The sequence below is a fragment of the Colossoma macropomum genome, unplaced genomic scaffold (genome assembly GCF_904425465.1).
Source record: "Colossoma macropomum unplaced genomic scaffold, Colossoma_macropomum, whole genome shotgun sequence".
NCBI lineage: Eukaryota > Metazoa > Chordata > Actinopteri > Characiformes > Serrasalmidae > Colossoma > Colossoma macropomum.
The window spans coordinates 2,880,865-2,952,953 of record NW_023494802.1 but is presented as its reverse complement, the minus strand read 5'-3'; the positions used below and the strand labels follow the sequence as shown (position 1 = coordinate 2,952,953).

The window sequence follows — 72,089 nt, the reverse complement described above, 5'->3', positions numbered from 1 at the left end:
ATAGCCAGTTAACAGTAGCCTATAACGTTAAACCTTACATATGCCATGAGAATGAAGTCAGCTTCTTATTCGCCAGCTTCTTGTTCGAATTTTCCCATTCTACCTTAAATGGTGCAACAGTTACATTCTAGAGCTGGAGGCATTATAATAAAAACTGTTGCACCATTTAAGGTGGAACCAGAAAATTCTAACAAGAAGCTGGCAAACAAGAAGCTGACTTCAGTCTCAGAATAAAATCCTATCCAAATGAACAGGACATACTCTTAAGCAAAGAAATTGTTCTATGTAGAACCACGAACAATTAAAGAATCCTTTGACCTTTGCAAGATTAAAGGGTTCTTTGCATTGTGAAAGTGCCCTTCGGATTAATGGAGAATGTGTTGTATATGGTTCTATATAGCATCTTTTTGACAAGGGTTCCATATAGCACCAAAAGGGTTCTTCTATTGTAATAAGCCTGACATTGTAACAATAGAAGAACTCTTTTTGGTGCTATAAAGAACCCTTTTCATACCGGACCATCTACAGCACATTCTCCATCAATCTGAAGAACGCTTTCATGATGCAACAAACCCTTTAATTATGCAAAGGGTTCTTTGAGTGTTCATGGTTCTACATAGAACCATTTTCTTTACTAAAGAACCCTTGAAGAACCATTATTTTTAAGTGTGTACTTTTCACTTCTCATCACTTTGATAAAAGTTTATCTTCACCTCACCTGTTCATTAACTTTGCTCCATAAAGTTTCTTCTGCTTCATCTTTTGTATTTTTCCATTACTTTCTGTACGAACTCACAAGCTTCAAAGTACTTCTATGGATGGTGAATCACAACTTTTACCTCTACTCTCTGCAGTTACTTGTTATTTTGGAGTTTTTCTTCACAGTTCTAATTATTTCTCTGTCATCAGTTGCTGTGCTGTTATCTTCCTTGAGTGACCTGGTCACCACAAACTGCTAAAGCCTCCAGCAGTTTCTTTCTTTTTCAAGCTATTCCATACAGCTGACATTGCGATGTTCAGTTGTAGTGGTTCAGAATGCTATTTGCGTCCCCATCTTCAAAATGGCTTTTTTTCCTATCATAGTCAGATTTTTACGGTTCATCCTGGTTTATGCTTTTGACCTCTGTATGCGGGTCCACACTTCCAATCCTCACGCTCATAACTAAATAATGCACTTATTTGGTCATTATTCCAAGAGGTGTAAAGATGTAGGAGGAATGAGAGTGAATGTTCAAGGCCATCTTTCAGTCCTGCTTCAACCCTGCGTCATATGTCATTTTGGACCACTTGTACTGATCCGTTCATTATGAAATGTTCACAGAATGAGGTCTTGATATGACAGTGATAATGATATATGTCGTCATTCTGTTGCACCATAAATCATGTGCCATGCTTCCCGGTCTTCCCACAAACTCTGTCAACCTTACGGACTCCATTTCTCAGAATGCATCTGCCAGTCACATAATTCAGCCAGGCTTTTTAAAAATAAACCTTATGGTTTGTTTTACATCTATGAGCATCTGATTCATTCACCCAGCATTAAACTCAGTTATTATTATGTCAGTGAGGTTTTCTGACATTTGGTGTTTCTTTAGGTAAAATGAATTGTGTTCTATACACCAAATCAGAATGAGTGTAAACATAAAGGTGGATGCATTTCCAGGTAGATAACTTGGACACAGTCATCACTGTGGTAGCAAGATATATAGAACAATTACAATGAATTCAATCATAATAGACAAAACATTGAGGGCAACAGTAAAATCTTGTCACCAAATTTTCCTGCCAGCACTATGTATTCTGGTAGGTAGCGTTCTCCTGGCATCCAGCAAAGCCAGACTAATCTATCAGACTGCCAGATTCATCACACAGAGAATGTTTCCACTGCTGAGTCCAGTCGCATGCTGCTTTACACCACTCCAGCCGACGCTTGGCATTGCGCATAGCTGCTCGGTCATGGAAACCTAATTCATGAAACTATGCATGCACAGTTCTTCTGTTGACGTTGCTTCCAGAGGAAGTTTAGGACTCTGTAGTGAGTGATGTGATAGAGGATCACTCTCTGTGAGTTTGCATGGTCAATCGCTTTGCATGGTCTACCACTTCTTGGCTGAGCTGTTGTTGATCCTAGATGCTTCCACTTCACAATAACAGCACTTACTGTTGACTGGGGCAGATCAAGCAGGATAGAAATTTCATGAACTGACTTGGGGCAGAGGTGGCATCCTATGACAGTACCACGTTTAAAGTCCCTGAGCTCTTCAGTACGACCCATTCTACTTATAGTGTTTATCTATGGAAAATGCAGGGCTTTGTGCTTAATTTTATCCACCTGTTAGCAATGAGTGAGGCGGAACTAGGAATGGTGTCCATAGAATATTTAATTGTTAGTTACAGACCTATGTTACTGTATCTGGCACACGTTCAGCCTCATATATTTCTATTTCTCAGCATCATCACTGATGTGGGTCCACAGGGGTTCTGTCCTATGCCCCGCTTTATGGACAAAATAAAACCAGGAAAAAGTAAACAAATGCCGAGAGTCACTGTGAGTGTGTGTTGGGGAAGTGTGCTCATGCTGTGGGACACAACATGACGGCACATTGAGCAGCCAAGTACAAACAGAAGCTCTTGGTGTCTCTTCTTAATAGAGCCTCATTAGTGTAAAGATGCACTAACTCTTTGATGCTTAGAAAACAGTGACTATTTCTGCCTTTTAATCTACTCTTTTTTTAATAACAAAGGATTTTGCCTCATTTAATATGCCTGATGCAACATTTACATTTTACACTGATGCATTTAGGAAACACTCTGATGCAGTGCGGCTTACATTTGATGCCAAACTGGTACAAAGCACCCAGAGAAATATTAAGAAATCGTAATCTAACAGAAAAGAGCTCAGAATATAGCTTAACTATGTAGATAAATAAATAAATATATAGAAATGCAGAACATGGGGACAAATTAAGTGCAGCTTTTTGGTCACAACTTATATTGGGTGTCTAATAACTGTGTCATTACACATTAACAATACCCTCAATCACAATGTAACTACTGGTAATGTATTCACTGTTACAGATGGCTTACAGTAGTATAGTTTATGTAAATGTTAATTATGCCAATTTTTACTTATGCAGTTACAAAAGCATATTTTCCATTATGTAACACACTTGTGATTTGATCATGTTTCCATGTTAGTACATAAATATTCCACAGTAACTCTGTAACAGTTACACTTTAAAATAAGTGGACGGTTCCTGTGTAGTTGTTATGTATGCGCAGTAAAATTACAGCTTGGTAATCGAGACACTGCAACTGTGGTATGATACTACAACAGATATATTTGAAATAATTACATACAAGATACTTTTTTTTAAAGATATGTGCTGCTGCTGTGTAAATACTGTCATATTACAGAAACAGCAAGCCAGAACTTTGGTTAGGGTACCATATCACAACACAAGCATACTACTAGTGCTAGCTAAATGCTAGGAAAGTGTTCATTTCCTGTGCAGATGTGTAATACTCACATAGATAAATACACACCTCCTGTTACAATCAGAAAAGTCGTGTTATGTAATACGACATGGCATGTAATTACCCTCTTCATGTTACACATGTGTAATTACATATGGGAAAATGTGCTGTTATAACTATCAAGACAGACTTGTGTAATTACATGAGTTAAAACTGAAGTTGATACATCTGTATATTTATATAAACTGTACTACTGTAATCTATCTGTAACAGTGAATACATCACCAGTAGTTATTGTTGTTGCTTGCATTGTAAATGTGTAACTACACCAGGAGGTCTCATATTTAAAGAGGCCACTACGTTACCAAGAAAGCTGAAAAACATAGCAACTTCTGTTATTTTTACATTCAAACTTTCAGTTTTGTTGAGAGGAAAAAGTCAGAAACAGTGTGTTTTGTATGATTCTAGTGTTTTACCACCCAAGAAGAACAGCAAAAAAATGACTACTGCTGCACAAAAGCAATGCAGCATCACTGGCCACACACACACACACACACACAACACCTTCTCTGGACACACACACACACACAACACCTTCTCTAGCCACACACACACACACACACACACACATAAAACACCTTCTCTGGATACACACACATACACACACAACACCTTTTCTGGACACACACACACACACACACACACACACACAGAACACCTTCTATGACCACACGCACACACACTTTCTCTGGCCACAGGGTTCTGCAGGGCTCTGCTGTGGCTGCTACGACTATTTGTCCTCCCTCATGTCAGCAGAGCAGTGTTAGATAAGGAGTGTGTATGTGTGTGTGTGTGTGTGTGTGTGTGTGTTGGGGGGCAGCAGGGGGTGAATGAATCACTCAGGTAAAAGACAAAATTGTAGACTCATCTTTCATGCACATCACACTGTAAAACACACAGCGCCCTCTGCTGTTAAAGTCATTAAATACACAAATAATTTCCTTGAAATGTGAATATTGTAAGGCAGCTTAAAATGATTTGGACAGTTTTTTGCTTATGTGCAGTTTTACACATTAGCCATGCTTTAAAAACCTGTGTTATGTAGGCCTCAATAATTTGAATATTCAAGTAGTCATTTGTTATGTTATAGTATTCATTTATCTATTTAGTGTTGATGTGATTATGCGTTTAACATGGGACATGTGATTAACAAATCATGTATCAATAAACAATATAACATCAAATAATATAAAGCCTAATTGTATTATTAATTATTATTATATCATAGTCTCAGTCCAACTTTTGGAAATAATGCCAGCTCAGCAAATGATGGTAAGGTTCTTATCTGTAAAACTTATTCAGAAGTCAGGTGAACATAAATCAACAACACACATCCAATTTTATTACTAAATGAAAACACAGTGATATAATATTCTGATCTGCTCTCAGGGGACGTTTGAGTTTTGGAACCAATGAACAACAACAAACAAATCATACCCAGTTAATCTATCATTGAAAGATCAATTAGATCCTCAATTGGCAGAATAGATTTGATTTAAACATGAAAAGAAAGAACTGTTTTATTCAGTTTGAAGGTATCAGTTATTAAATAATGACAAAAAATAAGCTCAGTTTTCAGTGACTTCTGATGGAGGCATTACATGTGGTCTCAAGAACAATTTCTGAGTCCACCTTACCCCAAGACTAAGACAAGAACACGTCTATATAATGTCGAGACTGCAGGGGTGGGTTTAGTGATTTTGGGGTTCTGGGCAAAAGTCTGAAATGGGGCTCCCTGGATCCACTTTTTTAAATCAGTTCAGTCTCTGAACTGATTTAAAGGCTCAACTGTCTACACTACAAAGAATAAACTTCATTCACCAACTGATCTTAAGAAGAAATTTCTTTCTAAAACTCACTGACGCAGTTTTCTCAAGAACAAATTTAAGAAAAACATAAAGATATTGGTTCCCAAAACATTTTGATAGAAGTAATTAGTAACTTGAATGGATTTCAAATGACAGTTTTCAAAAACACAAAAATGAAATAATGTCCACTGCAAAACTAACTAAAGCTAAATAAAATTAATCTTTTATTTTACTAACTTTTAGTTAGATATAGTTTTCAGTGTGTGAATGAGAGTTTGGAAGTGTATTTCTGTGTTCAGCCATTTTTAAGGGAAGCTGGAGCCGAGCTGAGCTTGATTTACTGTTGTGTTAATGATACTGTACCCTTTTCAAATACCTCATCATCATAACACTAAAAACTAAAACTATTACTTTTCAGAAAATGAAAACTAAAACTATTAATGCACTCTTGAAACTAGCTGAAACTAAACTGAAATCAAGAGCCAAAATGAAAAACGAAATAAAACAAACCATTTGTGAAATTTTCAAAACATAATAATAATAATAATAATAATAATAATAATAATAATAATAAGCCTGGTAATATGGAATAGTCTATTACAACCATAGTCAGGGGTGGAGCTGCATTGAAATAACTGAAAATAACTGCTACAGTCTCAAATAACAGCTATTTTTATAATGTATATATTGTAGCATTCACTGCTAATAAAAGAGACACAGCTTTCCCACAAGTGGTTGTGCTTTAATCTCTAGCTGTTGTCGGCCACAGCCACACAGTACATAAGCAGAGGCTCATTCACTACCCAGCTCACATCTACTGTCTCACTGTTCGTGCACAATCAGGGGTGGCTCCTTGCCCCGTCCTCTACAATAAGAGTCCTTAACGAATTATACCCAGTGAATAAATGCTGAGGAACACCAACCTAAAACTAACATGTAAACATTTCTTGAACACATTTCAGAATTGGTCATCTGACATCAACATGTATCTAATTTATATTTTCATGGGTGCCCCAGACTGCTGCCTACCTTTGCCTAGTGCAAAGACCGGCCCTGCATGACAGAGACCTTTAATTTGTGGTCTCAAGACCTAGACCAAAACCAGCCTCAAGTACTACTACACTACTATTTAGTATTTCTGCTCGGTGGAAAGTCTGACTATGAATATGCCTACACATTGATGAATACTACTTTCACAATATATCTTTGTGGAGTTTATCTGTCATAAGTATTACGAGGCCAGAGTTATTTAACTTTGCGTGTGAATATGAATGATTTTTTGGACACTGCATGTCAGACGTCAAGCCGCACCCATAATTCAAAACCAGTGTTTTTAATGAAGGTGTGCAGACCGGGTGAAGAATGTTACAGTAAGGGCAAAACTACTGGAGTCCTGTCTGAGCATGAAGTGTGTACAGGACCTTAGTGAAGACATCAAGAGTTATGGAGAGGAAACTTGAACACAGGCTCATTTAGGTCAATCTGCGCAAACCAAGCCCCATGAAAGTGAAGGTGTCACTCTCTCTTGCTTTCTCTCGCTCTCTCTAACACGCACTCTCACACTAGGATTTAAGCATGACAAATTTCTTGAACAAATTCACAACCCACTTCCCGTTAAATGATGGGAAAGCCCTGGAGAAATGAGCAGAGGATTAAACAGAGGATCCGAATATCCTGTGCTTCCAAAAAAAAGAGAAGAAATAAGAAGAAATCAGCCCTTACAGCAGCCCAAAATAAAAGTCCTGAAAGCAACTGAACTGAGTTCTTGAAATACTGCAGGTCTTAATTCATGCAATGTTTTAATTCTTTTTTACAAGAACCTTTACTGTATTTAGTTCATAAAATCATGTCCTTAATGTTGAACTGGTTGTTCTCAACCAGTGTTACACAAATAATTTGCATAGCAGCACAGCTAAGTTCTTTTTTAGTCTAGGGGGGCATTTATATTATATTTGAAGAGTTTCCAAAATGCTGTATATCCATTTGTAACAATTTTGGATAGAAGTTTTTGAAAAGAATAACAGCTGATATATAATGCAAAACTTTTTTTTTATTTCTCTAATAAGATGGTATTAATGATATATCCATATGCAAAAGTTTAGGTACCCTTGGTCAAATAACATTTTTAACATCAGTTAACATCAGTTTTGTTGATTTTTGTTGATTGGAAATAAGTTAACACATCATCTAGAACACACTTCTGCACATTTTAATGCACAATTACTGTTTATGTGAATATAAAATACTGGGAAATAAAATCAAATATAAAATGTGGCCTTTATAAAAGTCAAATCAGGCCAAAGTTTATTTATATAGTGCTTTTTACAACAGGCGTTGTCACAAAGCAGCTTTACAGAAAAAAAAAATCTGGGTCCGAGCCCCCATGAGCTTTGCCAAAGGCGACAATGTTTCTTGCTTTGTTTGGCACACAATTTGCACACATACAGCACATCCTGTGACTGACTTTCCAATGTCCACTAAATGGTCAATGCATTTCAGCCAAAACTCTCCTCTTTTAATGTTAACTGGGCGCTGCTAATCTTGGGTACGTAATGTACGTAAGCAGTATCCTCATCAATCACAAGGCTGATGTGGGATGTCCTGTCTACACAGCTTTAACAAAACTGTGTTCCCCAGCGGTCTCTCTGTGTTAAGTCAGAGAAACTTATAGAGCGAAAGCTAACAACTAAGCCCAACTGAGCTAGTAAGCTACCTCTTCTGTCTGTCTTCCATTCATCCATTCATTTGTTCAACTGATCACACATTGCACATTCAGCAATAAGGTCAACACTGTCTTATAAAAGCCAGAAAACACAGCAGAAATAGTCTAACATGATCTACAACTCAAGCCGTGTGAAATTACATTTTTATTTTTCCTTTGAAGCCCTCCCTGGGCATTTCTGACAGACAGAACTCCAGCTTTGGCTGAAGATTTTTCACTAGTGTTCTTTCAGCACCCTCTGCTGCTCAGTTCGGCTCAACACACTCCCCTACACCATTTCATGCATTATGAATTAAACGTCCTGATTTTTTTAAGGATGTTTATTTGACTAGTTTAGTGAGAACAACATTTGATTTGCTTTTTTCTAAATATCACTATTATTTTTAGATTGGAAAGTTTGAGCCAACATAACAGATTACTGTATTCCTGTTACCACCAGATTCATAGACTGTCAAAATTTTCAAAGAAAAAAGCTGCACTAATAAAAATAAATAACCAAACTGACAAGAATAATGAATGTATATAAATGTAGTCTTAAACAGAAGTAATGGGTATGAGTGTAATGATTCATAAAAGTCAGAATTTGATTTGAAAAAAGAAATCCTATTGTTACAAGCTTGACATCATAACAATAGCAGAACCCTTTTTGATGCTATATATAGAACCCTTTTCAAAAAAGGTTCTACAGCATATTCTCCATCAATCTGAAGAATAATTTCATGATGCAAAGAAACCTTTAATTGTGCAAAGGGTTCTTTGAGTGTTCATAGTTCTATACAGAACCATTTTCTTTACTAAAAACCTCTTGAAGAACGATCTGTTTTAAGTGCGTGATATGTAAAAACGTCTTAATATTTCAACATACTCTGCACTCCTCATACTATCTATAAATGAAAACTATGCTGCAAAACAGCCTGTTGTGAATTCATTTTTTCTGTGATGTCACAGAACACATATTTACATACATCCACCAATTTTAGCCTAGCAGTTCACCCAGCCCTGCTAAAATGATAAAGAACGTTTCAACCTGGACTGCTTTTTGAATGAGGCAGAATACAGCCCAGCCAATTAGAACATAGCTCAATTACATATATAGGTCTTAAAGGCACAATAACAAAAACAGCCTGGGGTGCATTTTCCCCTTTGACGGAGGTTAGCATTGAACTAACATGGTACCCTGTATTGTTAACAAATAACATCTGAAGTACAAGTTTGTCAAAACTATCGTACCTTGTTCATACCACAGTAGTTTGAACCATGTTGGTTTGAACCAACATAGTCTGAACTACAATGTTTCCAGATGTGTTTGGTCTGACTTTTGGGAAACATACCCCTATTTGGTTTTGAAAGAATCAAGAAAGATTAGGAAAAGGTCATGTAAAATTAATGATTATATATGTTTCTGGTATATATAAAGCCACATATATGTCATAAGTAGACTAGAAAAGAAAACATACAAAATAAACACAGAATAAGGTCCCTTTAAAAAATAACAGGATGTAATAAGCCTGATATTTTAAGTGGGTTAAAGACTTTTTAATGCCACTTCCTAAGTAATTTAAGACCAAAAAATTCAGTAATAAAATACCAAACATGAAAACATCTTTGAACTACCTCACACTTCGTATTGATGGGTATGCTAGCTCAGCAGCAGGTAATGCACACACCTGGCTGTGTAACTAGATTTAGACAACACAATATGTAAGACCCCATGAATTAAAATGTAATACTTCAAGGGCTTTTATTTGTCAAATCTACCTGCAGACGAATTAAGACTTAAAAACACTCTGAGACATCCTGGAAAATCAAAATTCCAACATTTCCATTTCAATACTTCTGTAAGAAGCTTATATGCACGATGAATGTAATCTCAAGTAATACTGTGTGACGTGGTAATTACAGTTAATCCATCCTTTCCTTTTAAACACGTTCAGTAATCGTTTTGGGAACTGAGGACACCATTTGTTATAGTTGTGAAAGTGGATTTCTTCCCCATTCTTGCTTGATGTAACACTTCAGCTGCTCAACAGTCCGGGCTCTCTGCTGTTATATACTGTGGCTTAATGTGCCACACATATTTTTAATGAGAGACAGGTCTGGACTACAGGCAGGCCAGTCTAGCACCCGCACTCTCTCACTATGAAGCCACGCTTTGTAATACATGCAGAATGTGGCTTGGTAACAATCAGGATGGTCCACTTTTCCTTTGGCCTCAAGAACATAACATCCATTATTTACATAAATAATCTGAAAGGTGGGCTCATCAGACCACAGCACACATTTCTACTTTACATCAGTCCATCTCAGATGAGCTTTAGCCCAGAGAAGTCGGTGGCGTTTCTAGATGTTGTTGATACAAGACCTTCGCTTTGCGTAGCTTGCATTTGTAGATGCAGCTATGAACTGTGTTTCCTGACAAGAGTTTTGCAAAGTATTCCAGAGCCCATGTGGTTATATTCATTAAAAAAGCATGTCAGTTTTTAATGTAGTGCCATCTGAGGGATTGAAGGTCAACATTCAGTATTGGTTTTTGGCCTTGCTTTTACGCAGAAATATATTACCCAGTACAGAGTGAAATCCCTACATTCTTGGCAGTCAGGCATTGAGAAATGTTCTTAAACCGTTGACACATTTTCTGGCAAAGTGGTGAACCTCAACCCATTCTTGCAGGACTTGGCCTTTCCTGGAAGCTCCTTTTATACCCAAGAATGACTGTATCACCTGTTTAAGATGTTTTTTGGAACATTTCACAATATTTCTAGTCTTCGGTTGCCCATGTCCAAAGTTTTTTGGAAAATGTTGCCGTCATTGGTTTTAGAATGAGCATATATTTACAAAAAACCATGAAAAAACACAAAACATGTCTTTAGAATTTCATTTAAATAATGGTCACAGTGAATTTACAAATCACAGCTTCTCTTTTTATTTGACTTTAACTTACTGTCCCAACTTGGAATTTAGAAACATATATAATTATATATGATATGTTTTTAGGTTACACTCACTCTTTTTTACTGTGCATAAAGTTGGCACATTTATTCTGTATTTTTCTTATTATTATTTTCTTAATTTTTTAAATTTATCTTCATTCTTCCGTATTATACTGTAAAATTCTTCTGGATACTAAATTACGCCAACACCCTCTAAGACAACAGTACAGCTAGTACACAAAATCTTGATATTAATAACAGATTTATTTCAGTGTACCTGCCAAGCCTGCTGTTATGATGGTGTGGGTGGCAGAGCCAAGCTTCACATTCGCACCAGTTTGGAAGGAGTCCAATTTTTTCTCTATTTGTAATCTCCATAAACCCAGAGCATCGGCTTTCGGCCTTTTTCACCACAAAGCTTATCCCGATTCTGCAGATCCTTACTTACTGCTGGCAAATTACTGTTAAAACTGCACTGCTGTATATACATTTAAATATCATAATATTACACTGTAACAAATCATCTGCTGTCTGATTCTGAACTCATTCAGTGACTGGATGATCTCTGTCTCAATGTTGGTACCATTTTACAGCTGTATGACTAAAAATATATTATTAAATAAATACGCTGTAAAAAAAATCATATCTTGGTAGTTGAAATCAATATATCTAATATTTTACACTGAGACTCTTTGATTTCTGAGGCATTTCAAATAATTTCAAGGAATTCTAGTTAAAATATTTAATTCTATTGTGAACGTTTCTTGAAACAAACAAAACAACCTGCCAATGAAATACAATTTAGTTTCACAAAATAAAATTACTTTAAGCAAGTAAAAAAAAGTCTAGAAATAGGTTAAATGACCATATAACAGTTACAATGTGAAATATTAGCCCCAATCAAATTACATTTTGTTTATGTAGAGAACAGACCACAACATGGCATTTTCATGTAAATTTTAAAGGCGCAATTTCTATTTATTTGCTAATTTGAACACACTGGAAAAACTAAATCATAAAATATATAAAATGTGCCATAACCTTTGCACAGGCAAACTTTTTGTATTTTATTTTTTCCTTCCAATAGGTTAAAAAAAATTAGCAAGGCCTTCATGAACTTTATTCAGAGTGTTAGATGAGGGTAAACGCTAATATTCACAACACTTTGGCCCAGAAGGACCCCAGTTTGACACGCCTGCTGTAGAGGATGTTTAATTTTGAACAGCAGCTCTGATTTGGTTTGGTAAACTTACAGTAGTAAGAGTGTCACTGTATTACATACAGTTGACCTCTTATTAGTAAACACATGGATTACTCCTGATGCTGTCCGTTAGTAATCACCTGGCTGATGACCAGGTAAAAACCCCAATATGAACTAATGTCTTCCTGTTTGGGACACCAGTGGCAGTTTTCCCTTTTATCACTGGAACCATGCTGTTCCACTTCCTCAGCCTTTGTTCCAGAGCATCCGTGACACTTCCTGATGTGTTTCAGACCTACTCAATAGTAGGAAACTATATCAGGCTTTGGTCAAAGCTGAGTCAATCAACTCACAGCCCTTTTCATAACCTTTTCATACTGGTTTTCCAAGCTTTTTCACCAACAGACTGCGAGTGTGGATTTTAAAATCTGTCTAAAAAAAAAAAAAAATTCTGCTGTTTTTATGTCTCACCATTAGAGAGTCAGAAGGTCGAAACACTGAGGTCAGCTGGACTTAACATTTTTACTGGACACTCTTAGAAAAAAAAAAGAGTTTCATACAGACTTAAAATAAAGGTTCCTAAACAGTTCTTGGCTTGGGTGCACAGTTCTAGGAAAACCTCCAGTTGGTATAGATCCTTTACATTAGGTGGAAGGGCTCTTTCAAAAGGTTCTTCACACATGTACTTCCCATTTATAAATGTGGTTCTTTAGAGAACTAAACATCAATAATTTGCATACTGTTTTCTTATTTGCATGAGTGCTTCTAAATGTATGTTTTGTTGTGTATATGTGGTAGAACTCAGGTATGGATGTTTATGTGACCATACAACTGTAAATCTTCACTGGCAGTGACTGAAAATGATCATTTTTTATGGTCAGCTGCTTTGCATTTCTTTTAAGTGCAAACATACTTGGCCAATAAAGCTTGATTTTGACCTTCTTCCTCCACTCATGTATCCTCAGCATGGTAACTGACACTACTACTTGCACTGCAAATGTGAAATCTTAGATTAATTGGCCACTTTCAGAAACATAGACACATTAGCTAATTATACAGACCTCTTCAAATGAAGTAAGAAACCTTTTTAAGACAACTAAAAGGTTTTAAAGCTTTCGACTATAAAGCAAAGAATTTTAAGACAGTTTTACTCAGTTAAAGAATTGGACAGAACTTAACTAGCATTCTTAAAAATAAGCAAAGACATCTTGAAGTTTCTTATTTCATAGTGAACAGCTTTAAAACTGTTGCTATGGTATACCAGGTGGTTACTAAGGTGTTGTTTAGCCATTGCTATGGTATATCAGGTGGTTACTACGGTATTTCTAGGCTGTTGCTATGGTATTCCTGGGGGATGCTAAGGTGTTGCTTATGTGTTGCTTAGCCATTATTATGCTATCTAAGGTGGTTACTAAGGGCTGCTTAGCCATTGCTTTGCTATCTCAGGTGGTTACTAAGGTGTTGCTTAGCCATTGCTATGCTATATCATGGAGTTACTATGGTGTTGCTAGGCCGTTGCTATGGTATCCCAGGTGGGTGCTAAGGTGCTCCTTAGCAATTGCAATGCTATCCAAGGTGGTTGCTAAGGTGTTGCTTAGCCATTGGTATGCTATCTCAGGTGGTTGCTACGGTGTTGCTTAGCCATTGGTATGCTATCTCAGATGGTTACTAAGGTATTGCTAGGCTGTTGCTATGGTATCCCAGCTGGTTGCTAAGGTGCTGCTTAGCCATTGCTATGCTGTTACTAAGGTATTGCTAAGCAGTAGCTATGGTATCCCAGGTGGTTGCTAAGGTGTTGCTTATACATTGCTGTGCTATCTCAGGTGGTTGCTAATGTGTTGCTAGGCTGTTGCTTAGCCATTGTTATGCTATCTTAGGTGGTTACTAAGGTGTTGCTTAGCTATTGCTATGCTAGCTAAGGTGGTTACTACGGTATCCCAGGTTACTAAGATGTTGCTAGGCTGTTGCTGTGGTATCCCAGGTAGTTGCTAAGGTGTTGCTTATACACTGCTGTGCTATCTCAGGTGGTTGCTAAGGTGTTGCTAAGGTGTTGCCAGGCTGCTGCTTATCCATTGCTATTCTATCTCAGGTGGTTACTAAGGTGTTGCTTAGCCATTGCTATGCTATCTCAGGTGGTTACTAAGGTGTTGCTTAGCCATTGCTATGCTATCTAAATGTGCCAAACGTTTTCTTTGGGGACTATGTTGCCTCACAACACCCTGCATGCACCCCTCCACCATGAAAGACTTTAGAATTATGTTTTAGGCCAAAACCTTCTCAAAACTATCATGAAACAATGTCTCAGACATTATGCAGCGTATTCAAAATCAGTTCTTGTAATAATTTTCTGTGAGGGAGCTTTTAGGGACATTAAGCCTTCTGGAAAAAAAATAAATAATTATAAAATAGGATCTCTGTCTACATTTAAATCATTTATGCTGTCTTTATAACCAAGACATCCAATTTAATTACTCCCTTTATTGATCATAAATGACTAATAAAAGCACATTCTGCAAACAAGGTCGTTTTTTTTGACAGAATTTTATTCTTGAAATTATTTTATAAAATCATCGCTTTTTCTTCATTTATATATTTCATATATATATTTATATTTATATATATTTATATATTCATTTTCACCAGCAAACATTTTTGCCAATCCTTCCCAAACCAACCCCCTCATTCCTTTCTTCCCTTAAAGGTAAACCTGTGTAATAAACAAAAGACTTCAGACCTTCACAGATGAGTGTGCGATGAAGACGCTCTCTTAAGCTAGTCTAGAAAGAGGGGGACAAAAGAGGAAGAGAAAAGCAGTATAGGAGGATGACAGTGAATAAGGAGTGCAGGGCTTTAAACATACAGAGCATGCCGGGGCCTATTCACACATAACCACTACTTCATCAGCTTTTACATCACCACGCAGACAGAAAGAGAGGATAATGAGGGTGGAGCGTGATAACAAATCTCTGAGAGGTCAATTTTCAGTGGCTCAGTTAATGCTCAAATATACGGAGGGACTGAATGGACAGTGGCTGTAGACCTGCTGGGTACATGGCACTAAGCATTGGTTAATTACATTGTCATTATGGCCTATGGACCAATTGAGTTATCCAGGCTCTGCCCTCAAATGCATTCTTTTGTAGCTACTGTTGCTAAGTTGGACAAGCTTTACAGAACACTGGTAAAAATCTCATACTGTTCATGCTGCAGCTTAATTAGTCTCTTAGTTTTATTGGATGAACAAGTTTCCCCACCACAAAGTACCACTTGAACTCTGTTCGAAGTGGAACAATGAAGCCGGACATATTAAAATTTTCAAAGCAGCATGAACTGGTCAAGTTGTACCTTCAACAATATTTCCACTATAGCGGAGGAACGAAGAAAACAGTCCATTGATGTGAAGTAGTCAAACAACACTGTACAATTATAATAAACGGAAATGGTAGTTACTTTTAAACATGTACAATTAGCCCATATTAATGCTTAATTTATTTCAAAAACCAGTACTGATGGCTGATAAACAACCATTCATATCCTATCCAAGAATGCACATCTGATGAACAAACTCTTCCTCTGCTTACTTAGTCGCTGAGTTGAGTTTCCAGTTTAAAATGCTAGTCCAGCTCAGTGGCTTATGTTGTCGCAATCAAAATATAGTAGGTCAAATATGACAACAAAATAATTGTGCTCTATCCCAACAGTACAACTTTTCACACTCATAAAACAAATGCCATTTGATGTTAGTAACAAAATTTATGCACTGCAGTTTCTCATTAGGTCAAATGAGATTTTCTATAAAGCTTGTCCAACCTCACTGCAGTCGCTCTGAAACAACACACCTGCGAGCGCAACTAGCATCCCTCAATCAGTTGCCGCTGTATCTCAAAGCAGTTTTCTGGACGCAGACTAACATTTGTGAGCTAAATGTATACTAAACGCTAACACTGTAAGGCAGGGGTGTCGCAAAGGGCCAGTGGGGCTGCAGGTTTTCACTCCAAACAAGCTTAAGCATCCCTGATTCTACTTGTTATATCAATTGGTCTTAGTCTTTAAACATTTCATCAGGTGACCTCCTAGTTTGTTGGAGTGAAAACCTGCAGCCACACCAGCCCTCTGCAGACAAGACTGCAGCCCTGCTGTAAGGCATCGGTGCCTGGATATTTTGTCTTAGGGGGCCAAAACGCAACGTTTCAAGTGGGCAGAGGACCAAAAAATAAATTAAGAAGATAGGTATGACAACATTATACTATGTTATGCTGCAATAAAAGCACTTCAAAAAGTACTTTTTAAGAGAAAAAATTAAAATAACCTGTATTTTTTTTCTTTATCATCAGAGAAATAGGCAGAAGGGATGGGATAATTTTCTGCCAGGCCAATTCAGAGGTCTTTGTCTGCCAGCCCTGCTATACAATGTACTAATCTTTGAACTAATCTTAGTAGTGTAAGAATTTGGCAAAAACATGGAAAGTGGTGTGACAATGTACATCATATTTAACCATGACCTACGTTGAATTTAAACCAAATTTCATTATTAGTTTAATTTTATTTTTCATTACCTATCTATCATACTTCATTGGATTGGCAAAGACGCTCCCATAGAGGAACACTGCTTTATTTACTAACCTTACATGTAAATTTCAGCTTGATTTTGTTAGCTGGCTTGCTAGCACTTTACAGAATGCAAAGTCTCAGCACGTTAAGCTGGCTACAAATATTAGGATTTTGCCTGTTGCATTTTGACCAGCTATGTGCAAAGCATTTCTGTGCAGCTTGTTTAATTAGGCCGATGGGAAACAAGCAGCTGTTCTTCAAGCCTTTCAGAGAGTTTTCTTCAAAAACGTAGCTTTTGGGTGGGATATTCTTGTGAGATTGCCAACACATTTGTTTCCCATCAGCTTGTTTTGGTTGTAGTCCCGTTTTGAAAAGAGGCGGTTCTTGGGCAGGTTAAATGACAAAACGCACTAAACTCTCTGATCACAAGCAGAAGTCCAGCTAGTTTGCACAATAAATAGTTGGACAATCAACACAAAACTTAAACAACATCTATGCTGGATTTGAGTACATTGAAAATAACTACACCTTCAGCACTTGTGAATATATTACATTCTATATACTCAAATACTAATTAGAGTTAGTGTTTAGTATATATTGGGAGTATATACTGTAAGCGGAGATTGAGCAGGGATGCTGGAAAATCTTTTTTTTATGCTAAATCTGCGTCCAGAAAACCACACCCAAGTATTTGTTTACTATTTCAGAGAAGGAGAAGCACACATGACTCTCTACACACAAGATGAAATAAATGACTGTATGTAATAGGGTTAAACCCTTAGAAATATTCTTAGATGACTATGGTAGCTGTGCTTGTCAATCTCATTCGAACATATATACCTGGGTTCCTTGGTCATCTGCATGTACAAACACTTCCTAGGGCTATGAGAACAGTTGTGGAAACCAGTCACAGTATTAAACGCTTTGTGCAAGCTTCAACAGTGGTTTAGTTCCGCATCCATGGAAGTTCTGCATGTTAAAATGAACGAAGACTGTTATTTTCCCAAAGATCTGTACATAATAATACCAAACAAGAATTTGAAAGCATCATCTAACAATATAATCCTTCATCATTTTAATATCACGTTAAGTCATTGCACCCATATATATCATCATAGCCCTAACATTTACACACAGCACTGATACATACGATACAGTCCTGGTAAAATGTGCCCTTATTCACCTGGAACCAGCTTTCAGATCATTTAGATTGTGTCTGGTTGTGTCCATTTCCCTGACGAGTTCTTTAGCCCTTGCTTTGTGAAGCTGCTAAACGTCTATTTTCTCACACAAAGCAGGGAGGCTCATTGTAGGATGCAAATTCAGCTGGTAAACAAGTTTGCTCGAAGATGTCTCAAATGTACACTGTTGTAAATGAAGGTGTGCGTATGGCATCTTAGTCATAATCTTGATAGAAGAATAAATACATCCCTTATAAATTTTAGATATCTTTCCAAAGCATTATATTACAGTCTTACATGATTAGTGTTGTATGGTGGAAATATATAGGGAACATCTAGCAGCTCTGAGTAAAAGCTACGCTAGAACATACTTGAGTCCAACTGTGTTCAGCACAGTTTGATTAGATCTGTTATTGATCACAGAACTCACCAAACTGTACTTGGGGGTTGTTTCACAAAGCAGGATTTCTCAGTAAGCTTACCTTTTCTCCAATTGGACAGGCTTCACTTTTAGCTTAGAGGAGGAGAATTCCACCTATTGACTGAGCAATGAAAAGGAACCTTTGTATACTACAGGGGTCAGCAACCTGCAGTCCGGAGCTGCATGCTGCTCTTTTACTGCCCTGTTGCGGCTCCACAGCAGAATTAGATTTTTATGTAAAAATAAAATAATTCTCCTTTGCAGTAAAATAAAGCTCTGCTGATCACTTTAATAATAAATGGTCTTAAACGCTGGAGTTAATGTATAAATGCTAATACACCCTTTACCCCTGAAGGTTGGCGTGCAGAATGCTGGTCATAATAGCAATGCAACAACAATCTCACCGAGCTTGCAGCTAACGAAAAGGCAAAGAGAAAGATTTAGGACGAAACAATGATGATTTGGAGACGAATGAACTTATTTGCATTTACAAGCACTCAGCTGGTTTCCTGATATGTTTAATCTGCAGCGAGAAACTGTCAAACACTAAAGAGTCACAAACCTGAAGTCAGTTTCTCATATGCCTGTTTATTGCTCGAATTTTGCCGTTCCGCCTTAAATGGTGCAGCAGTTACATTCTGGCAGCTCACTTAAGATGGAATGGGAAAATTCAAACAAGAAGCTGGCGAATGAGTAGCTGACTTCAGCCTCGTAAAAAGTCCAGCGTTGAGAGACATTTTACAAGAAATTATTCTACTTCTGAGGAAAAATTTCCTGCCGGAGATGCGAGAAAAGCGGCTATAGCTGAGCTAAAGCTTAAGGCAGAGCCAAGGAAGTCTGTATTTCAATTTATATTTTTTATACTAGTACATTAGCCCATACTGAGACATATTTACAGCAAAGATGGTAAAATGGACATAAAATGTTGTGGCTCCCAAGATGGTTTGATTTTTGTTGAAAGGACTAAATTGAAAGATCCCTCCTACTTCGTCTTCAGGCTGCACTTTGAAACACGTCTGCTCTCTAACAAACATTTATAAAAAACAAAAAACAAAAAAAACAAATAGTTATTACAGCGCAGGTGTGTGGCCCAAGTCCCTCTCCCTTTACTCCGATCGGATGCACCCAGATGTTAAATGAAAGACGATCGAAAGAAGCCGAGAGGTGTTGAAATGATACATGCTGTGCTTGTTTGCTATATGAACTGACTGAAGAATGACCATGGAAAGACAGAAATATTTATTGTTAAGAACTCAAACACCATAAGCATGGTGATGTGTTATTTACTGCCCTATTTCAAGGATTTTGAATGCTATGGTTTAAATTATAAAACATTGTTGTCAAATATTTTTTTAAATATTGAAATTATTACACCCTTAATGCTAACATAGCTAACAATGACAAAGGTATTAATGTATCAATTATTATGATTTAATTTACATAATGATAACTGATGGATATTTGCTTTTACTCATTGTTAGCAATGGTAGTGTTTCTTTTTGACTTGGCTGAGAAATCCTGCTTTGTGAAATGGACTGGACTCTGGCCATCACTTGATAAAACCTCACAAACAACTGACTTCTTGAACGCTAATTCAAAACCAATTGTTGATCAAGCATGTTAAACAAGAAAATGGCATTTCACAACTGTTAATGCAAGTAAACTGTTCAGTGTTTAAAAAAATAATCGGAATATCAGTTACATAGACCATGTGTCAAAGTTGCGGACTGTGCTTCAGAATTTTGGAAGTGGGAAAACTGGGTTGGGCGTAAACGTAACCTAAACAGTCCAAGCAACCAATCACCTGCACAGCTGGACGAACAAAACGATGACGTGCATGTGTGACTGGCATCAACTAGCCTAATGAACATGATTAGCAGTGTCTTACACCCTGATCACATTGTTTTGGGTCAATGCATAGCAACACCCCAGTGAAGCTGATATGCTGTGTGGGGACAAATCCAGCAAAAAGAGATGCGTCCACTAAAGCATCATTAGAAATGTCCACATGGCAGAGTTTAAAGCTTAAAAACATAGACATATAACAAGATACTATTATCTGTTACTAGTTAACCATGTAAGTATATGTAAAATAGATTAACTTCAAGAATCAACTGTACTGTCAAACAAGGCAAACAGATGTGTAGGTTTGTCACACGTCAACATTTTAGTTTACATTTCACAAAGAAAAAATGTAGCCAACTTTGCAATATGCAATATACTAGATATACTTTAAAAATCACCATTAATTATGCAGAAAAAAATAAAAAAACAAAGAATGCACTGCATTGAATACTGCCAGCCAATTGCAGAACAAGCTACACTATAACACAATCAATGTAATCAGGGTGTAAAGATCCCAGCCTGATTTATACCACTTGAAACAGCAGCATTTTGGACGGCCTAATGACCCTTAATGGAGTACCCAATAAAGTATTTCTCATCTGCATGTTCAATCTAGTGTCTTCACTGTAACTACAATTTCTGATGCAAATTCACCACTGAAAAAAAGCCCTCCCTCCCAGAAACCCACCCCACCCTTTGAACAGTCTCACAGATCTATAGAATTATGATTCAAAATATATACTATTGGAATCCAGTGTATTTTTTTTCAGTTGTTCAAGCCCAAAAACGTTCTCTGTAGGTAATTTAGTTCCAGGGAGAGGTCTTTGCACAACAACTGCATGGACAGAGTCCTATACGTTGCATATTTTTTATTTTCCAGTCACTTCCATCAGTCAAGCCTGGATGAGATTTGTTCCAGCTTTTTGGCCTTGTTCGTTTTCTCTCCAATCATAGTAAAGTCAAGGCAGGTTCAAAGAGTGGGAAGAACTGCAAGATCACATGACTGGACGATAGACAGAGAAGAAAAGAGGGCGAAAAACAACCAAAAATAAAGAACCAAAAATAAAGAACCAAAAATTTAGAGTACAGCCTGGATTTCTACAAGGCAGCAAAATGGACCGGAGGAGAGATGACTCTTAGCTCGATGAGGAAGATTGCATTCCGATAGTCGATATGAACATCTGAGAGAGAGAGAGAGAACGTCAAGTCAGTCCGCACTCGACCTCCACAGGCATGCGTGGTAATGCCTATCGATATACCAGGTGAGATATGGTGCTGGATTTGTAGTTGAGCTGGTGGTTGGGCACGAAACTGTGGTGCAGGCTCTTGCGCGTGCACATGTCGCTGGCGTACAGGCTCATGCACGAGTCGCACGACACCTTGGAGCAATTTATGCAGGTGTGAGAAGCCCCTGGCTTGTTGCAGAAGCCGCAGCGGGACCCACTGGAGTTGAGGCGCTCGCCTCCAGTGGGGCTGGGGGCGCTCAGGGTCAAGGGCTTGCTGGGGAACAGCTTGGTGCTGATCATAGGCTTGTCCAGCAGCGGAGAATGAGAGTGGGAATGGGGAAGAGGGTGTGGATGAGGGTGGGGGTGGGTATGAGAGTGTGCAGAGCTGGAATAGACAGAGAGCTTCTCCTTCACGGGCATGTAGCCGTCCAGAGGTCGAGAGGTTTTTGGGTAGTCCTGGAAACCGCAGCATGGTGTCGGCTCCACTGCGTGACAGGACGGACACAGGATCATATCGCATCTCTGGCATGAGGACAGAGTTGGGCAGCCCAATCCACAGCCCTGGCACTTCACCCCATGGCTTTTTATCGCCCAGCCATCCCTCGCTTCACGGCTCGGTGGCCTTGAAGGCGTCTGCCGGCCTCCTAGGCCTCGTTCGGTGTACAGATCGATTTCGTCCAGAGAAGACAGGTGGTAAGGGTAAGGCTCAGAAGGAGGAGACTGAATGGGGAAGAAGTCGGCCACTGGACTGTGCGAAGGCAGAGCTGCAGCAGGATGAAGCGAAGTCCCAGGACGGATGATTTCATCCTTTAGGTCCTCCTCAGTGTCTACAAACAGCGGCTCCTTACGCAGACTCAGTGATGCCTTAAGAATGGGCTTGCTGGCTTGGTGCCAGTGCCCCGCACTATCCGTCACATCCACAGACTTAGACGGGCGGCCACTCCGCCTCAAATGGGCACGCTCGATATCGGCAGGACGCACCGATAAGCGGGTCATGTCTCCGGTAAGGCTGTCCCGCCTGCGGAGGGCGTCGGCACAACCGGCAGCATCTTCCCTGGTGTTCCTTCTCACCTCCACGGCCTCCAGCTCTGAGGCTGTGCCCCTGGACAAAGCCACCACCTCCCCCAGAAGACGGCACTCAGCTTGGGCCAACAGAAGCTCAAAGGCCAGCTGTCGTAAGTGTGCAGAACCACCAGGGTGCTCACGGACGATGTACTGCAGCTCCTGGTCTCGCGAGTACCCCATGGAGCGAAGCAGTGCGCGCAGGTCCGCATCGCAAATTGCAGACTGAAGATGGTACACATATGGCCCAGTGAAGGTCTGTAGAAGCCAGAGAAGAGGTCAGCACTTTATGCTTTACATGTATACAAACAGATATTTTATTCATCCTTAAGGAAATTGCACGGTTAAAGGCAGCAACAGAAAAGGACTATCACAGACATTCATATTAGGGAAAATACTAACAGAACTCAAATTAATTTTTAATGAAATATAAAATGTGCCATTTCATGTATGTATAAGACCAAGATCAATCGCAGACTACTATTAATCAACAGATATATAAACAACAATATACAAAAGAATTCACGCTGTGGAATACCAGACATACCACACTGTGATTATCTTGCTGCACATCCTAATCCTTGCAGTATATTAAAACCAGAATGAGCCATAACTGTGACATGATTAAAGAATGACCTGCATTACTTTGATTAAAGAAATGATGTTTGTTGTATGACGTCAATATCTTGATTGTCCCAAAAACCCACAAACGTCTGTGAGGCCCACAGCACAAAATAAAACATCTAGTGATTTGGTTGAGACCTTATTTACACATTGTAAGACTTGCTGAAATCACTATCAAAGACTGAATTGTGATAAAGCTGAATTTCTCAATCAGCCAGATATTTTAAGCTTAAAACCAAGTCTAACATAGCAGAGATGAGTGACTTTTATACTGGGTAAACTTAATTTATCCAGATTAGTGAGAAATACCAATAAATGTAACAGGTCATCAAATTTCTGTTAACGCTGATCAGCCTTTAGGATAATCCGCATGTACCAAGCTGACATTGATCAGTTTATCTATAATGTAATGATTATGATTTGCTGCAGTTGTAATGAGTTCATATTTGCACTGTACAGACTTACATTTAAAGAACCCCATTCACTCAGCTTTTATAAAATAAGGGTTTCAACTAGTATGTAAACATTGTTAAGGTTTCGAAAAAAAATGCCATTTACTCTTCAGTCTACATATGGAAACTAAGCCTGTTTATGTGACATCAGGGAAAAACAAGGCAAACATTCACCTATTCAGCCGTTTAGCCCTGCACTTACACACTTAAGTTATAAGCAGTGTTTCAGCCTGAAAGCTTCTTGAAGGACGTACAATACTGGAGAGCCAATCAGAACAGAGCTCATTTACATTTAAAGACGAAAAGTAATCATTTTTATAACAAAATCGGATTTTAAGAGCTCAATTTTCAAATTGCAAGAGCTGCAGCTGTCATTATAGAATACATTATCAACAATGTTGTGTTAAATTTTAAATAAGGAAATTGAACCTAATAACACAGAGTTCGTGAACTGCCTGTAGGTAAGCCCAACCAATCAGAAGCAACAAAACACCCATGTTCTGTATGTGACGTCACAACCATCGCAACTAACCGGTAGTCTGATAGTCTGATGCACTCAGCGTTCAAGATTCGTATCAGAAAAAGTGGATTTTCAAGTCATTTTCAAAGCCTGGAAATTCATTTATAGAAAATTATTGCATTTAAATGTTGGTCAGAAAAATCACAATTAAATATTTTCCCCCAAAGTGTTCAGTGCTATTTACATACACTATGTCTAAATGTTTCTGGACACCCCTTCTTATTTGTGAATTCGGCTGCGTTAAGGTATACCCACTGCGAACGCAAGAGTTCCCATGCACACACAGCTTGCACTGACCAATAGAACGGGATGCTCTGGAACAGCCACACATGAGCCTAAGATCATCAGGTCCAGTGCCAAGCGTCAGCTAGAGGGGTACAAAACCCCCCATCAATGGGCTATGAAGCAGTGGAACTGCTTTTTCAGGAGTGATGAAGCTCCATCTAGTGACCTCAGGATGTGCTGGAGAACTGTTTGTGCTCTTGTGGTTGAATGTAAACAAATCCTTACAAAAATATTCCAACATCTAGTGTAAAGCCTTCAAAGACGAGTAGAGGCTGTTACTGCAGCAAAGGGAACAATACCCTTTTTAATTCTCTTGATTTTGGAAGAAGCTTTGTTTGTATAGGTGTCCACAAACTTTTGGCCACAAAAAGTGTATAAAGAAAGGTTGGAAACTGGCCATGAAAAAATAAATTAGGACTGTTTTTATACTGAAAACCACACAAATATTGTTATGCGAAATAAAATATAAAAGTGAAGGATATGAGGCCTTTGCAGGTTTACAATACTAAAACAAATTCACTGTAAAAAAACACAACTTCATTCTATTCTTGCTTACTCTCCCGAACCCTAAGTGTGGTACTGCAAAGTCAGCTACACACAAAGTCATACATATATACAATGTAAAGAGTGGTAACTTATCCCACCTTAATGCAACGGAATTCCTTCTTCCAGGGAAACAGCAGCAGGTTGGTGCACACGGTCTCCAGTGTGGCAAAAGCAGTCTCCAGCGTGCGCAGGTTGGCGCCCCTCAGAGTCCGAAGCGAATTCTCCACAATGTCGTAGAAGCGGATCATGCGAAAACGGTGCCCAGGGTCAGGCTGATACGCCCCCAGCAGGGCTGTTGCCGTGGAAATGAGGGCCTCCTCACTCGTGGTTCCTTGACCTCCACCTCCTCCTCCTCCTCCTATCTCACCCCCGGCTCCTTCTTCGAGCCGCTTTTCCAGGGACGCCACATACCTCCGGAACAGGTCCTCTCGAAGCTTGGCATCCATTTGTGGCAAAGAGCCGCTTTAGGCTGCAAATGTCTCTTTGGTCATTCCCCCAGCCCAGAATCTCCCTCAGGCCATTTCAGGAGCCCTCTGGCCACAAACAGCCAGGCAGACCAGCAGAATGGGTTTTGGGGGCGGGGGTCAGTATCACACAATCATCGTCCAAATATACAACTTGGCAGAGGAGAAGAGGAGAGGAGATATCAAAGCTGTGGCCTGGTTGAGAGCCGCCTCTTGGTTTAATTTCGGATGCAGTTTCGCCTTGTGATCATGTCTGCTCTGGTGGCTATCTCTGGATGCCTCATTAGCCAAAACGCCCTGAAGGCAGCAGATTAAGAAGGGAAGGAGAAGTGGAAAGGCAAAGGGAAAAGGTTGGGGGTGGGCAGAGCAGAAAACAAACGCAAAACTCAGTCTTCACCTTGTACGAGGTTACTCACAGGGTTCGCCACCAGCAGCGAGTTCAAGGTCAGCCTTTGCAGGGGAGGCCGTGTATGGGGACCAACATGTTGTGCGGTGCCAGCTGAAAAGAAAACCAAAAAAATCCAGTTGAATAATGATAAAGGGGCCTTGGAACTTACTCAGAGGCTGCAGCGTAATCAGCGTGGGCTTCACTTCGCTTCAGCCTTTCGCAGCTTTGCCTGCCTGCGGACACAATGCCAAGCTAATAGTGCAGAGTAGGCACACAGACAAGCCAGCACGTACTACTGAGCATGCATCTCCCACCAGCTGATCCAGTATACCACCATGAACCCCTAGCAGCATCCACTGTATACCAGGGTGCGATGGCACACGCCCACCCTCATCCTGACTTCACTCAGCTTGGAATAAAGGCGAGCATTGACCCCTTTTCTCACTTCTATTCACCATGGATTACTAAAGGTGCCATGCAGTGATTGGCACAGTCCTTAGGACACCCATTTCAGGCCTGAGGCATAAAAACCTGACGAAGCATGCACAAGCAAATCTGCAGGATTTGATACAAAACATTTTAACATGATTTTGCTATCAAATAAGGAGGCCCCAGCCAGCTGGAACTGAATGCAGCCGGTTTTCCTGCACACACACACGCCCTTTCCCTGCCTAAATCCATCGCGGTGTTCGTAGCTTAAGTCAGCTTCCTATTCGCCAGCTTCTTGCTCGAATTTTCCCGTTCCACCTTAAATGGTGCAGCAGTTACATTCTGGCGCCTGAGGCAGAATATAACTGCTATAGTGACAGAACGGTAACTGCTGCACTATTTAAGATGGAACGGGAAAATTCGAACAAGAAGCTGGCGTGTAGCACAGCATATCTACTCCTAACGCGGGGGGCATAAATATCACATCCAAAATAACATACAGCTTGCCACAAGACACAACGACAACGTGCCGGTCAGTAAAATACCCCAAAATATCAACGACACAAGCAGAAGCTTGCGTTGACAGCAAGGCTCTCCGCTCTCACTGTAATAAGATGCGCATTGCTGGTAACGTTAAAAGCATTATTATCATCATTTATAAGGTTAAAACACCGCTCTCTGCTCACTTATACACCCTCGCATCGACATTTCTCTTCTGATGAATGTCTGTGGGACATAAAGTGTTGAATCCGCAAAAATATAACCTGCTGGCTCCGTAAATCTCTCAGAATCAGAGACGCCCAGCTCAGCTCAGCCTGGACAGCTAGCCTTAGCCACCGAGCTAACGAAGCTAACCGGCTAACTATCCAGCTACCGAGATGTTTTTCCTCTCAAAACTGCCAACTCACCGCCACTCTAACACCGGCGCTGGGGCCTCGACCCGCCCGTAACATTACCCAAGCCTGTATTTTGTCCTTTACAGGACTGTGCGCTGTAATTTTTTACATTTTCATCAGACGCCACCAGCGCTTACCTACCTTCAACACACTGGAAATCCCCACCAACCGCTCTGCGCATGCGCGACGCCATCGGACTCACACGTGTGAACGAGAAGCAGCGATGAACCGAATCGTGAATCGAGTCATTTGTACAGCTTCTTTTTTTCGTGATCCGATCAGAACCAAATCAGGCACTACGCAATGTTTGTGTCAACACAGGCTAAAAGACTGAAAATAAATGAATAAATAAATAAATAAAATCAAACGAAAAACAGTATGTTCACTTTCATTTTAATAAAATCGTAAGAAAAATAACACTGTAAAATTTTAGAAACAGTCTTGAATTTTAGAAAAGAACAAATTGGCTCTTTTGAACCAGTTCTAAAAAAAACTGAATGCTGAATCGATTCGAGCACCGTGCATAATTTACGTCCAGAAATTAAAATTGAAATATAATATTTTGATAATTCAGCCTGACTAGTCCCAGGTCAGCCAAACCTTTCAATTAATTCTTTAAGCTGATTTACAAGTCTCAAGTGATTTTAATTGATATTGATCGAGAACGGTATGAACTGATATTTTCTCCAACAATTGATCACCTATTGATTTTTTACTTTTATTTTTCGGCTTGTCTGTGTAATGATTATGATGGAAATAATGTCAGTTGACCCACGAAGTGCAAAGTGCCAGCTCTGGCTAAACAGCAAATAAATAATCTTTGTTTCGGGGAACTTTGGCCAAATTGTTGGAACATTGCTGTGAGGATTTGATTGCATTCATCCACAAGGGCATTAGTAAGGTCAGGTACTGATGCTGAATGATTATCTGGATCACATCAGAGAATGCAGTTCCAGTGCTGGGGGGCTTTATATCCCTCTACACATGGTTCTTCAAAAGTTCTTTAGTAAAGGCAATGGTTCTTGATAACACCATGAGTTCTGTATAGAACAATTTACATGCTTATTTTTTTTATATATGTTATAATGGTTCTTTAGATTGATGAAGAATGTGTTTTATATGGTTCTATATAGAACTCTTTTTTTCATATAGCACCACATAAGGTTTTTCTACTGTTACGTTGTCAAGGTTGTATTACAACAGAAGAACCCTTTGTTGGTGTTATATAGAACTATTATCAAAATAGTTCTATATAGAACTGAACACAACACATTCTCCATCAATCCGAAAAAAACATCACCCATGGTGACCTTGTGTGCAGCTGCTCCAGAGCGTCCTATTCGATGATCAGTGCTTTTCTATGGAGAATTTCTGCAACTGAACACCTGTGTCAACATTCGGCCACACTAAGGTCGCCACATTGACCCATTTTGTAAGGTGTCTGGATATTTTTGGACGTATACTGTAGGCCATATACGTAACGACGTATATAGGGATCAAGTGCAGCCTACTGTTGAAAATTGGAACACCACTACAAAATGGCCTGCACACTAGGCTATATAGTGCACTATTTTTGACTCCTTCAGTAATGCATTGTGAACATAGCCCAGTGCTTGTCATGGTGTGGCTGTAAACCCCCTCGTTTTCCTCCTCCTTCTCCTGCAGGTTCACAGCGGTGCTGCACTGTTTAGTCTCAGCGGTAAACGCTTCCAGCTCCGGGACTTTTCAGCAGACTGTAGCCATGCTAGGCGCGTTTAGCCGGGCACAACAGACTGCCAGACCCAGCGGAGGAGACCGGGACATGACGGAGTTCATCTGTCCGGTGTGTCTGGAGATATTTGACTCTCCGATGGTCACGGAGTGCGGACACACGTTAGTATCTGTTCTAAAAGTTCCGTCGCTCTACGCCGCCGTCGTTGTTGCTGTTCGTTCTCTTTTGCTTTGACTTCCGAGTTCTCGGTCTCGGGTTCGGGGGAGGCTGATGTTGAGATATGTAGTGTATTAAAGCAAATGTTTTCATACTAAAGCATTGTGTGTTGTAAGAAATTGGGCCTAAATTTTGAGGAAAGTGTAGCCTAATGATTTACTTTCAGTTTTGTTTTCTTTTAAGCGAGCTATAGTTGCCATGTTGGAACAAGGAATTATGGGAGTTGTAGTAGTTTAAAGAATACAACGCGTTCTTTGATTTGTGACTAAGTTTTTTTTCCGTCTGCTTTCTTTCTTTCTTTCTTTCTTTCTTTCTTTCTTTCTTTCTTTCTTTCTTTCTTTCTTTCGATATATCTACCTGTCAGTTCTTTTCTCTTGCTTTCTTTCATAGTGTTAGGGTCAGTTCTTTCTTTTTTCAGTTTTTTTTTTGTCAGTTTTTTTTTCTTTTCCGTTTCCTTTGTTTTTAATTCATGCACACGTTCTTTCATTTTGCTCTTTCTTTCTTTCTTTCTTTCTTTCTTTCTTTCTTTCTGTTTTAGTGATAATATCAGATTTTTTTATGTATTTTTTGTCAGTTTTTTTTTTAATTTTCTTTGTTTTTATTTCATTCATGTTTCACCTATGTACAACAAAAGGACGACAGTCATCAAATTTCCTCATAAAGATTTAATTTCTAACCATTATTTATGCTCTGAACAGATTCTGCCAGAGGTGCCTTCAGGAGTGCCTGCGGCCTCAGAAGCCAGTGTGCGCCGTATGCAGAGCTGCTCTGGAGAGATGGACAGAAGCGACAGATCTGGAGGCCTTAATCCACACCACAGCCAGACCATGCAAGGGCTGTGGAGAAGAGGTGTGTTTGTGTGGTGAAACTTTTTGTAGTTATTTTCCAAATTCTACATTTTCACTTCCAGTTTTACACATTATTATTTTTTTCTTTGGTCATTCTGTAGTAGTAATGGTCATTCCTGCTAGTGATAATAATGATGATAATAATAATAGTAATAACAATAATGATAATAATAATATTAATAATCCTTATTTATACAGAACATAGCGGCACGGTGGCGCAGTGGGTAGCGCTGTCGCCTCACAGCAAGAATGGCCTGGGTTCGATTCCCGGCCGGGTGACCAGGGTCATTTCTGTGTGGAGTTTGCCTGTTCTCCCCGTGTCTGCGTGGGTTTCCTCCGGGTACTCCGGTTTCCTCCAACAGTCCAAAAACATGCAGTCAGGCCAATTGGACATGCTGAATTGCCCCTAGGTGTGAGTGTGTGTGTGACTGTGTATGTCTGTCTGTCTGCCCTGTGATGGACTGGCGACCTGTCCAGGGTGTATCCTGCCTTTCGCCCAATGACAGCTGGGATAGGCTCCAGCAGGATAAGCGGTTTAGATGATGTATGTATGTATACAGAACATTTGCTTTACTTACAAAGTACCAAAGTGCTTCACACAGTAAGATTAATGTGAATAATATAAAAAAGTAAACTGAATAAATTAAGAGCACAGTTACACATTTTAAGTGCAATATCAACTGTAAACTTTAGTGCTCCAAGACGGAAGCTTAATGTTAACTTTAAGTTAAAGTTAAAGTTTAAGTATAACATCTGGCATAGTTTGTGAAGTACACTTTTGACCGAGAATTGACCGAGACCATGTTCAGGACCTATGACTGACGCGTCACATGCTCAAGGGATCATTAGAAGGGCATTTTGCACAGATGTGCATGCAGTCCATGTTTCAAGCAGCTCATCTCACTCCAGCTTTAACCTGACCAGGGACTGGACCTGACACTAACACTAAGGTTAGCAGTGCAGGCCCTGTGATCATACACACAGTGCTTTTCCATGAAATATTGATTTGAAGATCAGCAAATCTGCCCAAGACGCCTTGAAGTCTGAGCCTCTGAATGACCTCGCTGTGTGTTCAGAGGCACAGAGACTCAGAGATGTGGAAATGGGGTCATTCTCCCAGTTTAATATTAATGCAAGTGACTTCAAAGAGCATTGCAAGAAACCACTGTAAACTAAAGAGTTGTTTACAATTCATTATAACTTAAAGAAGCTAAAGAAAAATGCAACTGAAGTAGTTTATACTGTTACAGATGTTCTGGTGGAGACTAATTAAAATCTTTTTATACAGCTATGGATGAGAGCATAACACTTAATTATACTAGAGTTTAACCACACAGTGGAAGTTAATCAGATTTAAGGATTGTTTTTTCCAAAATGTATTGATGATGTATAGATAATGTAAAGTATTTGATGCTGCATTAACAGTTTCATGTACATTGCAAAACTCTTTTTATGTTCTTCACATCACAAAATTAATATAAGAGCCCTTTAACAAGCATTTTCTGATCATTAGCTACCATTATTATGAATATTATTTTTGTTGTTTTGGTTGTTGTTGGTAGTGTTTAGTAAAATTATGAGTGTTGTGAGTGTAGTTATTGTTGTTGTTTTTGGTCGTGCTGGTATACTGGCTGAAATTCGTTCTCAGGAATGAGTGTTTTCATAACTGTTTCACCAATATGCAACAAATAAATGCAGATATAGCAACAAACAAGCAGTGCAAACCATGTCAGTGCTAACCCCTTAAGCTAAATGTCTAAATGTGTTTTAGTCACATTTCAAAAGGAAATGAAAAAAGGGCTTGGTGTACACTGGGCTGCACTCTCAGGCCTTTTGTGCAAAACAAGCCATGGACCAGCTGGCACTGATGACATGAATGACTGTAATATTGTCCAAATTCTAGCAGCGTCTGACAGTTGGAGACATGAGTGTACAGGACATGCATCAGAGAAATGGCTTGAGAAATTCAGTGATGCTGAAGTTGGCTTCTCATTCAAATTTCCTGTTCCACCTTAAATTCTGGGGCAGGCGCATTCAGTTGCCTGTATAGGTGCTGGAATGTAACTGCTACTCCATTTAAGGTGCAATGGAAAATTCCAACAATAAGCTGGCGAATACAAAGCCGATGTAAGCCTTGTAGAAATAAAGACATGACACAATCGGGCGAGTGTCAGAAAGTAATATTGACATTTGTTTGACTGACATTACCCCACATAACTGTTTATAAATGCTTATTTCAATAGGCATTATCTGTCATAAAGGCTACTTTGGCTAACTTTGTTCAAAAAGGGTAAATGTAACCTTTATAGAAAGTGACACCTATTGGAATAAGCATTTATAAACATTTATGAAGGGTTATGTCAGTTGTCATGACAAGCTTATGTAGGTGTCATGTAGCCTTATGAACAGCACCCTACAGTAAAGTGTTACCATATTTTTTTGCCTATAATCTTTTTTTACCTATATATTGATCCATTTTTGTAAAACTAAAATGAATTGATATATAGGTAAAAAAAAAGGTAAAAATTTCAGAATTCCTTTGGTTCTTATTAAAAAGTGAAGGGACATTCCAGAATAATAAACCACTTTTATCCTACAAAAATAGGTTTACTTAAGCATATTAAATAGTTTTATTTGAAAACACGATATACACTGAAACTGTCAGAAGTTTTAATTATAATGTGATATAAATTTTATTGCTTTACCACCCACTGCTAGTTGATACTACTAATCCTCCTGTAATCATAATCATTATTATTATTATTATTATTATTATTATTATTAACTGAAGTCACCTTTATTTCTATAGCACATTTAAAGGACAAGAAGTGTTGGCCAAAGTGCTGCATGATAATATCAATTAAAATAAGTGCCACTATCAAAAGTAAACAATACATTCAACAAGGAAAATAACATGCATACAAAAACAAACCAAAAAAAAACAATGAAACAAAATAGAAAAGCTACACTGGCAAGACAGAACAAACCAAGACAGAACAGATACTAAATGTATAGTCATTAACAAAACTCCAGTGCCTAAAAAAAATAAATGGGTTTTTAAATTTGACTTAAAAATGTCTATTGTGGGGGGAATTTCTACATGAAAAGCAGAAGACCAGAGTCTTGGGGCAGCTACAGAAAAGGCCCGGTTGCCTTTGAGCTTCATCTGAGAGCATGAAATGGCTGGAATATGGCTATTATTGTTGTTATTGTTGTTGTTTGTAATACTATTGTCTCTCTGGTAGGTTGTGTTGTCCAAGATGAAGGAACATACAGGGAGTTGCTCCAAATACCAAGACTACATCCAAGAAGGTCTGAAGAACGTTGCGAAGAACCAGCCTAAAGTACTCAGGTGATTGCCACACTGGATCTACACTGACGTCTGCACTGGTGTGTGTGATTGTGAACGCTCCATGTTAACTGAATTGAGGCCTGACTGTCTCATCTCCTTGTCCTTCAGTAGCTCAGTGCCGAACCGCTACACATTCAGCTGCCCTTACTGCAGTCGGCCGAACTTTGACCAAGACGGCCTAGTGGAGCACTGCACTTCCCAGCATGCCCGGGACCCACGCCCAGTGGTGAGCGTTTTGTTTTAGATTGTATTAAAAGCTTGATAATTAAAAGGGGAGAAGAACACAAGTAAATCTTAAATTTGAGTGACAGTTTTGTAAAAATTAGTGCTGTTGTGGTGGCAAATTTTCAACATTACAGTGTTTTAGAACCTTACAGCTGCTATATGCTGCTTCTGTCATGAAATAGGCTCTTTCATTAATAGATTAAAACTATGACCAGTGAGACAATAAAACATTGTTTGATGTACTGGGACCATGAGTGACATTTGAGGCTCATGTCGGGTAGGGGGGGGTCAAAGCATCTTGGTTAACTATATATGTGGGTCTACATCAGTAAAAGAAAACAGCCTATATATAAAATAACCAACATTACTCTGAAGTTAAAACCTATATTTAGCAATAAACCTATATTTATCAGAGTAAATGATGTCCTGTCTAAGTAAAGTGCAAGACGGCGCCCACCGGGCAATGCAGTGTTTTTGTCTGTTCAGTATTTAGCACTGGTATGTCAGATGGTCTGATTTACATGTTTCTCATGTAAATTTTCAATGGATGCAAGCAGGCAAAGTTCCTTTTGTATGATGCGCTGCTCATTGAAAAGGTTACCTATATTTACTAGGCTATTGCCCAGATCTGACACTTTAAAAGTGCTAAAACTTTGATCGAAGCTGATTTCTTCTGTTGCATAGTGCTGAAGAGGGACAGCTCTGCCCTCGTTTCCTTTTTGGAAAATCCATAGCAACGACAAACAAACGGCAGGTCCGTTTCAGCGTGTTTTCTAGAACCGAGAATATTGTTCAGTGCGATTATGCTTTCCACATCATTTTCCTGAAACCAATCATGGATTTCAGCTGAAGGGCTGCATTCAAGCCAGTCATATATTTCAGGCCATAATTAAAGTGAGCTAACAAACATTTTGGGGGTGGGGCAAATGACCACCTTTGGCCCAGCACCCACCCCCCACAAATGCCACTCTGACTGGGACTATTTGTTCTAAAACCTGCTGGGGAAGTGTCTAAGAACGACGCTGTACAGAGCTCTAAAAGGTAGAAGAGTGAGCTTCCCTTTCAGTCACGGGCAGTAGTGTGCAAATGCTTGTGTGAGAGAGAGCCTGTGATTGCACAACAACAGGCAGTCGTGGGCTGGAGGTGAGGGAACCAGCCTTGTGACCGGAAGGTCACCGGTTGGATCCCCTAAGCTGACAGGACGTGACTGAAGTGCCCTTGAGCAAGGCACCTAACCCCCAACTGCTCCCCGGTTGCTGTAGATAAGACTGCCTACCTCTCTGGACAAGTGTGCTCACTGCCCCCTAGTGTGTGTGCATTCACTAGTGTGTGTGTGGGTTTCACTGCACAGATGGGTTAAATGCAGTGGTGAATTTTCCCCACTGTGAATTTAATAAAGGGTAACTTAACAAAATGTTCCCTTGTGCCACAGATCACATACAGCACAGCGTAATCACCTGTTTAGTATTTAACAGTGCTACAAGATGCAGCTCTGTGCTGACATAGCCGAAATGCTAACAGCTAATCATCACGGCTACAGATTAATAACTCACTACAACCGTGACTAAACCACACCTGTGAAAGTGAAACTAATGTGAGTTCACAGCGGATAAGGATCATTTAGGCACTAAAGACAGTAAATGATAAATCATTCACGTACACAACAACAGGCAATAAACCTGAGGAGTGAACTTCACTCTGTGCTCACTTTCTCCTAAACATGCAAAGCACAGAAGGAACCAGAGTGACTCCATACTGGACCGCAGCCCTTTATGCAAATAATAATCAATGAAGAGCTAAACTATTAATAACTTTTAGCAATAATAACATTATTTAAAGAGCACTTACTTTATGGAAGGTGTTTGCAGACACCCCGTGACCCAGAAGGATAAGCGGCTTAGAAGATGTGTGCGTGTGTGTGTGTGTGTGTGTGTGTGTGTGTGTGTGTGTGTGTGTGTTTGCAGATGGCCAGTATCTGCAGATCTAAGATCACATACTGGAATGCAAACAGACAGGCATTCTATGACGTGCACAGGTGCTTCCAGGCCATTTGGGGCTTAAAAAACTAGCAAAAGAATGTTAAAATCTAACCTAAAGGATAAAGGGAGCCTGTGCAGTTCTTGTTAGGATCCACGCTGCTGCATTTTTACAGATGATTTATTGTTTACTCCAGCAAAAACAGCATTACAGTAATCAACTCTGTGTTGCTCTGAGGTAGAAAAGACTGAACCTAACTTTGACCTGCAGGATGTCAAACCTCCCTAATTCGACATTTCACGCAGATTGAAAGCCCAACTTTTGCTTAAAAATAAAAGCTGCTTAAGTGAAAGCAGAGTAAATGATATTCTTTGTAGTTTTTGAAGCCCCATACACAGAAACTGAGCGCAGTACATTCAGATGCTTAAGACAGAGTTCTACATAATTAATAAACGAAAACACCTACAGACATGAGTCAGTTAATGACTTGATATCAGTGTTTTCAAAAAGCTGCATTTTGTAATTCAGAAAGTAACCAAGTCCTCATAGACAGAGTATATAGCGCCGTTAAATCCATGAATAAAAACTGAACAGAGTAAACTACGGTGGGAGAGAGAATCAGGCATAACACACACACACACACACACACATACACATTTTCTAAGCCACTTATCCTTCTGGGTCACAGGTGGAGCTGAGGCCTATCCCAGCTGCCATTGGGCAGAAGGCAGGAAACACCCTGGACAGGTTCAGGCATAACAGTATAGGCCAATTTATTGTCCATGTGTCAAGCATTACTTGACAAAAAAATGACGTAATTTGTGTCTGCTAGAGTGTCGCAGACCTTGTTGCGTACATCGAAAATTTGAGAGGGTGCAGATGCTGTCAAGTACTCTGATTGGATCGAAACTCAAAATTCTACGTTCTGGACTGTTGCCATGGTCATCGTGTGCCACTGTGTTTTCTTACTTGCTGCTTCGCTGCTTTCAAAAACAGAACAGGTTGCCAGCTAGTCAGAGCTAGGATCAATATACATTTATATGATGATTTGTTTTCATTTTCAAACATTTTTCCGCGACTGCGATTATTATAAAAAGTGGTCCAAGCAGAAAAACGCACCCCATGACGGTGTAATTTCCCTCTACACACTGCACTTTCAGACTAACCAGAATTTTTGGGGAAACTGCGAATCTGGCAACCCTGCGGGACAGAAAAAGAGCTTGTGAGTGAAACGCAATACGGAACACAAGTTTTCCTGTAGCAGCTTTTAATCAGCTGCGTTGTCATACAAGTTTTCACAGAAATTACAAATGATGTTCTGTTCTGTTGTTGTGTTGCTGGCTGGGACTATGAAAGCCTACAGCATTGCGACATCTGTCGACTACAGTATTTTTTTCGTGGAGCGACACGTCACCTAGACTATACATGGCCTGAGGACATGTGGCTTAGTGCCTGAGAAACCCAGTCTAGCTCTACCAGTTGCGTGAGGGATTTCTGTTTATTATTGTATTATGTTGTTATAATATTATTATATACACCGATCAGGCATAACATTATGACCACCTCCTTGTTTCTACGCTCATTGTCCATTTTATCAGCTCCACTTACTATATAGGAGCACTTTGTAGTTCTACAATTACAGACTGTAGTCCATCTGTTTCTCTGCATACTTTGTTAGCCCCCTTTTACTCTGTTCTTCAGGGGTCAGGACCCCCATGGATCCTCACAGAGCAGGTACTATTTGGGTGGTGGATCATTCTCAGCACTGCGGTAACACTGATGTAGTGGTGGTGTGTTAGTGTGTGTTGCGCTGGTCTCAGTGGATCAGACACAGCAGTGCTGCTGGAGTTTTTAAACACCTCAATGTCGCTGCTGGACTGAGAATAGTCCACCAACCAAAAATATGTGGGCTGCGTCCTGTGACCACTGATGAAGGACTAGAGGATGACCATCACAAACTGTGCAGCAGCAGATGAGCTACCGTCTCTGACTTTACATCTACAAGGTGGACTGACAAGGTGGGAGTGTCTAATAGAGTGGACAGTGAGTGGACACAGTGTTTAAAAACTCCAGCAGCACTGCTGTGTCTGATCCACTCATACCAGCACAACACACACTAACACACCACCACCACGTCAGTGTTACTGCAGTGCTGAGAATGATCCACCACCCAAATAGTACCTGCTCTGTGAGGATCCCATGGGGGTCCTGACCACTGAAGAACTGGGTAAAAGGGGGCTAACAAAGTATGCAGAGAAACAGATGGACTACAGTCTGTAACTGTAGAACTACAAAGTGCACCTATATAGTAGGTGGAGCTGATAAAATGGACAATGAGCGTAGAAACAATGTTATGCTTGATCGATGTATAATATTGGTGATGGTATCAGAAGGGAAAAAGTGATATCGGTCCATCCCTAATCAATACAGCTGTCACTGATACGCATTTCAACAAAAGCTTATTCATGATATACTGCCATATCAATATTTTAAACACAGCTCCAGTGTGATACCCTCTAGACAAAGAACAGTCAGAAGAGATGAAGAGATGTGTCCTTTCAAGTCTTGTATGTTCTATTATTTCCTTGGAGGAGAAAAAGGAATGTGGTAATTGTTTCTATATATGTCTGCAGGTGTGTCCTATCTGTGCCTCCATGCCCTGGGGAGACCCGAACTACAAAAGCACAGACTTCTTTCAGCATATCCGAATAAGACACGGCTTCTCTTATGACACATTTGTGGTAAGTAAGCACAAGGATACACTTCCTTAGCCCAGACAGTGGCTAAACACTGTTTTACTGCACTACCACACAGTGCACTGAAACAAAAGGAGGAATTGAACTGACTTGATTCTAAAGTGTGTATAATTTCCACATTATTATAAAATATATTACATTATCACAGTTCTTGCCAAAAGAAAACTTTGATGTAATATACAGTGTGGAGACTCCGCGCACATTCTGCTGAAAATCAAAAGAAAAGTTCTTGTTTTATATAATTTGCAGTTTTATTTGTTCCCAAGGTAGCACTATAATAATTATTTACATAAGTGAATTTGCTTTCCTGTAAATAAAACCTAGTTTAGGCTTTAATGTGTTCAATTATTTCAAAGGGACAAAACACATACTCATTTGTATTAATCCACCAAGCTTTGGACGTGCAGTTTCTTCTTACGTCAGTCCAGAAGTAAGTCCATTTCTTATGTCAGTCCATACCTGTGACTACAGTGAGATTTGACTTCCTGAGAGTTCAGGTGGTGGAAGTAGAGCTTACTGGCTGATGTTATCGCTCCCTTTTCATGCAGGTAAACATGACCAGATTGTTGGCAGCATTCTTAAGTAGGGTGGATATATGGCATATGCTTTCGCTTCCTTGTGCCGTCTGCACAGATGCAGCTGACAGTGCAGTAAGGCCAACAGACTCTGATCAATAAGGTACACTTTAGGTTAATGTAAATGACGCGACAGACAGAGGTCGCTTCAGGTCAAGCTGAAGGGCTGCATGTTCATTGTCCATCAGCTACTGTATTGTAGTATTATAACAGGGCTGCATGGTATGGACTAGAGCTCTCGCTATCAGCTATATTAGGAATATATATATACGTTAACACATCCTCTGCAGTGAACACACTTCTGCTCTTTTATTGCACAATTACTGTTCATTTCCTGAAATTAACATATTGGAGGAAAAAAAATAAATTCTAGCCTCCACATTTTATATTTTTATGTTCATTTTTCTTCTAATTTGTTCAACGTATCAAATAAATAGAAATTGTGCACTTGCCATATTTAAGTTTATTTACTTTAGAAATCAGCAAAACGTCATTTGACTGGGGATATTCAACCTTATGCACACAACTGTACACCGACTGACCCCTTCAGTACACCTACCTTCTACACATCTATACTCTTTTTTCATTTTATCAGCTCCACGTACCATACAGGTGCACTTTGTAGTCTCATTGTGTTTGTCATTCTCAGCACTGCAGTGACACTGATGTGGTGGTGGTGTGTTAGTATGTGTTGTGCGAGTGGATCAGACACAGCAGTGCTGCTGGAGTTTTTAAACACCTCAGTGTCACTGCTGGACTGAGAATAGTCCACCGACCAAAAATATCCAGCCAACAGGGTCCTGTGGGCAGTGTCCTGTGACCACTGATGAAGGACAAGAGGATGACCATCACAAAATGTGCAGCAGCAGATGAGCTATCGTCTCTGACTGTATATCTACAAGGTGGACCAACAAGAGTGCAGTGGACACAGTGTTTAAAAACTCCAGCAGCACTGCTGTGTTTGATCCACTCGCACCAGCACAACACACACTAACACGCCACCACCATGTCAGTGTTACTACAGTGCTGAGAATGATCCACCACCCAGACAATACCTGTATCTACTTCTACTTCTTCAGCTTCGACTTCTCTTCAGGCGCTCTCTGATAGAAAAGAGAATTCGTAGTCGATTCTGTGATTTTCAGTTGGTCAGGCGCTGAGGCAGCAAAGCAGCCCCAAACCATAACATTTCCAACAGGCTACACTAAGTGGTGATCTATGCATGTGCGTAATTGTGGATCGGATTACTTGCAGTGTGCATGTAGGCAGAGATTTTCATAAGATTATTGAGTAGAGTGAGCATAGAAACACCTCTGTCTTAATCTATAATCATAATATATTCAATCGGATAGGTGAAAATCTTGGCATGTAAACACAGCCATTGTTCCAGAAGACCTAGTCCTTACCTGGATATTCATAAGTTAACTTTAGTATTGGCCTGATGTTTTTTTCAGACAGCAAATGTCCTCCTGGCTCACCTTCCATGTTGGTCATTTGTTAAATTATATCAGCTTTGTCTATTAACATTATTTAAATGAATGGATATCTGTATGTCCAAAGATGGCAAAAAAATTCCAAACTCATCACAGGGTCTGATATATATATGTGTGTGTATATATGTGCTAACTTTACAGGAGAAGGAAAAAACTTTATCTACTTTATTTTTAATGTAAGTCAATGGATCCTTGCTAAAAGCAGATTAATTGCTTGAGTGTTTAGTTGGTGGTTATCCCCTTCATGGCTCACTGTATGTATGTATATCTCCTTCATCAGCATTAGAGAGTTTAACAGTGCTCACTGATATAAGGGAGCCTCTGGTGTGGAATTCTTTTCTTTTCTCATTCTTTTTTTCTGTGTATGTGCTCTTCAGGATTACTCTACAGACGAGCAGGCTATGATTGACGAGGCCATTCAGCGCTCTCTCATGGATAAGTGAGCTGGATCGCATGGAGGACGGGCCACGGAGGCAGGCGTGTTAAACGCCACACAGATATCTGGTCGAGTGAAAACATTTGAATGTAGCATGTAATCTATTATGTCTTATTATCTTATTCCAAAATATTATCTATTTAATATTTCATATTTATTTCCAGATGTATTTAACTTATTCTGCGTAATAATATCAAATGAAAACATTTGCGTTGGCAGAAAGTAAAATTATTTGCAGTTAATTTCACTTGATATTATTACTTAAAATAGGTGCAAAATACGTCTAGAAACAAGCAATATATTAAGACAATCAGATTATTAAATATATTTCTAAATATTTATTTGTATAAGTAATCATATTAAGATTATCACTGTAAGATTCTCTTTTGTTTCATTCAAGTATAAATAATGCAAAACTGCCAGATAACTTCACTCAGTATCACTACTTGAATATGTATGAAACCTCGCGAAGTTTCTAAGTCTGTATCGTGATCACAGCAACCACATAATAAGAAATATTAGATATATCACTTAAATTCACAATATTTTCACTCAACCAGATTCAGTGGAAGTCGGGGATTTCCTCCCCTAAAATCTATAAAACAAAAATAAATAAATAAATAAAGTTAAAGCATAAAGAAGCAACAGTAAGTTTCAGGGCTATTTCACTCCATTATCACAAGTACTTTGCCTTTAATATATTTAACCAAAGCAGCGTGTGTGAAAAATATGAAACAGCTAGCAAATACTGTAGAAATAAAAAAAGATCTAGGTTTAAAAAGATAAGATATTGTGTTGATGTATGGAGTGCGAAGTAGTCCGTTCTGTCTGTAAATGCATAAAATCAGACACTTCTATAACCATATTTCCTCTCACTCCTATATAAACTGTCTATAAGGGGAATTCCACCCGGATTTTTCAAATATTTATGCTAATTAAAGGGATGAGTTGTAAACAAAGTCATTCAGAGCAGTTAGATGTGAAACGCTCCGTTCTAGAGAAACTCAAAGAATGTAGAACTGTTCACACTGGTGGTGACAGGAACCAGACGTCTGACTTTAAAGCCTCACAGAAAGTTATTACACAAAACGGTAATGAATACGCTGCCTGACATTGTTTTACACTATTACATTATTTATCACTGTACCATCATCAACATCACACAGAAAACCTCGGAAGACACGTGTAGTGGTTTTGAAAAGTAAATAAAATAGCTGTATTTGTGATCAAAGGGTTCCTATCACCACCACTGCAAAGAAGCCTGAATCAGTAAGTTTCTCTATAATGAATCATTTCATTAAAATCAAACTACTCTGAATGGCGGTTCACATCTCACCCACTGACTTTTGAAAACATTGGTGGAGTTTCCCTTTGAATTTTCAAACTTGGTGTTGTTAGCGCTTCCTAACTTTATGATCTGGTGAAAATACTGGGTTGTTTAAAGTCCCAATCAGAAATCAGTCAGAAATTGCAGCAGCTGGTTTTATTGCATGTGCAGCTAATGGTTTTCAGATAACAACAAATAAACTGGTGGTGTTTGGTAAACTGATATAAAAGTGAACATACAAAATAAATATGTGTCCCATGATACTATGCTTAAAAACAGTGAAGGGCAAACAGTGACCCCACTCCCAGTACGAATGAAAATCCACTCCAGCAGATTGATCCTGTCATGTCTGACAAAGTTTAGTATAACAAAAAAAAAGGCAGCTGAGATCTGATTGGTTTAAAGAGCGGAAATATTATTTAATTATAGTTTGGATAACTATTGTCGCTGTAAAAAAATAAAAAAATCATTTCGTATGAAAGTTTCTGGGCCAGTAAATTGGACCATTAGAAATGCTCCAAAATTGCTTGGAGTAAAATCGTTTTACATGACTTACATTAAAAGTTAGTGTTTTTTCCCTCTGTAAAGTTAGTTTTGGAGATACTAGTTTTTCTTTGGACAGTAATAATATACAACAGCATTTATTGTATTATTATTATTAGTAGTATTACTTGTTTGATTCCATGTAATTTTCATACATTAATTTACAGTCACATTGTCTTATTTACAGTTGTTTGCAAAAGTTTGGACACATTATGAGAACAAGTTAAAACATCCTCTGCAGTGAACACAATTCTACACATTTTAATGCACAATTGTATGTATATTTGCTGAATTTCTTTTTCAATATGATAAACTCCTCAAATAAATAGAAAGAAAACTTGCAGAAAAATGCATATTTTTATATCTGTAGAGGATGTATTAACGTATTTTCACTTCAGCAAAAAAAATCAGCAAAAGGTACTTTGACTGGGGGTATTCAAGCATTTGCATGCAACTGTATTGTTTTGTTGTGCCATTTGACCAAAGTTTGATCGATTTGAAACATTTCATCTTCTGTGCTCAGAGCAAAGAAACCATAGGAATAAAGCATTTGGGATGTGGACATTAAAGGAACAAATCATTTAATAAACTGGATGAAAAGTTCTCAATTTCTATTTTCAACTCCGGTTGAAAATAGGCTCCCATTTTATAATGTTATATTGTTATTGTCTTGTTAGCACACAGAGGTTCTTCAGTAAAGAGAATGGTTCTATTCAGAACCATGAATAGTATACAGAACAGTTTCATGCCTAAATGGTTCTTTGCATGGTGAAATGGTTCTTCAGATTGATGGAGCATGTGTTGCATATGGTTCTATACAAAATCTCTATTTGAAAATGGTTCTATGTAGCCCCAAAAAGGCTTATGTCGTCTCAATTTTTGGTGCTTTGTTGAACCATTTTCAAACCAAACTTCTCTGTCAATATAACCATGCAAAGACCAACCATACATTTCACCGTGTGAAGAACCATTTAAGCATGCAGATGGTTCTATGTAGATGTCATGGTTCTAACAAGAACCATCTTTTTTTTTAGAGTGCATGATATAAATTTCAGTACATGTCACTGTCCCTTAAAACAGACTGGCTAAAATGCACACTGTGAGATTGAATTGCTGTCTATCTGTTATAAAGGCCCAGCTGTTCTGATGTTCTAGTGATTTCTGATTGAGGCCTTTAAACTGAATTATGTAATAATTATAACAAATAATGCACATAATGAAAAATGCATTTTCTCTCCAGTGATGGCCTTTTGATCATTGACCACTTTTTTGTATATATGCTGTTCACTCATCCACTCATCCACTCATATCTGCATCTGTTTCTACATCCACTTTATCTCTTCCTAGTCATCAGTAGTCTGAGACGGTCATGATGCAGCCACTGTTTGTTTCTCTGACTCCTTCTACCACTCTGCCTTTATCTGAAGCATAAAGTGATCAGAAAGTCGGCTCACAACTACGTCAGTTTGTGTGCTTTTTTAGAAACCTGCGTTCGCTGTGTGAGAATTAATCTGCTTTTCTTGAAACAGAATGAAGAAGAAAGATAGAAAATGCTAGAGGACATAAAAACAATAATTCAAATCAATAATCCATTAGTGCTACTCATTTATATCTCTTTATGGACACCTTTATGCATAGAAGGGCTGTGCTTTTGCTTTTGAATTCAAATTCTGACCACTAGGGGTCAGTGTTGCTCCGTCTGTTCATTGTTATGTCTTGCATTGTACCTAAACTTGAGCTGGTTGCTCCTGATGCAGCTGTTAAACGAACTGCTGTTGACTGCTTTAGGAATCAGGATACATCGTGTTCGCCTTTTTCGCTCATGATTTAGTTGATAAAAAGCACCACACTGAGCATCACTCTTGGAAATAAAGGTTTCTAAAATGGTTCTTGGCTTTATTTTTTAGTAACTGATTTGGGACCTTTATCATGTGGGGGTTCTCAGGGTTCTCCACCCTCATATATTGCATTACAAAAGAAATATTCAGCAGTGGATCATGCTGTGACATTCCTCCAAGCGCTTCTTGTTTTGGCACACTCGTTTTTACCACTTATAAAAGAGAATAAAAGACGTTTTGGTGCCAGAAGAAAAGGGGGTCGGTTGTAATAACAGATTAAATGTGACAAAACTAATTAGGATGTAACTGGCAAATGTACTTATTGTGAGACGTGGCTTTATGATTAGATACCAACAGACCTAGAGCTGAAAAAAGGGGAATTCAACTGATTTTTCAAAATTTCTGCTAATTCTGGTTTGATGTGAAATGGTTGATTTGTAAAGATTTATTTTTTTTTTTTTTACAGTGGTGGTTATAGGAACCAGGGGTCACCATGACTACAACACAAATATAGCCATTTTATTTGCTGTTTGATAGCACCAGTGAACCTGCAAGTGTCTTCTGAGTGATTATATATAATGTTGGTAATGGTAAAATAGTGGTAACTTTGAAAAAATGCATTTTCTGTAGGGACTATTTTGCCTCACAACTCCCTGCATGCAGCTCTGGCTCACAAAAAAAAATGTGTTTTGGGCCAAAACCTTTTCAGAACTACCATAAAATAACATCTCGGGCATCAGGCAGTGCATTCATAACTTTTTCATGTAATAACATTCTGTGAGGAAACCTTTAGAGGTGGACGTCTGGTTCCTATCACCACTACTGTGAACAATTATGACTCGGGTAAGTTTCTCCAGAACCATATTAGACCACTCTGGGTGACTTACATCTGCACCATTTAATTATGCAGAAATTTTGAAAAATCAGTGACGTTCCCCTTAAGAGATATGTCTGCACTAAATGATACCAGTAAATGATGTAATGTCTATTAGAGATGCTACATTTCCCAGTTTGACAAGCACAGTATGAAACCCAATGATAATCAAACAGTTTCACATGCAAATATTTACAATAATCATACGGCTACAGTCTCCCTGCAGAGCACCAGAACAAGACATATTGACATGTAACCTGAACAGTAAACAGTGCAGGTGATCATTATCAGGTTTATTTCAATTATAGTTGATTTTTTGGTATTGTAAAGAAATATGAGAAGTCCAGTAAAAGCTCTAGCAATACCTGTGGTGAAATGATGATAGTGTGGTCAGCTAAAAAGCCCCTCATTACCTCATTAGTGCTTTTAAAACATTTCAAATTCACTGATATTGTGATAAGACATTTTTATACTGTCCTACCTCTAGTAAGCAAAAAGTCTGTTTGGCGCCTATCAAAATGATTTGTCCTCTTTAAAGGGCACTGACTTTGCCTGGCCTGCACATTGTTTAGGCAAATTGTATACAATTGTATATAAACTTTTGCACAGGCCTCATTTTATGTTTTTTTTATTTTTTTTATTTTTTTTTATTTTTTTACAATATGTTAGATCTAGCAAATAAACGGTAATTGTGCATTTAAATGTGTAGAAGTGTGTAGAGGATGTTTTAAAAGGGAATTCCACCAATTCTTCAAAACATTTCTATAATTAGAGGTAAACAAAGTCATTCAGAGTGGTTTGGTATGAAGCGCTCTGTTCTAGAGAAACTTACAGAGTCAGAATTGTTCACAGTGGTGGTGATAGGAACCATACGTACACCTCTAAAAGCTCCCTCACAGAAAGCTATTACATGAAATGGTTATGAATATACTGCCTGATACCTGAGACATTGTTTTACAATAATTTTGAGAGTAATTCCTTTTTTTTTTTTAATGTAAGGTGTTGTGAGGCAATATAGTCCCCAATGGAAACCTAATTTTTCAGATTTTAGCTATTTTACTATTATAAACATTACAATAAAAAATCAGAAGATATATAGGTTTTATAGTCACTTTGGATAATAAATAAAATGTCTATATTTGCATTGTAGACATTGTGACCTCTGGTTCCTATCAACACTGTTGTAAAAAATCCAATTTTTTTAGCATTTCATAGAAAACCACAAAGAATGACTTTGTTTACATCACAAAGTCAGAATTATGCAGAAAATGTGAAAACTTGGTGGAATTCCCCTTTAACGTATTTCAATTCAGAAAATCAACAAAACATGGAATTTGAACAGGGCATCTAAACATTTGCATATGACCATATAGATGCACCAATTTCTAACCCACTCCGAACCTCCACTCCGGTTTGATTTTTATCTTGCTCCATCGCTCTCATCTATCTTGTTTTCTTTACAGCGGAAACCTGCTTTCTCTCTCTCTCTCTTTTTACCTCCATCACTCTCTCTCTCTCTCTCTCTCTCTCTCTCTCTCTCTCTCTCTCTCCCTCTCTTTCTCCCTCCCTGCTGCTGTTTGTCATTTTCTCTCTTTGCAGCCTGTCAGGTCTGATGGCTAAAGGTGCTAAATCCTGATAAATTAAAGCTGTTTAATTATTTAAACACTGGACCCTGAAATCAGTCTGAGTGATTTATACCTCCATATGGGATGCTGGAAGGGGGAGGAAGAAAAACCCTCTATATGTGGTTACTGGAGAGACTTCACACATGGAGCATTGATATCTAACATACAATGTCAGAATCAGCACTTAAAGGGCCCATATCATGGACATTTTTCTTGAAAACAAAAGTTTGATGTGGTATGTAAACATAGGGATATATATGGAATATATGGAAACTAAGCTACAAAACAACCCATTTTTGAATTCCCTTTTTTGTGATGTCATAAACACCAACACATTTACATTTGTTCACATACAGCAATCTAGCCCCACTCATTCACACTCAGGTTATAAGGAGTGTTTCAGTCTGTGCTGTGGCACAATACAGGATAGCCAATCAGATTAGAGCTTGTTTACATATAGCAGTCTTATAGGTAACAAAAACAGCTTGCTTAAAGGGGAACTACCAATTTTTCAAAATTTCTCCATAATTAAATGGTATGATGTAGACAAAGCCATTCAGAGTGGTTTGGTGTGAAATTCTCCATTCTAGAGAAACAGAATGTTGTCAGAATTGTTCAGAGTGGTGGTGATAGGAACCCGGCGTCTACCTCTAAAAGCTCCCTCGCAGAATGTTACTGCATGAAATGGCTATGAAAACACTGCCTGATATCTGAGACATTGTTTCATGGTAGTTTAAGACAAAGTTTTGGCCTAAATTATATTTTAGTCTGTTTATCTGAATCCATTCACGGCGGAGGGATACATGAAGGGTGCCACATTTTATCAGAGTTATGACTATTTAACTATTTTCAACATTACATATAAAAACTCAGAAGACACGTGTAGGTTCACTGGTGGTTTTAGATAGTAAATAAAACAGCTATATTTGTGCTGTAGACATTGTGACCCCTGGTTCCTTTCACCACCACTGTTAAGAAATCGGCATCTCTACAAGTGAACCATTTCACATCAAAGCACTCTGTGTGACTGTTTACCTCTCAATCACTGAATTATGCTGAAGTTTTGAAAAATCAGTGGAGTTCCCTGTTAATTTGGATAAAAAGAGCTTGAAAACAAAAATGAATTATGGCTATTTGTGTTACATAAAACCACCCAAAAACACCCAAAGTGGAGCTCAGGGGAAGGAATACAAGACAAATGAAGGATATGGGCCCTTTAAATGTCAGTTAGCTAAAAGGAGTAGTTCAGTGAAAAAACTAATTTACACAATTTGCACAACAGAACCAGAAAGGAGCTAAGAATGAATAAAAATGAATAAAATGATATTGCATAGCTACAATGAAAGCTAGCAGCTGTCTCAATCTGAATTTTGCCCATGTTTATAGACAACAGTCATACAGTGTCAGAAACCACATAAGCCAGTTTATTAGATTACTGAACAACTTCATACAGTTTGAGTGAAGTATGTGATGATTTATGCATGCAGTTAGCACCATGCTAACCTAGCAGCTATAAGCCTCCATTATTTGCTAGCTACATTAGCTCCACTGCAAAACTAAAGAAGCAAATTTCAGACACAAAACAGGCCTCATCTGTTTGACTGCATTTGATGGTGAGGGGAAAATATCACTGAGAAGATCCTGTTAAAGTCTCAGTAAAAATAATACACTTCAATATTGTCTGTACTGTGTACATGAACTTGCATAGTGCATGCACACACACACTTTCTATGCCACTTATGCTCCTGGGTTATTTGGGGGGGTGCTGAAGCATATCCTAGAGGTCATTGGGCAGAGGCCATGAAACATTCTGGACAGGTCACCAGTTCATCACAGGGCCCACACAGACATATACATTCACCCACAGAGACACGCTGACTGTATCTCTTTGGACTGTGGGAGAAAACCCACACAAACACAGGGAGAACAGGCAAACTCCACACAGAAAGGACCCTGGTTGCCCGTTCCAGGAATCAAAAAGCAGACCTTTTTCTGTGAGGCAAGAGCGCTACCCACTGCACCACGAGATTAGATCACAGTGTGTAGCTATAGAATGTGCCACAAAATCAAACGTACTTGACAACAGAGAATGGTAATAAAAATTATTACAGTAAATGTTTATGTATAAGCTGATATCAGAGACATTGTTTATGATAGTTTTGAGATGAGATGGAGTGGTACACACAGAGTTCGTATCGACTATATTTGTGTTGTAGACATGGTGACCCCTGGTTCCTATCACCACCACTGTGAAGAATTTTGGAAAAATAGCGGAATTCCCCTTCAAACAGTAGAAGTTTACTTGAGTAGCATCATGCAATCGGCATGCTTAAATCATCACATACTTGCCTCAGACTGTGTGGAGTTGTTAAATAATCTCTAATTGACTTGTTTGTGTGGTTTCTGTCACTGTTGTAAACATGATCTTTACTTTTCACGATTTTTGAAGATAACAGTGTCAGAATCCACTATCGCTTGAAGTCTTTAGAGCTTGTTCTAATTTGAGAGACTACCCTTCAAGGATATTATGCTTTTTTCCCTCTTTTCCTTTTTTTCGTGGCTGTTAACCCTAGTTTTCCTGGTTGGCCGTTAACCCTCTTTATACAGCATAATGTGAGTGTTTAGTTTGTTTAGCATTGTTTGTGAACTCAATGTATGATGAAACGCTCCTGATGGTCCTGTAGCTGTTGCCCGGCTTTATTTACTCTCTCCATTGGGACAGTAGCTGCATTTTTCTTTCCTTTCTCATCTTCTGCTTCAGTAATTAGCTAAGCGGCGTTCATCAGGCCTGTTGCCTCAGTGCAAATAGAATCCTCCAACCTTCTTGATGTTGTGATGTTGCCTTTTTTTTGTTCTTTTTTTCTTTCTTCTTTCCTGACTTAACGCTCCTGGCGGCTTGGAAAGTTGGTTGAGGGAGCTGCTAACAAAACGCTGCAGTGCTCGCAGGCAGGAAGGAAGTGGTCCTTGCTTTCCCTCTTTTTCTTCCTCTCTTTTGTCGGCGACAGTAGTGGTGGTGGTTGGAAACGGGAGGGGGAGTGAACATATTGAATAAAAATTTCATAAAGTTCAGCGTGTCGTTTCTTTGATGAGCGAATTAGAAAGTCTGTAGAGTCTCGCGGCTGTGTAGAGGCAGTAATTACCGCTACACGTCCCTCCGGGAAGCCCGCGCTGCTGCGCAGAAGTATGTCACGACTAGACACGCTTCTACTCTCCTCCTTTCTTCCTCCCTTTTTGCGTTTTCTACAGTCATGCACATGCACAGTCTAAAGCAGAGAGGTCCAGCTGTTGTCCTGAGGGGGGCTTTAGTATTAGTTACCAATGTTATTTACCAGGTTTAGCAGCTGTTTTGGAGCAGGCAAATCACCAAATTGTGCTGGATTAAGGTTCTCCAGGACTGAAATCTAGACACAGACCCTGCTGTACAAGGACAAGATGTTACATTTTTTTTTTTACACCAGAATGGAAGAATCTCTTGATCACTTTACATTGGTAACAAATGCACATTCAGTTTGTTTGTTTTCTCTGTCAAAACAAAACAACAGCGGCGTGACATCATGCGATTTGAAAGCCATTTTGATCACCCCAGCCCACCCTGGATGAAAGCCATGACATAAGAATCACCTGAACTCACAGCCACTGGAACCACAAGGGCGAGTGGGCATTTGCCCCACCACTTTTCAAAGTACTGGGGTGACCCCCTACTACTTTCTCACTGAGTTTAGGGCACATATGTCAAAAAGAAAATCTCTAGTCTAACAAAATTGTATGGAATGCTGATCTATAAACACTAAACCGAGCCAGTAAAATTTAAATATTTCTTAAAATTGCTTTCACACTTACTTTGTTGCGGACCTATCAAACATTTTCTTTACTTCAGTCCGTTTTAACAGGTGAACACTCCAACTGCATTCAGGTCTTCACAGACAGCTGAGCCATTGGCTGGTTCGCTTCTAAGTAAACCGTGCTTCAGTTCGCTGCTGGTGGGAACATATTTCTGACGGTCTAAATCAAATGAGAATTCAACATCAGAGCTTTTCTCAGTGCACATTAGCGCTGTACTGTCTGCATAATCTGCCTATTCTAACATTTTACTGTTTACACTTATATTGTTCCTGCAGCAGAGCCGCTGTTAATAATGGCAGAACAAAAAAAAACATACGTAGGGTTTGATTTTGGCACATTAATCACAGAGCGTATTTTTGGCCAAACATCAGCAACCTTATTTGTTACATTCAAATCGGTAAACTGACTAGAGAGAAGCAGATATCAAGTAAGGATTATTATTGCTTTGATTGTTATTCACATATAAATTAGTTGTCTCCATTTTCTATTGTTCCATTTTTATGGTGACAAATGTGAGAGTAACGGCAGTTGGATCCCTTGCAGAATGTCCAAAAATGTCCAAAAAATAAAGAAAATGTTCCATAAGCAAATTTCAGTGTATATAATTTGGTGCAATTGGCTGTTGCAGTGTGATAAAAAAGATACAACATCACAAAAAGCCAAACTCTGGTGCGGACTTTACATTAACTGGGTGTGAAAAATTGCCTGATGTTCTTTAGCAAAGCAAAGTTAAACAAAGTCAAAAATAGATAGTTTCTCACTCAGTCAGCCACATTTCGGATCAGATGCAGGTTAGGACTAGACTAACAGGAAAGGAGGGCTGTAGATCAGTCTACATACACACACAGTAGTATCTGTGACATCGACCTTAAAGGTAACTGTGTCGAGAAGGTAAACACATCATTAACTAGAAGTTATCACTCATATCACTAGCATTAACTGGCTAGCTTGTTACAGTAGTCACTTTCATAGAGGCATCCATGTTTTTCTCTACTTTGTAGCTGAAAATAACGTAATTCCAAGTTTTAATCTTCCACTTTTGAGTTAGGTTGAACACAGTTATAAGTTGAAAACTGAAATTAGCAAGGGATGGCTGTTTTTCAGCTTTGCAAAGTACTTTTGTCCATGTTTATAGACAACTGTATGTCATTTAGTGTAAGAAACCACGTAAGAAAGGCTACTCAATAATAATAAAGGGCCTGTATTGTACATTTTCCTTTTTTAATCGTACATATTCTCCCATGTGTGACCCAAAAATGTAGTTAAGTTAATTTTTATTAACACAAATGATTGAACATTCCATTTTGTCACAAAATTAATCATAACACCAACCAAACATTACCAAATGTTTCAGTAGTGACTGTTTCAGTAGTGAAAATTTTAGCTCATTTTGAGCAGAATTCAAAAACACTAGCCGGTACATTTTTGAATGGTTGTCCACACATAAAATCACAGCATTTTTCATTAAACACAATTTAATTGTAATAAATATGTGTAGTGACAGTTCGTAATGTTTCACACTGATTTCCAGACTTTGAGACACATTTGCTTCAAAAAAATTAGATCCAACTGCTCACCATGTGGCCATGAGAGACAGGGATGCAGTTCCTACTCTGAAATGCAGGGGTGTGGCTAAAATAAGACTCCACCTACAGACTAAAACTCTGTGTTTCGGGAGTGAAATGAAAATGTTGGACAGCAAAGTGTAAATTTAGGGGTTGGGTTTGGGGGCAGACACCTCTCAATAAAAAGTACCCCATAAATAATATTGTTTATGATTATAATGATATTAGAAATATATTGAGCTTAGCACTGTCTCTTCTTAATGTCTTGGTTCTGAACAGATCCTGACATAATCCTTGTAAATGTTTAAGGTCCCAATACTTACTTTATTTGTTTATTTATCAGTTACTGTGGAGCTGCATTTTGAACTAATATGGTTGAAAGGTCTATATAGTAAATGCTGCATCCTATGACTTTAAATTACTCTCCTAATACTTCAGGACTATTTGCTAAAACGACAATGTGAGCCAAGTTGGCTGTTGTGGACAGCTAAAGGTAATCATTAAGGACATGAAGTAACTTCCGTTTGAGTCTTTAAACTTGTTAATCCATTGTCCTGTCTTCTCCTCTTCCTTGAAAGATTTTCCGGTTCTTTCAGGGGATAAAATCAAATCCCCTTATCCTCTTGTCCCAAATATAGTCAGCCAGCTAAGTTTGCTTCTTTAGTTTTGCATTGGATCTATGAACAGCTCTCAGGTAATAATAGCTTAGAACCAACCAGTTAGCATCATGCAAATCATCTCATACTCGCCTCAAACCATGTGGAGTTGTTAAATAATCTAAATTAGACTTACTTATGTGGTTTCAGACACTGTTGACAGACTATTATGTATAAACATGGACATTGAAAAGTATCAACAGAATTCATGAATCAAGGCTGCTACCATTGTTTTTAAGTTGATAATGTCCTTTTGTCTATTTATATAGATAAAAAACATAGAACAGTCAAACATATCTTGGCTGACTGACTGCATTTGAGGTAAGATTGGTAAAACTGAACAAATTTGATTTTCCACCAAACTATTTCTTTGAGGATAGTCCCCCCGGCTCTCTGCTGCATCTGCATGCAGGTTAATTTTCTGTTAATTTGGACGGAAATGATGAAGGCTTGCGGTGCTGAGCTGTTTACCCTCATATCTTCAGTGCCTGGAAAGTAAAAGGTCTCTCTCTCTCTGTGCCAGGTTTTGCTGAGCAAGGTGTATGTATGTTTGGGCCGTAGCGCGGGGAGTTTGTTCACCGCCAAATTCCTCAACGTCAGGAGAAAAACTGAAGCCCAAACCGGGGCTCCTGCCGCACGGCAGGTTAATGCGCTCAAATGTTTGAACAGCCAGAGCCAGCGGGCATCCCACACTTCAAGACCCGATGTGTGCTGTCTCGTCTTCCGCTCCTCACCTCCCTGTATCCGACCCCCCCTCCCTCGCTCGCCCGAGAGTGGGAAATGGGCTTAACTTTGATTTAAAAATGCCTCAAACCAACCTGGCTCTGAATCCGCTTCTGCGACTCACCGAGCTTTAAGTGTTCCTGCTCGTTATCCAAATGTGGCCTCAATCAGGCACTCAGAGAGAGAGATGAAGACAGATACAGAAAGAGAGAGAGTGGCCTGGTGCCAGGTGCCTTTCCAAACTCTGTGATAACTGGCTCTGCATTATATCTTTGTCCATGTTTGCAGATAACAATATGTCATACAGTGTCAGAAAATTCATAGCCAAGTCTGCTTAGGAATTTTTAAAGGGTCTGTATTGTACATTTTTCTTGTATTTGATTTTTGTGTGATCTCTTTATCCCAGGTTGTTTTTGTTACTGTGCCTTTAAGACTGAAATGTGTAAATAGCCTCTGTTCTGATTGGCTGCCCCCTTTCAAAAGCACTCCATATAAGGGTAAGGTTGGGTAAGGTCAGGTTTTGGTAAGGTTGGGTGAGGGTAGGTTTTGGGTAAGGTTGGATAAGGGTAAGGTCAGGTTTTGGTAAGGTTGGGTGAGGGTAGGTTTTGGGTAAGGGTGGGTAAGGGTAGGTTTTGGTAAGGTTGGGTAAGGTTCGGTTTGCTTAAAAGCAGCCCCTAACCCTCCTGTCGTTATATATGGATTACACTTACACGTCTGGTACATACCTCTGTACTGTTATAACTGTCACCATGTTGTCTGTTTTAAATATTTAAATGTATCAGGCAACAATATTTTCATTTATTTAATGTTTTAATGGTTTAATTGCATAGCTTGCATGTAAGAGTGTAATTGTGTAGATGTTATGCTAATTTTCACTTCATTAGGGAGTATGGACGAGAAGAAAGAAGATGCATAAAAACTTTGTCATTAAACATAAAGCTAGCTTATATGAGTAATATATGCCATCCATATGTGAATGTTTTCTATCATATATTGTTCATATAATGGAAGATCCATAATGCTAATATATGTCATATAATATATAATATATAATATAATGCTAATATCCATAATGCTAAAATATGTGATTTATTTGAAATCCATCTATCAGAATTCTGTATGGGGAGAATCTAGAATAAGTCACAGGGATATAACTATATCATTGTCATTTACTGTGCTCAGCCAGTTGGGGCATTGCTAGAATGCAGTCTTCTGTTGTCTTGTAGCCTCCGCAGACCCTGATCTGTGTTGTGGTGTTTGGTTCTGTACTGTGGAACAGAACAGACCAAAGCAGATGAGCCTCAGAGCTCTGGGGTTTGGCATAAAAAGCTTCTGCCTGATTGTAATTGCAGCCTCAACCTCTCTTGTCTTGTTGGTATCATGGTACATTTGGATGCCAATTCCATGTTGGTTTCAGCAAATTAGGAGATCAAGTAGTGGTGGGAGATTCCACTGCCAGTAAAGGTCATCACCACGTCCATGTGAATGACTGTAAAAAAGTCCTCAGAAACCTTCTTGAGGTTCTGGTGCTTTGGAAAACATCATCCATGTCTTTGTGGTTGAAGCAGCTGCTACTCTGGCATTTCCGTTCATTTTCATCTCTAAATGCTGCTAAAGTCCTGAAAGCTCAACACACAGTCTGCTCCCAAAGGTTAATGTCACTGAGATTACTTGTCATTAGATCTGCAATGATCATTCAACATAGATGATTATTCATCACTGATTATGGAAAATGATGCATTGTTTACTTTTAAAAAATATAATAACACAATGTTGCTATGATGTCAACAAAGTATAGAGTGGTTTCATATGAAATGCATCATTCTAGAGAAACTGAGAGTTTAATGCCTCTAAAAACTCCCTTTCAGAAAGTTACTGCACAAAATGTTCATGAATACGCTGCTTGATGTCTGATGCATTATGTTATTGGTCATGTTGAAATAAGCATTAATGTCTGAGAAAAAAAGACATCCAACCCATTTGGATAGTCCTTTTCTTCTTTGACCTGGAGAACACCACATCCATTTCCATAAACAGTCTAAATTTTGACTCGTCAGACCACAACACACGTTTCTACTGTGCCTCAGTTATTTTCGGATTTGCTCGAGCCCAGAGAAATCGGTAGTGTTTCTGGACACTGTTGTCATATACCTTCTAGTGTGCATAGTTGCAGTCTTAACTTGCATTTGTGGATGCAGTGATGGACTGTTTTTGTATTCCCAAACCCATGTGGTGATACCTATTTTTTGATGATATTATGTACTGTAGAGGACGGAATACCTAAAATCCTTGCAATCGCTGGCTGAGGAACATTATTTTTAAACTGTTGAATTTAAGTAGCAAGCCTTGAATCAGACATTCCTGGATGCTTCTTTTACATCCAAGAATGATTTCGTCACCTGTTTAAGATGGTTTTTGATCATTTCACTACATTACTAGTCTAAAATTGACCCTGTTTTATGGAATGTGTTGCAGGCATCAGTTTCAGAATAAGTAAATATTTATATATGTATAAAAAATAAGTTGATAAGGTAAAACTATAATTATCTTGTCTTTGTACTGTTTTGTTCAAAAGCAGGTCCAAGTAGATCTATAAGTCACTGCTTTCTGTTTTATTTGCATTTTGTCTACTCTCCCAACTTTTTTCGAATTAGGTTTGTACTGAGCTTCAAAATGAGCTATTTTTCACAGAAGCACTTCTCTTAAGATGAGCATCTAAAAGTAAGCTGTCATGCTCAAACTACAGGGAGATTCACTCGAAAGAGGCCCTGAATATTCTGTTGTAACTCCTGTCAGGACAAAGCAATCTGAACCAGAAAATATGCTACATACCTTGACGTATGTGTAATCGATTGCATTACATGTGATGCTGGAAGTGATCTCTGTTTTCTCCCAGACACATTTCGATGCGGCGCTCCATGTTCCTAAACATTTCGGCAAGCATTAGAGAGGTTAAACGTTGCAATGGCTGTCCAGCGCCTACCTCATCGCTCCGATGCAGGGGCATCCCAGCTTGTGCAAAGCTCCATATACTGAGGAGCACATTGCACATTGTTTCGTTTAGATTGCTTTGTCCTAGCAAGAGTTATTACAGAATATTCAGGGCCTCTTTCGAATGAATCTCCCTATACTTAAACGACTGTATCATATTTGTTCCTTTGAAACCTCCAATATCGCATCCAGCATTTTCTGTTACCATTTTCTGTTAATACTGTTACCCATGTGCCATCTTTTATAATTATTTTATTGGGGAAGACCACTTGTAGAAACATTTCATTTTGGCCTTTCAAAACTTAAGGGGTCTCTTTAAACATTGCAAAGTGCTCAGATTCTCCTGAGCTGCAGATTTTTTGTCCTCGAAGTGAAAATGAATATGGAAAGCATCGATAAAGAGCAGAGGGATTTGCTAATCATTTACTGGTTTTTATTTATTTATTTGAGATGTTCAGCCTCTTAACTAATATTTGAAAGTTTAGTCCTCTGATGGGTGTGTTTATGCTTGTATGGGACCGGTGCGTCCCTCAAGTGAGGCATAAGGAGGGACTGTCGCTGTGGAATAACAGACCAAATGGGTGGGTGGTGGGAGGGGGGCAGACAACTCTGAGCTACATTTCCATTCCCCTCTCTCTTTTTCTTCCTCCTACCTCCCTCTTCCCTCTAGAATAAGTAAGAGGGGAGTATATGAAAGTGTGCCGGCGAGGCAGCGAGGCCCTGGGCTATTATTCCCCCATTAATTTTTCCATTTGAAATCAAGGCTCGCTGGGAAAAAGGCGCAGAAGGTGCAGGAGGGGGCGGAGCCAGAGCTGCAGAGGCTGTCATGTCCAACAGGGGAGGCAGTTTCACTTCCAAAGCAGCCCCTAATTATGCTTGGATCGCTCTTTCCAGGGACGGATGATGGTCTTATAAGGCCTCTGGGCACAAGGGTTTTTAGAGGATCCCCAAACTCTAATAATAAAGCTTAGTAAGTAAATAAATGAGAAAAAAAGACATTAAATGTGAAATTAAGCAATAATTCATGTTTATGTGCATTTTGAGTGATGCATATTATTAAAATAAACATAACTATCTTTATTAAAGTGCAGCATTTTTTTAAGTGAACATCATAACAGTTTGTGCTTCTGTATAAGATTTGTATGACTTAAATCTTGATTTCTTCCATTTTTTTTTCAAGTCAAACAGAGTCATAATGCAAAAAACAGCACAAGTCCTACATGCATTGAAAGGTAAATGCTAATACCGGCATCAGACATGGCCTAAAACATCCCATTTTAAATGGGATTAATTTTAAAACCCAATGAGTCAGTAATAATTTAAAACTTTAGGACCTGAGAATTGATAGCATTCTTTATTTATTTTTACATATTCAAGTATTTGAAAGCATAGTCTGAGGCCCCCAGAAGCCCCCTAAGGCCCCCAGCAGTCAAAGGCCCCTGGACACCGGCCTCACTTGCCAAAATTAATCCATCACCGGCTCTTTCCACTGTGGGTACTGAATAATACTGAAGCATAGTGATGGGTCTGGGTTTGGCCAGGAGAATGTTACCTGCCTCCTGCATTGTACCAACTGTAAAGTTTGGTGGAGGAGAAATAATGATATGGGGCTGTTTTTCTAGGCCCCTTAGTTCTAGTGAAGGGAAATCTTAATGCTTCAGCAGACCAAGACATTTTGGACAATTGTATGGTTCCAACTTTGTGGGAACAGTTTGAGGAAGACCCTTTTCTGTTCCAGCATGACTGAGCCCCAGTACACAAAGCAAGGTCTATAAAGGCATGGCTGGGTGAGTTTGGTGTGGAAGAACTTGAAGAACTTGACTGGCCTACACAGAGCCCTGACCTCAAGCCCATCGAACATCTTTGGGATGAACAAGAACAGAGATTGTGAGCCTTTCGTCCAACATCAGTGCCTAACCTCAAAAATGATCTTCTGGATGAATGTGCAAAAATTCCCACAGACACACTCCGAAATCTTGTAGGAAGCTTCCCAGAAGAGTGGAAGCTGTTATAGCTGCAAAGGGGGACCAACTCCATATTACTACTTATGGATTTAGAATGGGATTTCTGTCGGGTGTAATGTCTAGTTATCCCAATACTTTTGTTGCTTATTTCCCTCCGTTTTGGACCAATTTAACTTCTAACAGTGGTTGTCTGTTTTACATTTCACCCACATAAAGTCCTCATACATGGAAGTGAACTTGGCCAGTAAAGTGATTTTGACTCTAATTAAGCTCTATGTTCCCATCCTCCCACACACCCCCTCCAGCACAACCCCCAGCTTTCCTCAACACACACCGCACCGCTGGAAGTGTTCCTGTTAATTAGGAACTATCAGTGTTCCAGAACATCTCTTTTAGTACAATATTTATCCTCTTTCTCCTCCCTTCTCGCTCCAACTTTCTCCTACAGGTGCACATGCCGCTTCTTTCTCCTGCTTGATGAACTCCGATGCAGAGTTTCTAGCTTGTCACAGCTCGTTTTCAATGGCCTTCACTCTTTTTTTGGTCTTTTTTGTGTAAAATCTGGGGAATATCAGTGTGAGGAGAGTATGGAAATGGAGAGGAAATCAATCACTAGCTCCATAAAAAACAGGACGCTTGAGTGTAATGTTGTTGTGTCTGTCACAAACCAGATTAGCTCAGACACGCTGCAACTGTTGATGGATGACAGCTGGCTTTCAGACGCAAGCACGCGTTCTCTCAGGCACGCCGGGAAACATGGAACATCTCTGTCCTTCCTACAGCATGCAGCTTCAGCCACACACACAGAGGAATGTTTTTATACCTTTTCTGGACATAAGATTATACATATGCCCCATATAAAGTATCTACAGTACTGTGCACAAGTCAGAAACCACTCTTCATTTATTTAAATGGCAGTCAAAATGGCCCTTAAGTACAAGTTATTGTATTTAAGTTATTGTATTTATTGACATTTTTTCAGTGTCAGCAAAAGCAGAAACATACACACAGAAACTTTAATGACTAAATATAAATGTCCGCACTTTACCTTTATTACAGCTTCCATTCTTTTGAGGAGACTCACTTTCAGTCAGAGAAATCTGCAGGGATATTTTTTCACACCTCTGAAGTTCAGTCCTAGAAGTTGGTTACATTTTCTGCTTCTCATGGTACTTGATTTTCTCCTCTTTCTCACAGATGAAAGCTAAGTGCTGTTTATCTAAATGGTGTCTTCCAGGTCTTGGAGATGTCAGGAGTCCGGTTTTCTTTGTATATATAAACATATATATAGTGTGTTGTTTGCACTAACAGAATGTGGTAAAATCTTTTAGTCTGTCTCTCTCTCTTTCTCTCTCTCTCTCTCTCTCTCTCTCTCTCTCTCTTCTCTCTCTCTTCTCTCTACTTTTCTCTTTTCCATGTCTCGCTTTCTCTTCTTCTTTCGTTCTTTTTCTTTCTCCCTCACTTTCCCTTTTCTCTTTCTGTCTCATTCTCCCTCTCTCCCTCTCTTTCTCTCATTCTCTCTTTCTACATCTCTTGCTCTTTTTCTCATTTTTCTTTTTTATCATTCTCTGTCTGTCTTTTGTCTTCTTGTTCATAATCTTTCTTTCTCCCTCTCTTTCCCTTTTCTCTTTCTTCTCTCTCTACATTTCTTTTTTCTCTCTCTTACTTTCTCTTTCTTGTTCTCTCTCTCTACATCTCCTACTATTTTCTTTTTTTCTCCTTCTCTCTTATTCTCTCTCTCAGTCTTTCTCACTCTTGTTCTTTCTTTCTACATCTCTCACTATTTTTCTTTTTTCTTTCTTTTTTGTCTTATTTGCTCTGTCTCTCTCTCTCTCATTCTTTCTTTCTACATCTTTTGCTCTTTTTCTCATTTTTCTTTTTTCTCATTCTCTCTGTCTTTTCTGACATCTTGTTCGTTCTCTTTCTTTCTCCCTCTCTTTCCCTTTTCTCTTTCTTTTCTCTCCTCTCTCTCTGCCTCTTTCTTTTTTCTCTCTCTTACTTTCTCTCTCTTGTTCTCTCTCTCTACATCTCCTACTATTTTCTTTTTTCCTCCTTCTCTCTTATTCTCTCTCTCTCGATCTTTCTCACTCTTGTTTTCTTTCTACATCTCTTACTATTTTTCTTTTTACTTTTTTCTGTCTTATTCACTCTCTCTCTCATTCTTTCTTTCTACATCTCTTGCTATTTTTCTCATTTTTCTTTCTCTTTCTTACTCTATCTTTCCCCTGCTTGTTCTCTCTCTCTACATCTCTTGCTATTTTTCTCGTTTTTCTTTCTATTTCTCTCTCATTCTCTCACTCTCTTTCTGTCTTTCTTTTGCACTGTCTTCTTTCAGTTTTTCTTTTTTTCCCTATTCTCTCTCTCTCCCTCTTTCTTTTTCTTTTTCTTTCTCCTTGGGTCACTCTCTCTCTACATTTCTCCTTCTATTTTATTCTTTTCCTCTCTTACTGCTTTTTTTCTCTCCGATTCTGTCCCTCACTCTTGCTCTGTCTCTCTCTCATATGCACGGAAACACAGATGTATCCTCCTGCACTTCTTCTTCTCATTCTTCTTCTTCTTCTTCTTCTTCTTCTTTTTCTTCTTCTCCTTCACCTCCTTTCCTTTTTGCTTGTGATCACTTGTTTTCCATCCTGCTGTTTTCTGTCTCTTTGTGTGCTGAAAGTGCCTCAGTTAGCTGATCTGTCACTCAGAGAACGGCGGACACGCACACCTCCACTAGCGCACGGCTCAATTATTAACGGACAGGTACCGAGTTACAGAGCTGACAGGACGCCCCCCCGTGACAGCTCATTTGGAAGACAATGGCTGTGTGTGTGTGTGTGTGTGTGTGTGTGTGTCCCCACTTAACTTGTCAGTGCAGTCAAAGCACCTCGGCTGTTAGCTTCAGACGAATGTGTGCGGCATGACGTCAATTACTGAGCCGTTAGAGAGAAAAGCGCAGTTCACCCTAAAGGAAAAACTCAAATAAATGAAGTGCATTTATTTCCCCATCATTTCATATTAGCAGGTAGACTTTACATTGGACATTTTATGAAAATTTATTTGGTCCAGTTGAAATAGTTCCAAATGAAATATACACTGACATATGAAATAAAATATCATAAAATATTAGGTATCTGTTAAAATTATACATAAAGCTACAAGACTGTGCAAAAGCCAAAGGCGGCTGCAGAGAAAATAAGTCTCCTAACAACCACCTGGAAGAGCTGGTAGACAGCAAAACTGCACTCATCAGATAAACAGCACTTAAAGCTTTCAACTTTGAGAGAGAGGAGAAAATCAAACTGCTTCAGATCTGAAAACATCCACAGGTGTTTCTGTCCATCCTTCCACTGTAAGAAGACGACTCAGCGCTATGGGGCTGAAAGGATATGTAGCTGTCAAGAAGCCTCACTGAGAAAAGGAGACAGACACATCAAACAAAGAAGCTGGACAATAGACTGACCACCCCAGAGTCCAGACCTCAACATCACTGAATGTGTTTGATTACTTCAGAAAATGATCAACCAACTTCTAAGACTGAACTTTGGAGGTGTGTCTGCAGATTTCTTTGAAAAACTAAAAGTGAGTCTCCTGAAATGAATGGAAGCTGTAATAAAGGCAAAAATATTACTATGAATATACACTGAATATATATATATATATATATATATATATATATATATATATATATATATATATATATATATATATGTATATATATATATATATATATGTATTCACTTGTAATCTGGAAACTGCTAATACTTTTTAAGGAAGTTTAAAAGTTTAAGTCACTGCAGATCCACAGCTTTTATAGCACAGAAAAACTTCTACAGTATTTCATTGCAGTGTTGCATAGGTTAAATTGAAAGCTAATAATAGTTGTCGATGTAAAATGTGTATATCTTTGTCTCACTTTATATGATTTAATTTAACATTTTATTACATCAGTCCATACTTCAGGTGCTGTTCTGATAATTACATGTTAAGTGTTAGTACGGATTTGAGGATCATTAAAACAGCTCCGACTGTAGGTGTCATTCCCGCCCTGCAGTGTCGCTGTGATCACCGCTCGGTCTCGGCTTTTACTCCGAATGTGAAGCTCGTGAAGAGAACAGTGGCGCGATATCAAAGTAGGATACAGTTCAATGGAAAGTGAAATGCTGGGAAGCGTTTTGAGTGGTAACGGATGTCATTCGCGACTCTCTTCCATATTCAGCAGCTGAAGACTCTCTGTGCTGTGAAGCAGGTGTGCTTTAAGTTATGATAGCAGGTACAAATACGCTCAGAGATCAGCCCTGTCGCTCCAGGCCCTCACAGCAGCCATACAGCCTAGAAATCACAGTAATGAAGCACAGATCCCCTCACACACACTTCATATACTATACAGAACAGCTCTGTCTGTATCTCTCTCTCTCTCTCTTCTCTCTCTCTCTGTCTGTCTATCTATCTATCTGTCTATCGATCTATTGATCTATCGATCTATCTCTCACACTCTTTCTCTCTATACCTCTCTCCATCTCTATCAGTTTGTCTCTCTTTCTGTCTCACTGTTTCTCTCTGTCTTTCTCTATTTCCTTCACTGTACCTGCTTTTTCTATCCTCTTTCTGTCTATTGCTCTCTCTCTCTCTCTCTGTCTCTGTCAGTTTGTCTTTCACACTTTCTCTGTCTCACACTCTTTCTCTCTCACTCTTTTTCCATATATCACTTTACCTTCTCTATTCCTCCCTACTTTTCAATCTCTCTTGGTCTCCCTCTCTTTTCCTCTGTTTTCCCCCTTTACTTCTTATTTCTCTCTCTCTCTCTCTCTCTCTCTCTCTCTCTCTCTCTCTCTCTCTCTCTTTATCTATCTATCACACTTTCTCTCTATACCTCTCTCTGTCTCTATCAGTTTGTCTCTCTTCCTCTGTCTCTCACTGTTTCCCTCTGTCTTTCTCTATTTCCTTCACTCTACATGCCTTTTCTCCCCTCCCTCCCCTCTTTCTTTCTGTCAGCTCTCCATGTCTCTATATCAGTTTCACTTTATGTATCTATCTCGCAGTCTCACACTCTTTGTCTCTCATTCTTTTTCCCTATATCTCTTTTCCATCTCTATTCCTCCTTACTTTTCAATCTCTCTTAGTCTCTCTGTAGGTCTCTCTCTCTTTTCCCCTCTGTTTTCCCCCTATACTTCTTATCTCTCTCTCTCTCTCTCTGTCTCTCTCTCTCTCTCTCTCTCTCTCTCTCTCTCTCTCTGTCTGTCTCTCCTCTTCAGAGAAGAGACGATGCAGGCATATCTGTCAATCTTCTCCTCCCTGCTCCTGTCATCCTCCTCCATCCCTCACTCTCCTCCCCGTTCTTCTCCGGTTGAATAATTAACCAGACAGGGCTGCAGACTGTGAAGATGGTGGAGCGATGGTGGAGAGATGGTGGAGAGATGGTAATAGGATGGAGAAAAGAAACTTCAGACCGGCAGTTGGTGTTGGATTGTGGTGGATTTGATGGAACTGATAGTTGGAGCGATTCTCAACAACACAGAATCACATAAATTAAAGTAGTAAATCAATGAAAAATCCAATTACACTTTTAAAATTAAGGTTCTGTTCAGGTACATTTTTCATTCATCAAGGTACAAACAATGCAAGTGTTCCCTCAAAGGTACAACAGTGGTTTTAAGGTCCAGTAGTGTACCTTATATAAGTTTTTCCAGGTAAAAGTACATATTTGTATCTTTTCCTAACCTAAAGTTTTAAAACAGAACAATAAAATAAAAAGCCTGGAGACGAAACGAGGTGTGTGGAGTCAATATAACTTAGAAAATATAATTTCCATGGATTTTGGTACAACTATGTTCCCTGACTAAAGGTACTGAGATGTTCTCTTGAGAGTACCACCCCAGTGACAAGAGGGGGACTGCCAGAGTAAATTTAGAACCTTTTATTCCAAGAGTGTAGAGAAATCCCCATTTTACCATCATCAACATTACAAATAAAAACTCAGAGGACACGTGTCAGTTCACTGATGGTTTTGGATAATGAATAAAATAAAATTTGTGTTGTAGTCATGGCGACCCCTGGTTCCAATCATCACCACAGAACAGAGCATTTCATATCGAAACACTCTAAATAACTTCACAGGATTTTTTAAAAATCAGTGGACTTCTAGCTAATTGGTGGGCTATAAGCTTCCATTACTTGTTAGCTACATTAGCCCCAAGTGCAAAACTAAAGAAGCAAACTTCAGACACCAAACGTGTCTTGGCTGATCGACTGCATTTGCGGTTGGGGGTGGGGAGGGCTGTGTGCTTTTTCATCAAACTATCACTTTAAGGGATTAAGCCTCTGGCCTATCAAGGAGGGCTCCTCTGTTATTTTTTCCTGCTCTGTGAGTGGCAGTCTGATGATATCTGTGCCGTTCTGTTGTCAGTAAATGAGCTCTTTCGCCTCAGCTTTGGCACACAGCTAAATATTAACGACGCCTACGTGGAGTGTGTGTGTGGGAGTGTGTAGGTGTTGTGTGTGGGTTGGGACTCCTCCTTCAACAAAAGGCGGGGGGATGCCGTGTGTTTGACAGGCTCTTTTATTGTTTTTCTTCTCCCTGTTGTATGTGTTTGTGCCATCAGCAGATTCTTGCCTTTCTGCCACATCTTTATGGCCTTGTTTTTTATCTATTATCACTTTCTTTCTCTCTTTCTCTCCTTCTTTTCTTGATCTCTGCGTGTGCATTTTGTTCTGCTATGCGTTGCTCAGGGAGATGGAGGGATGGGAAAACCTCGCGGGGCTTTGATGTTTTCCCGTAATGACGAGAGGGTGGCGGGGCCGTGCCGTCCCGATGGGATGGAGAGAGGGATGGATGGAGGGATGAGGGCAGGAAAAACTCTTTCTGGGTCAAAGAGGAAAAGCCAGAGAAGAGTTTGAACATGCATAGCTCCATATAGTACAGAAAACATCAGCATTCCCTTAATCCCTCCATTAGTAGCTATGTTTGTTTATGTATTTGTTTTCTTATGTCATTTTTTAAATAGAGGCTTATTGGATTCTGAAAAAGTGCTGTTTCTGATTATAAATTTTGTGGGAACTGATGAACTGAGGATATAGAGTTTAATGTCCAGTGCTAATCCTGACCCTTAAGTTTAGGTCAAAGATCTGCAAATTCCATCAAAAAAACAAGAAAAAAATTGCTAGGTTCTAGCACCTTTGTGGGGTTTCTAATAGTATGCTAGTGCTAAGCTAATGCAGGCAACATTTTTTTAGCCATTCTCGCATAAACACTGACTTCAAAGGCTTATAATAATGCTGGTAGTTAATCCATTTAATTAATTTAAATTTCAAATTTTGTTTTCAATCAAAACTTAACAATGATTGCGTTTAAATGCACTCAAAAATCCAATCATAATCGGATTTCTGCAGTTATCTGATTTTTTAAATGGTCATGTAAACAGCACACTCCGATTTCTTAGATCAGAGTAAGGTCTAGAAATCCGATTACAAAATCCGATAAAGTGAGCTGGATTTTAGCTCAGTAATCAGGTTTCTCAGTACATAAAATATTACTCTGATTTCTTTCGGATTTCTCAGTCTGCGCATGTTTAATAAAATGAAGGGTTTAATTATTCTTCATCATCTAGATGATGTATGTTCATATTTTCAGGTAAAGTGGAGCGATGTTTTAAAAAACAGCAGCGGCATGAAGTTTGTGTTTTACATTACGTTTATATCTTCTTCTGTCAGGTTATTGGTTGATAGCAAAGCAGAAATCTGATTACTGTCTGACTCATGTAGACCTGGAGTTTCCCCATTATCTGATTACTCAAGTGCATGTAAACGCGTTGATCGGATTACTGACAAAATCTGATTTTCTGCAGTTATTGGATTTTTAAGAGCATGTAAACACACTCAATGAATTAAAAGTCTTACTATAATAGTTTAAATGCATCAAAAATGATGGTTCTATTAAATAAAAATGAACTAAAACTTACAGACATGTTTTTGGTTCTCAGAAAACATGAGGCCTTCTGAAGCCTTAGAAGGCCCTAAGGGTTCCCCAGTGTTAATATAAACACTAATAAACACTGCATTGTTTAGTTTTTTGCAGGGGTTCCCAAATATTTGCAGTCCAGTAACCCTCTCACTGGATGCTGAAAGCGCTTCTGTGTACCTTCTGTAGTTTCATCCAGACTCACTCACATGCATATACAGCCATTATGCATACACAACCATTCAGTTTACAATCACTTGCTATATGAAAAATTGTGAGTTTTAATGATATCCCTGCTGTCAGAAGAAAACCTTGTATCTCCATTTTTGTCGTTTTCAGTTTTTGACATAATATGAAAATGCCTGTTGCTCTTTACATTATGTGTAAATTTCATGATGAATGGACCAAAAGAAATGGCCCAAAATGACTTGGGAAAAAGTCTCGTTCCACTGACTTACATTCTTACATACATTACATACAAGTAAATTATGTTTTTTCCCTCTCATGTAAAGTTACCATTTTGGAGATACGAGGTTTTCTTCCAACAACAGCAATATACAGTACAAACAGTAATAGCTTACAATGTAAATGTCTTCTGCATCATAAGCTAGACAAAAATACATTTATGTGTTTTATATAGGGACACACTGATATGGGAATTGTCAGCCAATGTCTATGTCCGATTATAAAATATAGCATTGTGGAAAATATGACATTTATTGCATAAATGCAGTAAAATGAATAAAATGCAGATATTTAAGTGCAGTAGCCCAGCATCACACAAACATTATGCTCAGTACAATAAATAGATCTTGCAATTTTGCTCTGTTGGTGATCATTTCTTACTCAATATTTCCAGGATTTTTAATTAACATATACTGCAGATTTTATACTGTAATCATCTACTCACAGTCTTTTGTCAAGCTATCTACTTTAAGATTGTAGAATCTTTTACAGTTCAGTTCATAATCCTGGATGCAGCTGACATTAATTCATTATTTATGCTTTTCTCTTTATGCTGATCTTCAGTGAGTGAAGTGCTGCTCTGTGGACTTCAGGTCAGGTGACTTTCCTAGAAAACCATGGCCAGGTACATTTTCTCTCTCTCTCTCTCTCTCTCTCTCTCTCTCTCTCTCTCTCTCTCTCTCTTTCTCTCTACTCACTCTTTCTCTCTATCTCTCTACTTTTTATGTCTCTGTCTCTCTTTCTGTCTTTCTACTTTCTCTTTTTCTACTTTTTCTTTTTTCTTACTCTCCCTCTTTTTCTGTTTCTCTTGCTCTCTCTGTTTGCCTTTCTCTCTCTCTCTGTCTTTCTCTCTGTCCTTCTCTTTTTCTACTCACTCTCTCATTCTCTCTTTCTCTCTACTTTTTCTTTCTCTCTCTCTGTCTCTCTCTGTCTTTCTCTCTCTACTTTCTCTTTTTCAACTTTCTCTGTCTTCTTACTCTCTCTTTTTGTTTCTCTTGCTCTCTCTGTCTCTCTTTTTCTTCTTTCTGTGTATGTGTGTGTGTGTCTCTCTTTCCTTCTACTCTCTTCTTCTTCTCTCTCTCTCTCTCTCTCTCTCTCTCTCTCTCTCTCTCTGTCTCTCTCTCACTCTCTCCAGGCTTTACGCTGTCACTCACCCACACAGGCTCATCCTGTCTCTCTCATGTGTTTCTATTGAATTATTAACTCTGTGCTCAGGGGAGTGAAAGCTTTGTGCTGAGTGGACAGGCCACAGATCCGGCTCCACGCAGCCGCCGTTTAGGAAGTCCGGCCATTCTGCCTGGGATTACAGGGCCTTTCTCCATCAACTGCCCCATCTGCCCTCCCCTCTTCTAAACACCCATCAACACGTACACCTTTCTCTCTTTCTCTCTCTCTCTCTCTCTCTCTCTCTCTCTCTCTCTCTCTCTCTCTCTCTCTGTCTACTAAACTGAAAAAACAGCAGTATAATTGAATTTAATCTAATGTGTACTCTGGTCACACATTAATAAAATATTACACCAGCACAATTATTAATCGAAAGATCAAAGGTGAGTAAACTGAAATGCAATAATTGTGATGTAAAATATTTCATTTATGGGGAAATGACGTGCACATTTTATTTAACCAAATTTAATGCATCACTTTTTTAGTGTACATCAATAAAACCATAAAACTAAGTGAACAAAGTCTAGGCAAATAGTTGTATGCAAAATATATACTGCTTCTATTTTTAGTTTAACATATTGGAATGAAAATAAGACATATAATATAAAAAGTGGCATAACTTTTGCACAGGCCACATTTTAAAGATTTTGAATATAATATATAATATATATTATATGTTAAATTCAGTAGATAAGCATTAATTGTACATGAAATATGCAGAAGTGTGTTTATCACTAGAGTTATAAAGTTATAAAAAAGTTTAAGCTCATTATTTTTAATCAGTCAGTCAGTTTGCATTCTGTATTTTAAAATAAAGATCATATTAATGATTTCTGGCAGCTAAAAACATTAAAGCTGGAAATATTATAGGTTCTTTTCAATCTGTTTTAACAACGAAATGCAGATCAATTGAACTCCTGTACGAAAGAGTTTTCAATGTTTTTTTGTGATCATGATATCAATAATAGGTATTGAATTTGTGATGCAAATTGACTTATCAAAAACTTGTTTAGCCTAATTAGTGATTAAAACTTTACTTCATAATATAGACTACATATTAAAGTAATAGTGACTTATTAAACTCTTATTAGCTGCAATGCAATAAACTCCAGAAGTCACTTGAGCCTACCTACAGGAATAAAATATGTACATTAATGAGATGTGAATTTAGGTGATATACATGGTCAATAGTTTGCATATCAACATCTTATCAAAGTGATTATTGTGTATTATTACAACTCATGAGGCAAAAGCAAAAATATGATGAATACAGTTTAATGCATGAGGTACAAACAATTTAGAAGTGTCTAATTTGGGACTTTACCGAACAAAGAACAAGACCTTAATACATCCCCAATATGTTTCTTAATATTAAGTGTTATGTCTGCAGTTTAACTTTTCTTTATATTTCTGACTTATTAATGTTTCATACTTCAGCATTGCATCTCTTGACTTTTTTACTCTATTCTTTTGTGCATACGTGTAAATCAAAAGTACATAAAATTTTTGTTTACTTCGTCCTGGATACTTTACCAGCCTGCAGTTTATGTCTTGATGTAGGGGGACACTGATTTAAGGCGAACGTGTTTGAAAGGGGCAGCACACGTGTCCTTCAACAAGGTGAAGAGAATCAGCATGTGTGTCAGGTTCTATCCACCCACGCTGGAGAGGAAACGGTAATCTTACACTCGATGCTCGTCTGGGTCCCGTCCAATTGTGCACATGCAGACTTTTTTACCGGCCTGTGGCTTGTGCTGTAATGGCTTGTGCTTGCAATGCTACTTTCTGCCACAAGGGGCAGTCAAACAGCATGCTGCCACTCTAAGAAGCAGCAGTGTTTTAGTCTGTTGTTTTATATGGAGGAAAGTCAGTGTGAAATGAAGATTTGACAGAGCATTGTTAATCTGAATGAGTAATAGACAGATTTGTTAACAAAGATGTTTAAAAATGAGCAAAACAAGAAGCATTAATGACAGTGCAGATACTTTGTAAAGAAAAAAATAGGTCTCAATTTTTTCAGTTTTTTTTTCTACATCATTTGAGCACAGCATGATGAAGGAACCAACAGAATTGCTGTAAAATTACTTGGAATGAAAACTCTTTACATTAACTTACATTAAAATTGAAAAAAAAAGTTTTTGTTTTGCTATTTTGTTCTTTTTGTTTGTTTCATATGAAGACAATTTATTTAGCATTACATGATTTCTTTAGCATTCCTAGGAAGCTCCTAAATTGCCTAAAAATACATTATCTGTTACTGGTTTTCATTGGTTAATATATTTATTGGGATATTTATTCATGTTATTTATTGGTTGATCAGCTTTGTGGTGTATTGATTAACATTAAGAACTATAAAAGTTTTCAGTAAACCAGTCATTGAATTGTCTAATATATAGTATAATATAGTATATTGTCTAATATTAGCAATTCAAGTCTGCTGGGTTTGCGGCAAAATATCAACAGACATTTATTCATTAGTTTTTTCACTCTAGCAGGTACAGCCCCTTAACTTTTGACATGGTCTCCAGCTCTCTATGCCTCTCTATTCACTGAACCATTCTGTTGGGCTGACATCATCACTGATAATTAATTGCCCTGTAAATAACTGAGATGTGCTTTGGTTGATTGTATACAGCTATTAAAATACAAGCCTAAAGTGGCCATATTGGCTTATTAGCTTTCTAGTCAGCACCCAACTGACTACAGACACAGCTCAGTCTCACATAAACAAACATTACACACTGCTGCCCAATCAGGAGTTCAAGTTTTTGTTGTTTCTATCTCAATAAAAGTTTTTTCTTTTTTATTTACACATATTTACGCCAATCCAACAGATGAAAATGCATCCACAAGCACTTTGACATTCCACAAGATGTCAACAGTAGAAAATGACCATATTCAGTGTGTATTTTGTGTTTTATTTTGTTCACAGAAAGCAATGACTTCACATTTATATGATTGTGAATCATATAACCAGGGTTTTGGGCTAGTTACTTAAAAAATTAATAGTAATTACTAATTACTTTTCTTAAACTGTTAGGGCTAATCCACACATGCTACCTCTGCATGGTGTAAGTGACACAGCACTACAACTTGAACATGCTGGCCTTTCATACATACAGCCTTTGTGCTGCGAAGCGGAGCAGCGAGAAAGTTATACAGACTTTCCTGTTTCCAGATGGATAAATGGTCACATCAGTCACTCTGCTCAACAAAAATATCATTCATCATTTATCATTGAAAGTACACGGTATGTTGGTTTATCCTCAACAGCATTCTGACTTGTGGTTAGACAAAAGTTTCAAGCCTTTTAGACAAAAAAATGCATTTTTTCAGTTGGGATTTGGCTTTTCGTTTAATTTTTACTGATTTTCATGGCTTATTTCAGTGTATTGTGCTGTGTGACAGGCGGTGCATGAAAAAAATGTCACCTGGTCTGTTCTGTGCTTCAGTGCTGTGTCTGGGATGCTCTGCCGCTCTGCATGTGCAGCCTGTGTGAAAGCGCTGACCAGTTAACCTGGCCGCCAAAATGAAAAGTAAGACTTTCTGCGTTGCTCAGGCCACACAGAAGCAGTATATGTGAATCAGGCCTTATAGGCTTTATAGTATTCTAGTAGTTTGTTTAGCGCAAAGCTAATCCTGATTCACATAAACACTTGCTGATGAGCCTGAAGTTAGCTTCTTATACTAATTTTTTGTTCCACTTTAAAAGGTGCAGCAGTAACATTCTGGTACACTTAGGCATTGGAATATAACTGCGGCAGTGTTTAAGGTGGAATGGAAAATTGGTTGGCACAAGAATGTAACTGTTGGCAATTCTAGATTAATCACAGACATCTGAAGCTTCTAAAAACATGCTTTTCTTGAAGCTTTTGACAGACAGATCAGCATATAG

The 72,089-nt window shown here is 38.7% G+C and overlaps 2 protein-coding genes across 4 annotated transcripts; one reads left to right on the top strand and one right to left on the bottom strand.

The window, feature by feature from the left end:
• Positions 1–17,801: 17,801 nt before the first annotated feature.
• Positions 17,802–27,295, bottom strand: spata2 (spermatogenesis associated 2). Of its 2 annotated transcripts, none has more exons than XM_036591388.1 (4): positions 27,230–27,295; positions 25,773–25,874; positions 25,010–25,672; positions 17,802–22,742 (listed from the first exon to the last, which is right to left on the bottom strand). In XM_036591388.1, the coding sequence occupies exons 3-4, from the start codon at positions 25,355–25,357 to the stop codon at positions 21,444–21,446; spliced, it is 1,647 nt and encodes a 548-aa protein (XP_036447281.1). In that variant the 5' UTR covers positions 25,358–25,672; positions 25,773–25,874; positions 27,230–27,295; the 3' UTR covers positions 17,802–21,443. The 2 variants fall into 2 exon arrangements, with proteins under 2 accessions (XP_036447281.1, XP_036447282.1); XM_036591389.1 differs by having other exon boundaries at positions 25,792–25,874; positions 27,230–27,263.
• A 1,343-nt stretch (positions 27,296–28,638) lies between these two features.
• Positions 28,639–44,435, top strand: rnf114 (ring finger protein 114). Of its 2 annotated transcripts, none has more exons than XM_036591471.1 (6): positions 28,639–28,960; positions 29,714–29,864; positions 33,109–33,215; positions 33,327–33,441; positions 38,051–38,158; positions 40,619–44,435. In XM_036591471.1, the coding sequence occupies exons 1-6, from the start codon at positions 28,830–28,832 to the stop codon at positions 40,682–40,684; spliced, it is 678 nt and encodes a 225-aa protein (XP_036447364.1). In that variant the 5' UTR covers positions 28,639–28,829; the 3' UTR covers positions 40,685–44,435. The 2 variants fall into 2 exon arrangements, with proteins under 2 accessions (XP_036447364.1, XP_036447363.1); XM_036591470.1 differs by having other exon boundaries at positions 28,643–28,960; positions 33,324–33,441.
• The last annotated feature ends 27,654 nt before the right edge of the window (positions 44,436–72,089 follow it).

Coding starts and splice junctions, on each gene's coding strand:
- spata2 (XM_036591388.1), bottom strand. CDS start 25,357: ATGGATGCCAAGCTTCGAGAGGACCTGTTCCGGAGGTATGTGGCGTCC. Junction 22,743..25,009: donor AGGAATTCCGTTGCATTAAG/GTGGGATAAGTT, acceptor TGGCTTCTACAG/ACCTTCACTGGGCCATATGT.
- rnf114 (XM_036591470.1), top strand. CDS start 28,830: ATGCTAGGCGCGTTTAGCCGGGCACAACAGACTGCCAGACCCAGCGGA. Junction 33,442..38,050: donor CCCGGGACCCACGCCCAGTG/GTGAGCGTTTTG, acceptor ATATGTCTGCAG/GTGTGTCCTATCTGTGCCTC. Junction 38,159..40,618: donor TCTCTTATGACACATTTGTG/GTAAGTAAGCAC, acceptor TGTGCTCTTCAG/GATTACTCTACAGACGAGCA.